Here is a 72,089-nt window from a genome sequence, read left to right as displayed (position 1 = left end):
GTTTGTTCAGCGTTTATTGTTTAGCAAAACGGCGATGTACTACTGTTTTACGACTTCACAATGCTACCAAATAATCCTGATATACACGAGTCACTCTGCATCCGGCTTCTATTTTAAAATGGCTTTGGATCATAAGGCCTGTCATTGAGTCAAGTGGCGTGGTTTCGCTCGCACAAGACAAGGAGGTGGGTCGAATATCCAACATATTGACTCTTCTCTGGTTTCCCGCGACAGCTAAAGATCCATAAGCGCAAGTGAATTATTCAAATTTTAGTCCCGAAATTAACTAGTTTGCGTCAAGTGGTTTCTTTATTAATACATTTAACATCTTAATTGGATAGTGGTAATGGAGTATCTACGTTGGGAGTAAAATAAACGATGATACAGCTTCAAATATGTCCGTTCTAAAAACACTTATTGATACACTATGTGACAGTATTCGCCGCCGATGTTACTCGGGCAACGTAAGTGGACACACTAGACGAATGTATATTCCGATTTCTCGGAGAGTAATTAAGTGACCAGGGCCCGGTTTCACAAAAACTTCAATCCCCTTAAAATTGTCTTAAACTAAAGTTAAGATAGACGCGTTTCAGAAAACGATTTTAAGCATTTTAGAAAAAATCACTAAAATAATATTTTGAGTTAATAATTTAATCCTAACTTTAGGTAGTGGCGTTTCACAAAACCATTTTAGGGACAATTTTAACTAAAATCAATTTTAACTTAGGACAGCCGTCACCCTCTCCTAACTTAAAATCACGACATTAACAAACATTGATTAGGGCTACGTTGTTAGATTTGTTGCGACATATTGATAGATTTGGAATAATGATAATATTACCAATGGCCCGGTTGACACTCAAAACCTCAGTAAACAAAACTTTTTGTTACTATTTTAAACATTACCATATGATTCAAGTATATATTATACTATTTTCAAATAATTAATAAACATTAAAAAAAAAAAACAACCCCCCCCCCCAACCCCCTAAAACACAAGCTGAACTCACTTCATATCTAATGTCATAGAAAGAAGAGCCCTCTCTCTTATCTATAAAAAATATCTTCGTGTAGGCCTACAATGGTTTAAAATTGCCAATTTCTTGGTATTATATAGAAGGCCTACCTGTCTATAATACTAGACATGCCACATGCAAAGTATTTACGCATATGGTTTTGGGGTTATGATGATTTGTAAAATGATAAATCAATAATCTCAAATGTGTTTAGGCCTATTGAAAAATGTTATAGGTTTATCTGAAATTAAATTATAAAATCATAAATTTATTATTATTTCTTAATGAAGGCTTTCGTTAATAACACAGCTCCTATAACAGCTTTAATTTAATAAGATAGATAGGCATTATCCAATAAGGACTGTGGTATTTTTAAAAGAGTGTGGGATGACATTTCAAATCTAGGCATCGGAACATTGAATATTTGATGGATTAGTTTCAAAGTTGTTAAATACTTTTAAAATTCGACAACAATTTACAGCCTACATTAGTCGTTTGAGTCACAAATATCATATGTTTGTGACAATTGTAAATAGTTTCTTTTTTAGTAAAAATGCCATAAAACTACGAAATTCAAGCGATTTAATATAGTTTATCGATGCTTAGTGTTTTCGACTAAAATCGTCGAGATAGGACTTAAAATGTCGATCAACTAGCTTAGTGTCTGTTCTTAAGCGGAGCTAACTGTGGACAGACAGCCTAAGTTTAGTATGGCTCTTTGCCGGTTGACAAATATTAACGAATGGTGCCACCCGAAGCCCGGGCGAATATTGCCGTTTAATAGGTGACGTTAAAATTTTTACTCGAGATAAGAAGTCCGTGAACAGTGGTCATGCTCTAGCATTTTATCTGTCAGGACATTATTACTTATATCTGTTATAAATATAATTATAGCAAAGAAAATTCACAAAAGAAATTAAATTGTGTTTATTATAGGATTGGTTACAATACAGGAGCTATGCGCATTGCAGATTGTAAAATGGTGAAACTTGATGACTGTTGTTACGAGTTTGTCCAGTCATCCAACCCTTCCGTCAAGTGTACAGATGTCATTTGTCCAAGAGGTCTTTTATAATATATTGGGAAACATTTTGTTCTGTGAATGAAATAAAGAAATGTTAAATCTTATATACCTGTATGTGATGACCAATAAGCTATGATCCTAACAACATTGACGTTCGATTTAAGATCAATTCTCACAAACTCTACAGCCATATAAAATACTACCTCTATAGCAAAATAAAACAAATGACGTAAATGTGACCTGAAATAGGCATCAATATCACAAGAGGGCAGATCGTTTTGGATACAAGGACAGCTGTCTAGTCGTTCGGATGGTACGAAAACTGAGGTCCCGTGTACACATTGGCGTGAACGTAACAAATCCCTTGGCAGTTGGAATTCGAGTAGGCCGTAGCGCCGCTGTCCGGGCAAATTTCCCTCATAGCACACTGTATGGCGTATGCCCGTCCTCATTAGCCCAGGTTAGAGGCAGAACAGTAGGACGTTAAACCCCATTTCATTTCATTTCGTTTTTGATACACGATTTGAAAAGAAAATTGATTACCTTTTGCCGTTTCCCATGTCAGTGGAGCAGTAGGGTTGACAATGGCCAGTGTCCAGTCGTTCGGGTGGGACGAAAAAACGAGATCCAGTGTAGACATTGGCGAGTACGTAAAATAACCCTTAGTAGTTGGAATCTAGTATAGTTGTCCATGGAATTAATAACTTATATAACATTGTTTAGCGTATGCCCGGTTGAAGCAGAAAAGTAAACCTAATTTCATTCATTCAGTATAACCTTTCATAAAAAGAACTCATACAAATATGGATAGATAAACCTCAGTCACAAAGTAAACACTAACCTACCAGTTGCGCCAAAGCATAACCCGATCCAGAAATTGTTGACTAAACGGTCTAAGGCCAGTAACTCCTTTTCCTGATTTCATTTATTAATAGAAATTCCTTCTTCTCCCGTTTTTACATGACAATTTTAGTTGTCATTTTGGTCACTGGTCATAGAAGAGTCGACAATGTTTATGGACTGGACAGAGCGTTAGTGACGTATTTCTCCTATCCGTACGGCATGAAGTTTTCCTTCTAATTGATACACAGAAACTTTTATCATAAAGTTTTAATTTGTCTATGATAGAAAACAGTTGATCTGATAACATGAGAATGTTATGCATTAAGCCCCGTGCAATAATCTGAACTGAGAACGTTTTTGAATTCTGAAATTAAATAATAAAAATCTTTGTCGAAAAGTTTACCAGAAACAGCTTGTCAAGGGATAAGTACCCTTATGTCAAAAACAATAAAATGTTCATTATTAATTCTATTTCTTCACGAGAGCAGATCTCCATTGGTATTATGTCTGGAACCGGCAATTTCTAATCTCCACCTAAATTCCCAAGACATAAAAAAGAAACATTGTTTCAACAATTATTGGCTGAAAACAACCTTATATCCGATTCCATCCCCGTCACGTTTATACTGATTAGACTAAACACGAAAATGCGTAATTATACGAATTTCGAAAACCTGTCTTACGTATTCTTTCTATTATTTTCAACTAATATATTGTAAAATATTAAACCCCATTTCATTTTATTGCTGTTCCAGAGTAATCTGGAATAAAGCTACTATTTATGACTTCAATGTTAAAGCTTTCGTTTGTCAGAAGGTTCGTGGGAGGGATATGGATAATACCTGAGCCGACCAGTAACAATAAAGATGACGACGTGAAATGAAATAAATGAATGAATGAATACCAACCGGGCAATATGCGGCAAGCGTAAGCTGAAGTTGGAATGACCACAACTTCCAAAAAGGATTGGTCGATTTCAATATATTTCAATTAATATAGTCGAGACTCAATAGTGAAACATTTCTATAGTATGTAGACCGCTAACAAGTATTCATTTTTTCAAAGACAATGAATTACAATACTATAAATACTACATTGATAGTAGTGCCATACATGACTATAAATATTTATTCTAGGTGGCGGTCACAACATTTCTTGAATACAGATTTAAGCTCTATTACGGTATCAGCATCAAAACATAAATCGGCTTTTAAAGATGCCTTCCCACATACAAAATGTGTGATTTTGGTGATCAATTTGGATTATAACAAACATATTCAAACTAATATATCTATCAAAAGTTTGTTTCAAATCTCTCTCAAAATATTTTATTTGGAAGAAAATTAGAGTCTATTTTATGCAACATTTTTTGTCATGTGACTGGATTGTGGTGGTGGTGGTTGTTGGGATGGGGGGGGGGCATTTTTCAGCTTTACAATTTGTCGTTACTGGCTGTCTTTTTCATGGATTATCCTCTAGCAACATTTTGTGTCATGTGACTGGATTGTGGTGTGGTGGGGGCATTTTTCAGCTTGTACAATTTGTTGTTATTGGCTGTCTATTTCATGTCTATTATCTTCTAGCAACTTCTTGTTTCGCTGTTTAATCGCGGAACCTGTAGTACGTTAAAGTATCACACACTTCTCGAAACCACCAGCAATTAAGTCAACCAAACCAAGCGTCCCCTACGCCATTCCAGCAGGCAATTTAATTTTTCTCCGTTGCGCGCCCCATGAGTGTTTTTCTGGGAATGCAGTATTTTTCTAGTCAGATTGTTTTTATGCTTCTTGGGGATGTATCTTTAAGTGTAGATGGAAAATAATGTTGATACGCTGCCCAATCTATCAACAACGCTAATCTCCTATTTTCCTTAGCTTTTCTGAAAGATACTTTGTTATGAACCTGTTTCACTATTTTGAACCTATAAAATAGCGACTGTCATATATTAAGACATCAGATACCAGAGAAATTGAGGAAAATACAAATCTAAATTTCGGTCGTTTTATTTATAAGCTCGATGGTTGTAGTGAAAATCTATTATGTAACTGCGAAACATCGTCCACATTGAGTCAACTGGCGTGGTTTCGAATCCCCGGTTGTACGTGACAAGGAGTACGGTCGCCTGTCCAACCTCCCACTGCTAAATACCTCTATGCGCAAGCGAATTATTGAAATAAAAGTAAACTATGTTACTCCCGAAATGACCTAGTTTGTGTCGAGTGGACGTTAAACCTCATCTCTCTCTCTCTCTCTCTCTCTCTCTCTCTCTCTCTCTTACTGCAGCATTATGAGTTTTGTAAATTATCATGTGGTGAAGTACTGACATAAACAAAAATTTATACCGATTGTAACATATTTTTATTTAATGTTGCATTTTAACTGATGTCAGTTTTCTTTACCAGCTTGGTTGTTGAGGTAAAAAAATTTAAATAGTTTCTGTAGGAATGTCACTGGTTTGTTCTGTGAAAAAATACAAAATATCAAATATAAAGCACCCAGATCTCTCGTAAACATACCATATTACAGACGGCTTTCATGACGTTCAGTAGGAGTTCAATGAGTGGTCACTCACTAGCCCATCAATCCAACGACCCAGATACCTTGCGTGTCCTTTTACATTTTCGACAATTTATAAAGTACAGTCTAAAGGATTAACAATCCACAAAAGGCTTAGATCCATTTTTGGTAATATTGTTGATTTGGTAGTGCTTATTTAGATTTTGTGCAAATACAATTTCTAAGTGACGAAGGACTGGGGCTATGGAAGCTTCAAAGGACAATGTAAGAAATTACTAAAAGATTTCGCATTTCCTTAGTTATAATCGCAATGTTGTTTTCAACTTACTGAAGATATCAGTAGTAGCAGTTTTAAGAGCACTGAGGGCAGTTAATCCGTGGATAGCCAATTTGGTTCCGAGTTGGGTGGCTGAAGTTTTAACAGTTTCCAGCATATTGGTACCAGCGGTCTTCAGAGCGGTTCCAGTTGTTGATATCAACTAAATATAAAACCAAAAATAGAATTTATACTTGCATAAATGCCGTTTTCCATTTTCGAAAAACTACATTTTTACATTTCCACATCTGTCAACAGCAGCATATTGGTGCTACATATTAGCTTATTAAATAAATTTAATTATAAATGCCCTCTGTACAACACGCATGCAATAAGTTAAAATAAAATACAATAAAAGGAATACACACATTTTTAAATCCAGCGCCAAGGGGTTTGAAGAAATTGGCCAATTGACTTCCAAAACCTGTAATGGCATCAGTGAAGGCGTTTCGTTTGTGAGATCCGAAGAATTTGGTGACCAGATTGTTAAGACTGGAAACAAGGTTTTTCATGATCATATCAGCGAGACCATTGTGAACACCTACAGGAAATAAAGAAATGGTTAGATTATTGAGTCTATCTCCGGGATATTGGGGGAAACGAAGTGTCCCTTTTGAAACACCTTCCATGTAAAACGTTTAAAGTGGATTAGTTCAAAAGTTTTATTACGCAGATCTGAAAGTATTCACTATCGGCGAATCGACTTTACTTCTGCTAATAGTTTCCGGGCCGCTGAAATAACCTTTAAGCGAACGTAAACATACAAAATCACAAGGTAAAATCCGAGAATCGGAGTGGACGAATCGAAAGTAATTTTATGCAAGTTGTTAATCTAATACATCGAAGGCATATCTACCATGACCAGAGTTAATGCCTATTTTGATATGATGATCAACCGACTAAAACATGTACGATTCACTTTAGTAACCATTTTACCCATTCAGAGGGAACATGTGATACAATCAACCTCTTCTCCGTTCACTCAGCTCTTAGTTTTACCCTAACAGAATTGAATATCAGGTTTTTAGATCCTTAAACAAAATTTTCTTTGGTTTATTGTTATCTTCTAGGGAACATTAAAATCGCCAATAATGGTATGTCTAATTGGATGATAGATAAAATTAGCATATTATGAATATGAGGTTAGACATTGATATCCAAGAGGAGAGCTGTTATCAAGGTACGTTACAAACTTGTAGGAACATTTTAGGGTCTTTGGAAACATGTGTTAGCTGTGGCGGTGGTGGTGTATTTAATATTGCACTGCCTACTTGTGAGACTGAAAACAGTTGTGATTTGTCTGCGCAATCTGATCATCCGGTGACCTAATAATGGCGTTAGAAGGCAGAGTTATTTGGAACGTCGTGAAACCAGCAAATGGTGTGGTACAAAAATGTAACTTACCAACAATGTTGTCAATGGTTTGAACAAGTTCGTTGGGGTTGTCAATAGCATTTTCTACATTATCGATAACGTTCTGGAAGGCGCTTATGGCGTTGGCCAAAACTGGCTTAAAGGAGTCGACTCCGTTTTCAATTACTTTTTTGGCTTCGATTTCGAATTTGGTTACTTGTTGTAAAAGACCACTGAAAATAACCCGTAGACTTATTTACTTATTGTCAAAGATGTGTTCGCTTGAAGTAAATTACGCCTTTAATTGTAACCTTAAAATTTGGTATATACAATGTATTTACTATAAAATAATCAGTAAGCTCACAATAAATAAAACTCATCCTGTCAACAAGTATATTAGAGCAGGGCGTAATTAGCATGCGCAGAAGTATCCCGACTCCATTCGAAAATCGCTAAATGGGCGTGGTAGCCTTAATAACGGGGTTTGTTTCAAAAGAAATTGTTCCTAAAGTACATTTTCTTGGTGATTTGGATATATCTTTAAATCGATTGTAATGTAAACACTTTTATGTACATTCTGGGAATAATCTACGAATTGATTAAGCAACTTTGGATGAGAACTTTCGATTTAGACTTTGTCTGATAACCTGGTAAAATATAGTCTCGTTCGCCAAGAACCTTCGACATACGGATGGTCTGGGTCTGTTGTCAACATTTTACAAATCGTTCCACTGTCCATCCGTAACCGGGAATTAGTTTTTTTTATGTGATTGATTCACTCAGCAAACCTCGGCAGACTCCAGTACCCTACATCTAGCCTCGGCTGCCTAACGAATTCCGACATTGGAACTACTTTCAAGTTCCTGGATTACAAATGGCGGCACCAACGAAGACGCCTGCGAAGAGTGTTTTATCATACAATGTTTTCGATGTCGGAAGCTGTTTTACCTTAAAAGTTTATCCGATTTTTTTTTCAAACAAAGGACAACTTTTTAATGAAAACTCTGCACACTCTCCGAACGACAGTAGGACGTTAAACTCCATTTCATTTCTTCGAACGACGTCATTGTGAGAACTCCTTTCTAAAAGCGACAAGTTTTCCTAATAAGTAAACCGGTAGCCTCATCACAACTGTATGGGTGTAGCTACATATCACTTACCGTCATATAATGTAAAAGACCGATAATCTAGCCAATGACCCATTATTCTCAAATGTTGACAACCCATCCAGACCAATATTCGTGGAATATGTGGCTGAATGATACAGACTAGGTAAAATAGATAATTCGATCGTCAGACCACTGATGGACAAGACACTTATCTCTGAAGGTTAAGATCTACTTTACACTGTATTGGTATGTATTCAAGTATGACATTCAAATTAATTTCCAGAAATGGTGTAAATATAAGACCTCTTTATGAGGCAGACATTCAACAATCTGGACTAGCTAAGGCTTACCTGATTTCGCGTGTGGTTTTGTTTCCCTTGAAAGCACCCATGGTGTTCAAAGCAAGGGCTGAAAGAAACATAAGCTTTATAAATATAGGTCAGTGATTAACTTAATGTATAAATTATTGTTTATGTTTAAAACGCGTTAAAATATCTTAGATATATAACCATTCAAATGAAGTCATTCTGCTGCCGACTAAAAATTATTGGTGGTAAGTGATTTTACATGTAGATAAATAGACAAATTTAAATATTTTTTGTTTGTTTCGATGTCTGATTCGCTTATACATCTCGATAAGCGCACCTTGTTAGACCCTCGACCATGCACCACTAATTGTAAACATGGCTGAGAAATCCGAGGAACTTTCTGGGCCAACAAAAGGCTCGAACTACGATTAGTCAAAAATATATTTCTTTGATATAAATTTTTAAATTTACCTTGTAAGCCTTGCGACAGAAGATTCTTTCCGGCATCTTTTACTTGATTAAATAAAACTCCACCAACATTGTCCAATTGTCCCAAAAGACTTTTACCAACTACCGAAAAGGCGTCTCCAACTTTTTGGAAGACTGATTGCAGCCCGCTAAGAAAATTAGCGTTAGTGCCTGAGGCAACCAGGGCGATAGTCAAAAGCAACAGAAATTTCATTTTGCCTGAAAGGAAGGAGGTGTATTATTTTTAAAAAATGTATTTATATTTGTCAAATTTATAAAAACTTGTTAACTGCGCCTTGCAATTTATGATTTGTATTTCATATAGGTACTTGATGTACGCAACTGATGTGGACAACGAATCGGAATAAGGGTATAAGGAAAAAAGTCAGAACTATTGGCTATATTCTAATAAAATAATTCCAATATCTTGAAACTTCAAGAAAACCTGCAAGCCATTCATTGATTATCCATATAAATGCACTTTTTGTCCTCGTCATATACGCCCCTCCCCACTCAATCCGGCTAAAACCCCTAAAACTGAATCTGATAGAACTAAACCTACCTGTTTCAATATGTTGAACTTATAAAAGCTATCTGGTAATTGTTCATCTGTCTTATATTCGGTTATCTGACCTACAATGGTTTAACCCATATTTACCGCAAATAATAAAAAAATAAATAAATAAAAAACATGGGAGATTCTCAGATGGCGTCACCATGATGCTCACGCTATTGCAAATAAAGATAAAGTAAGGTTAGGTTTGACAGTGATCACTCCATATGTAAATTTCTAGGTCATTACACTGTATAATATATACAAAAGAGAAAATGAAGCTATCCATCGATATCCCTGCCTCAAAATTAAGACCATTGAGGCTATAGGCATTTTTAAAGCCCGATATCTTCCTAAATTAGCACATATTTGACCAAAGCTTTAAACAAGTTGATGCTTGATTAAAAAATAGGTGGCCAGTCAACGAAACAGTCGCCCACCGACAGTCATGTGGTCCGACCTATTCACAATGGTTTGCACTATTTGAATGTTTTGAACTTTGGAAAACAACTGTTATTATCAAATAAGTACAAGGTTTTGATGATAAATTGGAATTCATTTGGGTTTTAGAAGTCCTTTATTGTTCTCAAAAAATGTTCTCCACTCCCAGAAACCTTTAACGTCATAAAATTGGTATTGTTACAACAAAGATGATTGATAGTTGAAATGTGTGATACCAATCTTTGTGCATATCTAAATTAGTTTTTAAAAGATAGCTTATGAAAGACGGGTAAGAGAACGAGATAATTTGAAAACTTATAAATCCTAAACACCCCATTACCCGGTCTAACTATATCCATGTTATTGAAGAAATACGAACATACCATTATTCGTTCATACATGCTCTAAAGAGCTCGTTTTACCTTTAGTTGCGTACCTATTGCAAAATTATGAATTATGTTTTATATAAAAGTAGGGATTAGATATAAATACATTGATCAGTTTTGTAAATTATCATGAGATGGTCGTGGTAATACAGACATAAACAACAACGTCAGATTGTTTGTAACACTTTTATTTTTATTTCATGTTAGGTATTCTTTACCATCTTGGTTATAGGTGAGGTAGGTTATTAAACAGTTGGTGTAGCAATGGCACTGGTTTGTTCTGAAAATATACAACATATTATCATATATACAGCACTAAAATATATCGTATATATACATATAATATATACAGCATTCAGATCTCTCGTAAAAATAAAATATAAGAAATATACAGCACTCATATATCTGGTAGATATATAATATATAATACAGATTTCTCGTAAATATACAAGATTTTATATATACATCATGCTCATAAATTAAATACAGCACCCAGATCTCTTGTAAAAATACAACATATCATATATATAGCACTCAGATCTCTCGTAAATTATACTAATAATATTTTTTGACTCCATCGAGCAAAGGAACCAAGGGGCTTTAGCTATTCTATTTAGTAGCTGTCTTACATTTTATCTAGACCCGTTTGAAGGAATAAGCATTGCAAATGGACTTGAACCCAATTTGAGAGGGACTTGGGTTTATGATTTTTCGAATTTATTCAAATAGAGATAATCGATCGCATATGGTTGGGTCTATGGAACCTTCGAACGGGCGTTTTAGAATTGTGTTTATTATAAATTTTTTCGCATTTTTACGTTAGTTATATACGGAGTAAGATATGCATATGCGTTTAACGATTGTTACTTTTCTCCTCCACATATTTTCAACTTACTGAAGATATCATTAGTAGCAGTTTTAAGAGCACTGAGGGCAGTTAATCCGTGGATAGCCAACTTGGTTCCGAGTTGGGTGGCTGAAGTTTTAACAGTTTCTAGCATGTTGGTACCAGCGGTCTTCAGGGCGGTTCCAGTGGTTGATATCATCTAAAAACAAAACCAAACAATATAATTGTGACTTGCATAAATAATCTGTTTCCATTTTCGATTAATTGCTTTACCACATCGGACAACAGCTGCATCTTGGCGTTCCATTTTTATCTAATTTTAAATAAATTTTATTATAAATGTCGTGAAATAAAATATAATACGACTATTATAATAAAAGTAATTTAATACATACATTTTTGACTCCATCGCCCAGGGGTTTGAAGAAATTGGCCAACTGACTTCCAAAACTTGCCATAGCATCAGTGAAGGCGTTTCGTTTGTGAGATCCGAAGAATTTGGTGGTCAGATTGTTGAGCCCATTAAAAAGCTTTTTCATGAGCATATCAATCAGATTATTGTGAAGACCTAGAGAAAATAAAGACATTGACACTAGTAAAGAACAATACGTAATCTATATCCGCGAGAAGGTGGGGGTTAAAGGAAATAGCATATTTAAATCAGTTTGTTAAATTTGATTGTTTTTACTGATAACTGAGTTTAAAATAGATTAGTTTAAAAGTTTTATCCGCGGATCGGAAACAGTAGAGTCGGAAAAGTACAGTCGGTCCTAGCCGATAGTTAACTAACAAAAAGACATGGTCGAATATGGGAATTAGATTATAAAAATCGAAAGGAATTTTATGCAAGTTCGTAGCCTAGTACATCGAAAGAATATCTACATCAATATGGCCCGAGTTAATGCCTTTAGTATCATGATTGACGGCTAAAATGCACAGTTTTACTGTTAGAATTTTTTAAACAATTCCGACACAGTACGAGAAATAATCATAGGTTATTACCTAACTCACACAGTAATCCATTCTTTAAACAGAGAACTACCTACCTTCAGAATAGATCTCTGACCTGAATGACCACTATATTAGAAAATTGGTCAACTATTTTGTTACACGATTCTTATCCGTTTTACATTGTCCATACAGGCAAAGATTAAATAAACATATTCCACTTTCATTGAAAATGGAAGAGGAATAATACTCTTCTCCAAATTCTTGAAGTATATGTAGAGTTTTCGAATAAAGAGTCGATGTAATAAATACAGTGTCGATCAACTAGCTTCGTGTTTAGACAAACATCATAAGTTTCTTATGGCAATAATCCTATTAGCACGGTCAACCGGGATTTTAGATCAACAGAAAAAAAAGTTCTTTACTTTATCATTATACTGTACATTGTATACTTTGCTGGATGATAAATAAAGTGTGCATATGATTGATATGAAAGTTGACATTTAATATAATCTAGGTGGAAGACAGATATTCAAGTACGAAGTAAATTTTGAGCTACATCTCATTGTATTGTGTAATTTGTTCTCCTCTGTAATTTTAGGGTCTTAACTGAACATAAATTTATATACGAAACGTTTGATAGCTCTAAAGGTAGTTGTAGATGAATGTAATGTATTATACTATGTTCTTTTGAGACTAAAAATAGGTTGAAAGTTTCCTTCCTTAGAAAAGGTTGTGATTTGTCTACATAAAAATGAAATGAAATGAAATAGGGTTTAACGTCCTACTGTTCTGCTCCGAACTGGGCTAATGAAGACGGGCATACGCCATACAGTGTGCTATGGCACTACGACCTACTCTTATATCGAATTCCAACTGTTAGGGGATCGTTTACGTGCACGCCAATGTGTACACGGGTCCTCAGTTTTCCGTCCTGCCCGAACTACTAGGCAGCTGTCCTTGTCAGGCCCTCCGCCCTGCATCACTGACAAAAGGGAACCACGCCGGAAAATCTGGATGAACTTTCGCGGCCAATGCAGGGATCCAACACCCGACCTCCATAGTCTGGAGGCTCAGCGCGGGGGGGGGGGGGGCCATCAAATGGGCACAAAACCAGACCCAACTTTTTTAGAGTAAAATTTTGCGTAGAATACGATGCCGAGTGGTAATCAGTCCGTCGTTGGGGCGTTTTCGAGATATTCGGGGTCAAAGGTCAAATGGGTTCATTTGCACTGAATGTGATTGCGAGGCCATTCTTGTATCATGAAAATAAGCTAAAAATGATCGAAAGTAATCACACTTTCAATAAAAATGTAAACTTGCTAAATTCACCTTTGTTCTTTGTGACCCCAGAGATCAAAAGGTCACATTTTCCGTTTTAGCACTAGGAAGATTTAAAGTAATAAATGTCGGCGTAAAATAATAAAACTAAAGCGAAACCTGTTCTAATTAATAATAGGAACATTTAAAATTTATCTTTAGGTTGTCTTAGCACCAAACTTTTACTTTGGAACGTCGAAAATAATCTTGCATAACAGAACCAAAACGCTTCGGAGCCTGTTTCAAAAATACGTAAAAACTGTTAAATCAAAATCTCTCCGAATTAGTTTTACAACGAATGCTATACATAATGATACTAGTTGTCTGAAAAAAACAATTACATAGTTCCATGGCTGGACTCCAGCCTGCAGGCCGCGTCACAAAGCCTGCCAAAATTTTCCCCGCTAACATTTACCAATACGACATATATCATGTGAACTACTATGTACAATGCATTCGTCGGTTTTATCTGCGTCCATGTTCCAGCGAAATTCATAAAAACTCATAAAAAGTTTGCAAACTTTTAATCTCGTCGCCAGATGCGTGTTTTCCCCGTCACAGATTAACGTCGGTTGTCCTAGACTGGGATTCTTGGAAATCCACGCGGCCTGCAGGCTGGAGTCCAACACTGAAACTATTCAATAGTTTTTCAGATAACTAGTATCATTATGTATAACAATCGTTGTGAAAATAAATCGGAGAGATTTCGATTTGACAGTTTTTACGTATTTTTGAAACAGGTTTCAAAGTGTGTTGGTTCTGTTATGCAAGATCATTTTCGACGTTCCAAAGTAAAAGTTCGGTGCTAAGACCACCTAAAGATAAATTTGAAATGTTCCTATTATTAATTAGAACCGGTTTCGCTTTAATTTTTATATTTTACGTTGACATTTTATTGCTTTAAATCTTCCTAGTGCAAAAACGGTAAATTTCACCTTTTGACCTCCAGGGCCACTAAGACTAAAGGTGAATTTAGCAAGTTTACATTTTTATTGAAAGTGTGATTACTTTCGATCATTTTCAGCTTCTTTTCATAATACAAGAATTACTGCGCATTCACTTTCAGTGCAAATGAACTCATTTGAACTTTGACCCCGAATATTTCGAAAACGCCCCAACGGCGGACTGATTACCACTCGGCATCGTATTCTACGCAAAAGTTTACTCTAGAAAAGTTTGGTCTGGTTTTGTGCCCATTTGATGGACACCCCCCGCGCTGAGCCTCCGGTCTACCAGGCTAGCGAGCCAGCGTCTTACCCACTCAGTGCCTTACCCCTTGTCTACATAAACTGACCATCCGATAACCTAATGAAGGCTACACGTATTAATGACGTCAAAATAATGAAATGGTTGAATGAAATGGGTTTTAACGTCCTTGTTTTCTGCACCTACCGAAATAATGATGACAAACAGTATGTTATGTGGGAAATATTCCCCGGGAAGCAATTGAATTCCAACTGGCAAGGGTTTATTTTTTACGTCCCATCCTGCACTACTTCTATAAAAATTTCTCGACCAACCCCGCGATCGAACACGGGACGTCCAGATTAACGAGCCAGTGCCTTACTTAAAGGGACAATAACACTCTTTCTGGCTTGAAAGCTCCAGAAAATAAATAATATCTCTAAGTACTAGATGGTTAAGTGTCCTACCTCTTGTGTAAATTATCCATTACATCCTATTTTACTTGTCCAGAGGGTTCGAAAATATTTTTAAATCGAAGTTTCATTTGAAAAGGTTTACGTTAGACGTTTCAAACCATTATGTTGAATTTTCCAAAATTTTTAAATAAGGTGTGTTAAGATGAAATTTGTATCATCAATTAATTGAAATATTCTAACATAGTACAATTTGTTGACCAGAATAAAGATTGGGACATATTATTCAGTTACAACAAGAGTGGTATTGAGCCTTTAATAAGCCACCACGACTCCCGTTAATGTTAATGGTCTCAGAAGGCAGTAAATCATCTTAAGAATTATTTGGTTCATTGTATAAACGACGCTCTCCATTGGAGACTGCAAAACATGTGTTATAAAAGTGTAACTTACCAACAACGTTGTCGATTGTCTGAACAAGTTGATCGGGGTTTGAGATAGCATCTTCTACATTATCGATAATGTTATGGAAAGCGCTAATAGCGTTGGCCAAAATTGGCTTCAGGGAGTCGACTCCGTTTTCAATTACTTGCTTGGCTTCGGTTTCGTATTTGGCTACTTGTTGGAATAGACCACTGAAAATAACGGTATAACTAATTACTTACTGCCAAAAACTTCCATATTATTATTATTCCCTATAACCTAAAAGGCTTTCAGTCAGTCATGCACAACCACAGAAATCCCACCGTGTCAAGCGGTATATGTTAGCTAGTAATTAGGATGTACAGAGGTATCTCACCATTATTCTAATCAGAGCAAAATGAAAAGAAATGGAATATAACGTACTAGTTTTGCTCAGACTGGGCTAATAAAGACGGGCATACGCCACAAAGAGTGCTATGAGGGAAATTTGCCCGGACAGTGGCGCTACTGCCTACCCTTAATTCGAATTTCAACTCTCAGGGGATCTTTTATCTTTTACGTGCACGCCGTACACATGACCTCAGTTTTTGGTGCCATACGAATGATTAGACAGCTTTACTTGTCAGGCCCTCCGTCCTGCACCACTGGCAAGGGTAAACCACGCCGGAAAATCCAGATGAACTTTCTCGGGCAACATCGGGAGCGAACCAGCGACCTCCAGGCCAGCGAGTCAGCGCCTTACCCACTTAGCCACCGTGAGCCCCTCGAATCAGAGCATTGTTTAAGGAATCTGAAGCACCGGGGCATAGGGTCGTCTGTGATATCAGCTGGCGATTTTCATTTCATTTCACCGATATTGCTCCACTGAATATCGCTATTATGTAATGGTGGTGTATGTGTTTCTAAAGAATTCATTCATAAAGACTATAGTTTAGAGTACCAAATATATTGTCTTAGTAATTTAAATACATCTTTTAACCTATGTCAATGTAATTAGTACGGAAAGTAGCTTTAATATCCTTTCTGACAATACATTTATTTGAACATTAAAGGACAATATTGGTGTCAGTCATTATTACATATGTGATAGAACTGGTTAAATACATTACAAATATAATTTTAACACAACACAAAGATCATTGCTACGGGAGATGTGTAACAAGCACGTGAAGAAACGGGCAGTGACGCCAAACATGACAAACACGAGTTATCCTTCTATATAACTGACTGAAGTAACGAGCGATAACAGGCAAACGATCAAATTTCATTTCACTGATAATTCCGTTGAAGTTGAAAAGTTATTATATGGGACGGTGAGAGGGTATCTCACAATTCAAAAATAGAATTTAATGGTATTCGATTATAGTAAACCCAAATATGTAAACCCAATACCGTCTTTATGAGGCTGACCTTCACCATCCTGAATTAGCTTAAGCTTACCTGATGTCACGTGTGGTTTTGGTTTGCTTTAGAGCACCCATGGTGTTCAAAGCAAGGGCTGAAAGAAACGCAAAATTTATAAATTTAGGTCCACGGTGATTAAATTATTTAATAAAATATAAATTATGTCTAAACTTTGTTAAAATATCTAGTCAATCGAATTCCTAAGTAAAGGGGTACAGCACATTAAAGATGCATTATGCAAGCGCTAAATCTGCCTACTGTTATATAAATTATTAATTAGACATTTATTAATTTGCCAAGACCATAATCAACCTTCGTCGCCATCGGATGCTCGAGATTTTCAACGGATTTAAATACGATTGGCGGTTAATGATTTAATTAAAAAAAAGAATTATTGAGACTGTTTATATCGTAAAAACAGTAGCAATGACATTCGAGGCTCCGCTATTCTCCAAACAGTCACTCGCGATGTCGTAATTAAACTGAAATATTCAAGATATACCCTTTTCATTATTTAACTATTATAGCGATAACTGCCATCTCTTTATCTAAATCTTACATAATGCATCTTTTAGCAAAACACAGTCCACACAAATCCATAAACCATATGTGAAATGTAAGGAAATAGGGGTTAAAGTTCCACTGTTCTGCATCAACCTTATCGGGCCTTCGTCCCTTTAGACGTGTATTCCTTGCCCCCCCCCACACACACACACACACACGACCTACTCTCTTCTCCACACCTTCTGTCACAGTGTCAGAAATGTTCTCATGTAACGCCGTGGTCGAATCGAAATCAGGATCTCCAGGTTAGAGAGACAGCACCATACTCACTGCCCCAACCCCCCTCCCCACCCCCCAAAGGCTCACTCTCTTCTCCGCACATTCTGTCACAGTGTCAGAGACGTTCTCATGTAACACCGGGATCGAATCGAACTCAGGATCTCCAGGTTAGAGAGCCAGCACCATACTCACTGAGCCAAGATGGCTCTTAACCATAAGTACCCAATATATTTCTCTGAAATAGAAACTTATAGATTTTAAATTTACCTTGTAAGCCCTGTGAAAGAAGATTCTTCCCCGCATCTTTTACTTTATCGAATAAAGTTCCACCGACATTATCCAATTGTCCCAAAAGACTTTTACCAACTACCGAAAAGGCATCGCCAACTTTTTGGAAGACTGATTGCAGTCCGCTAAGAAAATTAGCGTTGGTGCCTGAGGCAACCAGGGCGATAGTCAAAAGCAACAGAAATTTCATTTTGCTGAAAAGCAAGAAAATGAATTTTTATTTTAAAAAAAATATATTATACTTGTCAAATTCATTAACATTTGCTAACTGTGCCTATAATTTAACTTTGTTCTTCAGATTATGGTGTTGATTTTTTTTTTGGATACTATGATAAAATGACATCGTTAATGTACACGAGAAAGCATGACAACGCTTTACTTGCCAGGCCCTTGGGTGCTACCCGCGAAATGTGGGAAACGGGCCCGAAAGACATCGAGATGCTTCTCGGTCCGCGCCGGAATTCAATCCCCAAACGTTCTATGTAGTCCGCTGGAATATAATTACAATATTATATTGGTACACTGAAGAAAGTCTGCAAACTATTCTGCGGGCTATTAGCAAACACGAAGGTTTGTTGTTGTTTAATTGGCTTAAATTCGTTTTCAAGGGTCAAACGCAATATCTAACATTGTCCCATTGATGATAAATATTTCCATACTTTATTCCAATATACTATTGTTCGCGTGCTAATTTACATAAAATGTATCATAATAATAGAATACTTTTTAAGTTTGTTTAAACTGAGTCTGATCCATTTGCTATTGTTTTAAGCAAATTAATTGTTTAAACTAAATATGAGTGCACGTAGTTGCATTTTTTATCCAAAGTATATTAGGCGTTTTATTATCTATTGCAAAAATAAAAACAAAAATACCGAGAAAAAAAAAAAAAAAAAAAAATACCGAACCTAATAGAACTAGACCTACCTTCTATATGTTGAACTTATAAAAGATATCTGATCATTGATCATCTGTCTTATATTTGGTTATCTGACCTACAATGATTCGACCCATTTTTAGCAAAAAAGCTTGGGAGATTCTCAGATGGCGTCACCATGATGCTCACGCTATTGTAAATATAGATAAAGTAAGGTTAGGTTTGACAGTGATCACTCCTTATGTAAATTTCTAGGTCATTAGGCTATATTATGTAAATATTTAAAAAAAAAACAGTCATCCATCTATATTTCAGTTCCAAAACAATGTCTTTTAAACTGCAAAACACACGGTTGGGACTATTTGAGCAAATTTCAAGTTCAAATCTAGAAACTGTAACATAATGATATAGAGTGAAAGTATTTAGTAGGCATTAGAAATGTTAACGGGAAGGTGAACAAGCTGGTATAATCCTAGAGACTAGCTTGACATTGTTACCTATATGGAAAAAAAATCTAAACAGTATTGATAAAATGGTCAATACGTCCATATGTTGTGCGAGTCTAAGCTTTAAATGCGTTCTTTGATGACATCCTTAGCGTAATACTTCCCAGATAGGTGAACATGCAGGATATTTCTGTTTGTCAAGATCTGGCCAACATCTTGAACATTATGTGCTGATGAGTATGCTAATCTAAGATTAACGGGGATATTAGACACCCGTGTCTTATTCTACTGTCTACGGTAAACAAGACTGAATACACAGACTAGGTGTCGAAGAAAATACGATGGATCGGGTTTCTGTATTCTAAGCTGAAATGTTAGCTAGCATACCATGATCGCTCTTAAGCACCCTATCGGGGTCCTTCTACACATTCACAACGTTCACTTATAGTGGTGACTTCCAATCCAGGATTATGCTTACTTTCTTATTTGGTCATATGCGATCTTCAACTTCATACAATCACTATATAGTTCTCTAAACTGGGCAGCTGAAATAAAATTTAATCTTAAATTATGTGCGTTTTTCTTATATTCGGGATCAACAAGGGATTAACAAAATGCTTTTGATGTATCAATATTATCAGAAATAGAACTTCGTAGAAAATATCAATTTTATCAGAAATGGTTCGCTAAAACTAGAAGACTCAATTAAATTATATAAAACTATTCATGAACCAAAATCTTACCTCCAGTAAAATATAAAACTATTATCAGTTACTTGCGTTACGGTATTCTTCAACTAAATTGAAACTGGTCGATATAATAAAATCGAAAGATATAAAAGATTATGCCAATGTTGTAATATGAGAGCTGTTGAAGATGAATTTCACTTTCAACTGTTCTGTCCAACTTATATATATATATCTCCGTAGAAAATATTTCTCGCGTTATTGTAGTTCTTTTCTATCACTTCAAAAGCTAAAAATCGCGATGAATCACGGTAACAATAAAATAAAAAATGCTTATATTGAAAAATATTTACATTACTGGATGAAAATAGGAGATCAACTGTTAGATAACCTTACCCAATTAATGGGATACGTAAACCATTTAAATGAATCTACCGTTTAATTATCAACCGAATATAAATTCTCTTAATTATTAGTTTTTGACCTTCTTATCCGAATATACTTTTTAATTATCAGTCGAATATAAATTCTCCAAATTCTATTATATACATAAATGTCGTAGTGGTTGATGTGTTGTGTGTATATATATATATATCTATTCATGTGTGGTGGTCTTGGGAGGTAGAGTGCGTATTTGTTTCTTTGCAAGATTAAACAGATGTGTATTTGTGTTTGTTTTTGTTTCTGTTCCTGTTCTTTTTGCCTCCGCCTGTCTGTCTGTCTGTTCGTCACACTTTTTGGGACACAATAACTCTCTTTCTAATAGAGCTACAATGTTAAGGCTTGGTGTAGGTGTTTATTAGGTCAGTACCTTGATGGAGTTCGAAGATGAGTATTTTCTGCTTTGGGTAAGCAGAGATAAGCAATTTGATCGGTTGATGCTTTGGGACACGATAACTTTAGTTCTAATTAAGTGAGAGTAATGAAACTTGGAGGATAGTTTCATTACATCAATACCTTGAGTAAGTTTGATAATGAGCATTTTCTGCTCAGGGTAAGCAGAGCGATAAGCAATTTGATTGGTCGAGACTTTGGAACACACTAACTCTCATTCTAATTGAGCTAGAATGTTCAAACTTGGTGTAGGTGTTTATTAGGTGAATGCCTCGATGAAGTTCGATGATGAACATTGTCTACTTACGGTAAGCAGAGATAAGCAATCTGATTGGTTGATGAACATTGGTAATCAGATTCAAGATTTACCGAACAGAGTGGTGTGCACGTGTCTTTGCATGTGCATTATGTCCCCATTATGTACAGGTCGCAAAATGCTATTTAGATTGTGTTATCGGTGAAATGATAGAGGATACAAATTTAATGTAATCTTAATTCAGATGTTCTCATGTAATTCGGAGAGGCATAAAGATGCCGATGTAACATGTTTATAACTTCAGATATTGATTGATTGGACCATAATTTATTTAAATCGACCAGTCTTTATATTATTTTATTCTGGAATGATGTCTATATTTATGTAATTATGTATGTATGTATATATACTGTATATATTTTTATAGCTTGTACATTTGCTTAAATAGTTAGTTGCACATCGATCCAAATTCAGATATCCGCAGAATAAAAATATTGTTTATAAAAAAGAAAAGAATGGTATCAAAATGACAGAATGTTATGTCTTCCTGCATAGCCGTATGTACACATTTTGTGACGATACTGCGATGTAGCGTCTGGTCTGTTTATCTTTATGGGGGATTGGATGGCCGAACGGTTAGCGCGTGCGCGTTGCATCATAAGGTCTGCCATTGAGTTAACTGGCGTGGTTTCGATTCCCCGGTTCTACGTGACAAGGAGTAGGATAGCCTGTCCAACCCCGTGAGTTTTCTCCGGGTCCTCCGTTTTTCCCACTGCTAAGCGCATTATTGAAATATAAATAGAGTCATATGTTAGTCCCGAAATGACCTAGTTTGTGTCGAGTGGACGTTACCCCCCACCCTCTCTCTCTCTCTCTCTATCGTTTATCTTTATGTACTGTGATTCCGATGATCCTTTAGGATCAGCCGGAATGGATTCTTATATATTCAATATCCTCTAATTATAATAAAGTAGATGTTTTTACTGTGAAACGTTTAAGTAGATGTATCTGCCGTGGCGGTCGCTTCGTCATTTTAGATTTGAGATTTTCATGGTACTTTATCTAACCAGGTCTAACTAGGGAGGAAATAAACAGAGGTATGATATTCCCTTCTATCAAACACTGTCAGCACTGAGGACGAGTGTATGGCAGAGGATTTCTTATAAATGGTGGATAATGTTCTGTTAATGATGATCTTCATTAGAATACAGAGTAGAATGTGACAAAGTCTGCAGAGCATAAACTAAGAACATCATAAATATATCGCCATTATTCAAATATTTATTAGATAATCCTATCAAATGAGTATTAATATTCCCTGGATAATTTTCTGACCCCTCTCAATAATACAGATGTGAGTTTGTTAAATTAACTGAGCTGGAATACATAGAATCTAGAAAAAGTTATATCAAAGGTATAACAAAGGGAGGTAATGTGTCACATATATTTTTCTTAAACATTTGGGCTCCGTATTCGACGGAACTCTTTACAATGAATCCTGTGGATCTTGAATCTAGGATTTATGTTTTCCTTTAACGCTCTTCGTCCCTGGGGAGATCTATTCAACGAAATTAAAGGTCATTCAACTTGACTTGTGTTACTTATACCTTTCTATTCAAATAAAGATTCCCATCTGAAACCGATGGATGGGTTAGTAGGAATGTTCATTTGGTGAACTTATTAAGGGAAAGTATCTGATCTCACTGATGTTTGAAAGAACCGTTGTTAATGGCATTTATTACAATCATAATAAACATCTTGGCCAATCAATTAATTTGATATGAAAAAAACGCGATATTGTTGTGACGATAAACAAATCTTAACAAAAATAATTGATGTTTTATTTTTTAAAAAAATATTTATTGGCCTTCCAATTTGTCTGTTAAGCCAGAGATGGTGCTTCCAACATTAGCTACAGTTTGACCTGAAAAGTAAAGTTAGAATCTGAATGATTAATAAATCTCAATAATCAATTGATTTTGCCGTTATGTCAGTCATATAGTTATGCACTTACGCGGGTGTCCTACTTATGTAGATATAAGTATGCTCTTTCAATGGGTTCATTTTACAATATAATTTAAATCGTCAGAAATGGGGTTAATATGTAGGATAACAACAAAAAATACTGTCCCTCTTAATAGTGATTAACTTGCTTTGCTACGGGTGGACAAGAATTTACGGTACTTGTGACAGTGTCCACTGGACTTGACGCTCGCTTCCACCTGGAATAAATTTGTTAAATACCTCCTGAAGTTTATGGGTTAGTACTCGTTATGTCAATCAAATATTTGAAGACTTACCGAGAATATCAGTGGTAGCATCTTTAATGGCAGAAAGAGCGGTGTTTCCATGTTGAAGAAGTTCAGTAGCCTGGTTTTTTAGGTTAGCAATATGGGGAGCCAATGTTTCACCGAGCTGACTCACGGATTGTTGGACAGTTGAGACAACATTACCAGCAACATTCTTCAAAGCTTGGCCAGCAGAACCCAGCAACTAAATGGTGAAGATAAATATACATTTTGTGCATAGTGTGATAATAAAAAGGTCACCGAATAATTAGCTAGCCAATGTATAAAAATAACATACTAAAAACAAACCCCTATATGTGTGGCTATTAAATGGCCCCCAGTGGTAGTCCAGTCCCTAAAGCTGTGCATGTTGCAATATAGTAAGCAGTGGGGCAAAAGCTCCAGTAATAAAAGAAATTGTGACGAGGTTGAATTCTATCAACCAACCCATGTATACACCAGCCGCATCATGAGGTAGTCTATATGCCGAAACCCGTATTTGTTCTCGCGCCCGAGGTTCATGAAGAAATGCAGTCTCAAAACATGTCCACGACCTACACTCTCAAACAAATACACTATCCTCAAGTAAATCCCAATACTTACGTTATGGACGTTCTGGATAGCTGGTTTAAAGAAACCAGTAATCAAGTCAGTTAGAGATTTCAAGGTATCACCAAAGGTAGATCTCTTGGTTTGTGCTCCAAAATTATTATTGATGAGAGTTTCAATGCTGGAGATCAGATCCAACAAGAATGTGTTTCCTTGATGTTGATGTCCTACTGAAATCATAAATATCTTAATAAAATGTAGACAGAAACCCCCTTCTTGATTTTTAAAATTATTTTAGTCAGAGACGTTGTTTTTACCAATATGATTAAATTCATTCCGCATATAGAGACCCAGAAATATAAATTATCACATTCATAATCCCTATAATCGGTTAGCAGAAGTTTAACCTAGTTGTATTTAAAAATGCATACATTTAAGTCAACGAAAATTTGTGATTAATCTTTTCAATGTAATAATTTACGATAGAAATCCTGAAATCATTAAAGAAATTGTTGTTGCATTGGTTCGATTCATATTGGATACTACTTACAAATGATGCTTTCAATATCGTGCTCCAGTTGTGGGAGATCGAAGTCGATCATTTTCACTTTGTGGGCCAATTTTTCCATTTCCTGGAAAGCACTAGTAATGACAGGTGTATACTCCTCAACGCCCTTCAGGAGCATATTCTTCATTTCGTGTTCGAAATTAACTAATTTGTCCTTAATGCTGGAATAAATGAGATACAGATATTAATCATTATTTGCAGTATATTACACAATCGAAAATATATGTCTGGTCCTTAAAAGGACACGGTGAAATTGCGAAACTCTAAAACTAAAATTCTAATTTGTAATATGTTTGCCTAATAGAAAATATTGCCATTTCGAAGACACTATAATTTCTTTACATATTTACCTGGTATCTCGTCCAATATGGGAAAAAAGACTCTTGATAGCACCTGACAACAAATCTGGAACAAAAGGACGACGATTTAAAGAAATTATTCGAGTACATAATATATTTTCAAAATACATGAGGTAGATGAGGCGAATAACAATCACCATTATGTATAGCTATAGACAAATTAAATGGCATTTTATATTTTTAATTTTCCCCTGGTTTTACAACTACAGATCATGCAGCAAGCATTTATTATCTAGAACTGCGTTTGTGTTCCACTTCGTTTTAAGAAATAAAATACCTGAGATAAAACAGTAAATCCGTTTTCCAGGATTAAGATTAATACGGACAAATGTAAAGTGGAGGAAAACTTGCTGTTGCAACCAAAGTTTGGGCACCACAGCATTTTGTTAATGTGCCAAGAAGATGGAAAGTAGAATCATATACATGTAATCGCCACAAGAGAGTTGCTAACAGACTGACCGCAGGTAAAATAACTTCAAGAGGAATTGGCCATGACACACTGTATAGCAAAGAAAGGATTTTGGTGAAAGGTTTTGAAGTGACTTAATATTCTCTCTGCGTTAATAGCCCACTTATATTCCAGATTCGTATTGCCCTTTTCTGTTAATTGCTATTGCAGTATATACGTACCAGTGACAGTGTTAGACACTACGCTAATACCAGACTGGGCAGCATCTTTCAAGAGTTCTTTACCGACGTTTTCAGCATAAGGAACAAAGGCTTGGTTGGTTTCCTTAACACCAGTACCAATCTTCTCAAAGGTAGTCTTCACTTTATCGCCAAAGTTATTCAGAGCTGATTTAATATCAGTCAAAAAACCAGCATTGGCGCAAGCAACTAACAAAACGGTAAGTACCAAGAATCTCATGCTGAAAAAAGTGAGTTTATCATGGCTTTAAAATGTCTAAGCTTCAACTGTTGTCCACTAATAATTCTGTATAACATATTTCTTAATATCTGAGATATTTATTCTATGGGACGAGTCTCTTCTTCTTTCTATAATCAGAGGCACTTGTAGCGACAACTACTGATTGTAGTGTTGGCGAAAAGTCTGACGGCCTATGTTTCAGTTACCAATCATCAGCATCATCACAAGACTTCATAAATTGTGTGGATCTAAGAGGTTTATGTCTGATGAAACCAACGAAGCTGGATAACGGCATCATTTGCCTGCTGAAGGATGACATATATTCGCACCGATGGTTTACATCACGTTCAATCGTATACAGATATAAAAATAATTATAATACATAATGCAAAATCAAAGGGAAATAAAATAAAACTCACGTGGACAGAGACGAAAGTTTCTATTATAAGTATCTGTAAGATTAACCAAGAAATGTCCCTTAACTTTATATCAGAAACAAATCACGTGATAAGATAAAATTGTATATTTTAATATATTTTGGCAACAAAGGTGAGGTTCTATGGGAAGTAAAAAGTCTGACGAAGAAAGGTTTTTGTTATCTTCAACTATCACGAATTGGGACCAAACTAAATTTTATGTGTTAATCACTGTCTTGACACGTGTGTATTTTTTATGGTTGGATGTGTGTTTATTATTTGTTTCTGTATGTGGTATTTCAATGCCACAATTCCATGGAATAATGATGCCATGGTATCCTGTAAAAAGAAGGTTCCAGAAATAGAACAATCCTGGAAATATATGGTTCCTATTACTATTCGTTGTCGCGGTACATAGTTTGGCTCTGTTTTTTTACTTTGACAGATTTCTGGCTAGTAAAATGGTAGGAATGCATAATAAATAGACAAAAAAACATTTCTAAAAAAAGCTAAATAGACAAAAACAATTTAATTAAATGAGAAATACAACACCAAACCAAAGTATAAACCGCAACAGTGAAGCAACTTGATAAATGAATTCTCGGTTCCATATGAAAACAGGCAACGAAGTGCTTCTACACTCGAGTTCTAAGATACCTAGTCCAACCATGGTATCGACAGTAATACACGTAGTATTGATAATTTATTTAAAAAGTGTAATAGCAGTTTATACCTACCCAGTATTTGTGTTCCACTATACTTAACAGATTTCCTCAGCACCAAAAGAACAAACAAAAGAACAGATGGCGTACAATGTCACAATGATCATGCAATAGTCATAAGTATTTGCATAGTATTAATGAAATGAAATGAAATGGGGTTTAACGGACCCTTGAAAGTTGGAAATCGAAAGAGAGTAGGCGGAAACGCAACTGTGCGGACAACGTTGCACACGAAACTATAAAAGTAAAAATTATCATATGTTGTCCCAAAAGGACGACCGTAATGTATGGACGAGACATTAAACCACATTCTATTCCACGTTTCTGTTGTATATCTGTATTTTATCAACTTGACTGGTGAGTCTCGGTCATGGCCCTTGCTCCGAACTGCGATCATTTAATTTGTACATAATCATTTTGTCTTACAGTATTAGATCTCTAAGTTGTTTGCATAAAATTAAACAGATTTTCTTCAGGAATTTGATGAAATGAGGAGTGAACATATTTTGAACAAATACGCATTTTTTTTTCAGGGCGATTCAAATAAATGCAAACAGACTGCAGTACATCTTCACTTCAATAATTAACATCCTCACAACAGTTGTCAAACAGTTCACTATTAATCTACTACTATTGAAATAACGTAGCTTGTACATTGAGGGTAAAATGCTAGGTTTTTTTTTTATTTTATTTATTGATTGATTACGCTATTCGTATCATTCATTTTTCTTAAAAAAAAAAGTATAACAAGAGTTAGTTCGTTTTTACAAAACCGTTATTTATTGACTTTACACAGTATTTTTTAATCCGGCAATTGTTTGTCCAACATTAGCTACGGTCTGGCCTGAAAAAGTAGGATACAAATTAGAAATAGTATTTATTAAGACGATAAACGTAATGCAATCCATATTTTCAAAAACTCAATAAATTTAGCCACTCGGCGGTTTAAAGGGTAACCAGATGATCAATATTATAATATATAATATTATCCCCTCAAATTGTAAATTGACAGTAGCATCAAGTTTCCAGAAAGACAACAGTTATTTGGATAAGGGGCAGCTTATCAATCCACAGTAAAATCCCAAGTCCATCTGTTAAAGTCTTAACGTCTTCAACAGTTCATGAATATACAAGACATACACAATTATACATGTATGTGATAGATATACTGTTTATCTTTTATTTGCTTGATTAAGACTAAATCAAGTCGAAACGCTCAGTAATAAACAGTAACTGTACTAACAGAATTGTGTCCCCGAGTATTTAAGTATGCAGCTATAGATAAACCACATTATCATATTGAATATCTTACCGAGAATATCAGTGGTAGCATCTTTAATGGCAGAAAGGGCGGTGTTTCCATGTTGAAGAAGTTCAGCAGCCTGGTTTTTTAGGTTAGCAATATGGGGAGCCAGTTTTTCACCGAGCTCACTGACGGATTGATGGACGGACGAGACAACATTACCAGCAACGTTCTTCAAAGCTTGGCCAGCTGAACCCAGCAACTATATTTTAAATTAAAAGATAGAGATAAAATTATATAACAGGTATCAATGGTCACTTGAAGTATGCATTATGACACCGGACGTATGTATAAAACTCTAAATTCAAAAATTGGCATAGCCAACATTTCAGTAACAAATCTAATGGAAAATTCAACTGATTTCCATTTGATTACGTAATCTATATCGTTCTATTATATTTATAACTTATCAGAACTGTCATTTTTTTTAGGTGTAGCTTTATTGTTGTTGGGGTTTTTGTGTTGCTATGCAACACAATTAATGCAGTTAGATGGATATTCAAATTTGGACATGTTTTCACAAACTGGGGATGGCTGATATCGGAATAATTCTCAAGTAAGTGCCAATACTTACGTTATGGACGTTCTGGATAGCTGGTTTAAAGAAACCAGTAATCAAGTCAGTTAGAGATTTCAAGGTATCAATAAAGGTAGATCTTTTGGATTGTACTCCAAAATTATTATTGATGAGAGTTTCAATGCTGGAGATCAGATCCAACAAGAATGCATTTCCTTGATGTTGATGTCCCACTGAAATCATAGAGGTTTTTTTTTTATCGTAGAACTGATGTAAGATGCCATCTTAATTTTTATAAATCAAACTCAAACTTAATATACGAGGCTTGTGTATTCCGTCAATGCATGGGTCACAAGAAAACAAAACATACACTAAGTAAGTTGGTGATAAGCTGGTTCTCTGGGTGATACCGGTGGACGCGGGGGCAGTATTAATTTGTCTGGATATTTGGGGAAAATCATAAAAATAATCTACGTTATAATAAAAGTTCTCAACGTTACATGTACACTAACGACAAATGTGATTAGCTTTATGAAGTGACGATTGAAACAGGAAACTGTTCACAGACAACTCCGTCACGGTTAAGAGACCAAAAATTTCTTGTAAAATTGATGCACAAACCTGTATGTACAACGTTTAAGGGTCTGGGTAAAAAATGAAATAACTCGATACAAATAGACAGATTCACTAGCAGATCAATACCAGCAAGTTTAGAAAGAACATCTAACAAAGTCTGACCTCGAGGCGGTTTACAAGAACAGGGGGGGGGGGGGGCAGGAGCGACAATAAAGCCGTACATAAAATAGTACCGGTGACTTTATGGAGAACTTGAAGAGTAGTGGTATTTAAGATGAAAACTACATACATATAACACTTTCAATATCTTTCTCCAATTGTGGTAGATCAAATTGTAGCGACTTCACTTTTTGGCCCAACTTTTCCATTTCCTGGAAAGCACCTGTCATGACAGGAGTAAACTGTTCAACGCCCTTCAGGAGCATATCCTTCATTTCATGTTCAAAATTAACTAATTTGTCCTTAATGCTGGAATAAATGAGATACAGATATTAATCATGATTTACATCATGCACCGTTATCAATTGTAATTACATACATCTTTCACAAAACCACGTGCAGTGTTTGGATTATATATCCACTTTATTTTGAATTAAAATGCTACTAAATTACCCTGTATCTCGTCCAATGTTGAACATATTCTTGAAAGCAGTTCCCAACAAATCTAGAAAAGAGAACAATATGCGATTGGATTGAGTGGACAGAGAGGAGACGAGTATCATCAAAAGACAGTGACCACAGTGACATCTGGATTTGGGTAGTACGCGACGAATTGGAGAAAATCAACTGTTCGTCAAAATGGGGATTAACATCAACTACACACAAACTTGACTATTTCGAGACATTTGGCTCTATTTTATTTCAATCATTCACTTACAGGAAAGTTCTTTAGCAATAGTAGTAGGAAGAAACTGGAGAAAACCGACTACGATGGACATGCGACCCATCTTGTTATTAAACATGAAATGAAATGGAATGGGCTAATGAAGACGGTGTTATTATAAAGAAAATACGTTATTGTTTATTTTAAGTGCCATTTATAAGTAAAATCATCATACTTACCAATAACAGTGTTGGACACTACGTTAATACCAGATTGAGCAGCATCTTTTAGGAGTTCTTTACTTACATTCTGGGCATAAGGAATAAAGGCCGCATTAGTGGTCTTAACACCTTCACCAACCTTCTCCAAAGTATCAGTAAATTGTTTCCCGATGTTAGTTAAGGTCTTAGAAATATCTGTGAAAAATCCAGCATTGGCACCGGCAACTAACAATACGGTGAATACAATAATCACTTTCATGCTGAAAATAAAAAAAAACCGGTTCTTACCAGAAACATTTCTACTCCAGTCACATTAAATTTCACAAAGATAGGTTGCCAGACAACAAAACATACACTCACAGCGGCTAAGTCGTCCGTGCAATCAACAAGGGTTGTGGCATCATATGTTTTCTTTTGTCAGTAAGGAGAACGTTTACAACACATGAAAAACTTATTACAAGTAATAACCCATTAAGTAATTATCAGATATCATTAAAATTTGTTTCGATTGTTTTCCTCATGACCTCGAACAATTTATATGTCCACAAGATTTTTTAAAGTGGTCAAGGGCCATAACTCTGGCAGTAATTATTGGAAATCGTTGAAAATGCCTAGGATCCTTCATCACATGAACTTAAACATTGTGTATAAATTTAAAGCCAAGATTTTGATGACGGATTTTGATGGGTGGAAATGCTACACATTCAATTTAACTGTATAATATTCTACTCATCATCTTGACAGACGATGCTTGAAATTAATAGGGCACATCTTCATACGTTCTCAATGGTTCACACCAGGCCGGGTCCATACCCAAGAAAGTTACAAACCTCGAACTCATCTAAGATCTTTTGATCTTTGAAGAAGCCCATAAACGTTATTACACATTTTGTGTAAAAGGCAGATCTTTCGACCCTTAACATATGTTAATCTTTCTCTGAACCGGATAAATAATGTGACCCGTAGAGGGTACAAAAACTTCAAACATATTTTACATTTGCGTAAAAGGAAATGGCCATAATCGAACTCATTCATAATCTTTTGATCCTTAGCCTATATTTGAAGTTTCATCTAATAAGTGTAGATTCTCAGAGGCTTCACCGACTTGGTATACGTATTACATGCTTTGACTCTCTTTGGGTAAAGGGAATGGACAATTTTAGAGAAAGATTTACGGACCGATAATCCGCAATCTATGTAGGTGATTTTCGTACAGAAAAATTGAATGGACATCATGGGCGACGGACAAGGGTGATGACATAATACGTCCACACCAAAATACGTGTATCTTGCGTCTTATTGTGGCCAGATTGCAAATGGCACATGCCAGTATGACTGTTATAATGTAGTGTTTCGTAAAACCCTACCTGACAAAATTTTAACAAAAATAAGGAAGCAATGAAACTTACTTGGTAAAGACGAAAGACGTTGTGAGTGTCTATAAGACTTAGCAAGAACTACACCTTAATTTTATATCGAACAAAAATCACACGATAAGATAAAAATCTTTTTTTAATAATAGTTTAAAAAGTATAAAAAAAGAAGAAAAATGTTCGGGATTTGGTCGAAATTGAGAAGCCTGTTATCTTCAGCCACCACGTATTAAGACTGAAGTCAGATACTGTACAGCAATCTTGTTTCGATGTGACTGTGTTTTTGTTTTGGGTGTTTGTAAATGTCAGATATATGTGATACTAGCTTAGTTACCCGGCGTAAATAGCACTTTTGCCCTGGTTACCATGATGTTAATTTAAACGTATTCAATTTCAGCCATCTTGTTTTCTACAGCGAAGAAAGAAACATTCTCTTTTACATGGTGATCGTTTTATTCTGCGTTTTAAAATCGTTGCTATGGTTTTTTTTTATTAGTTTGTAGATGTGAAATTAATAAATACATTTTATTGTCCTCAAATTTTCAACAGAAGATTCTTTTTATTTTTTAGGATGGGGCGTAATTTATAATCCGTTATGTTCGGCGAAATACGCCAGAAGTCTCAGACGAATGGCAATCTCTAGCGTCTGGTTATTCCAGTCTACACCAAGAGCATTTATTGCGCATGCTCTCCAGATAATAATATGAAGTCACCGTTTGACATGACTCGTGGAATATGCCTAGCTTCGATTTTCGTGTCCCTAATAAGAAATGGCGCTGAATCGCATTATGTTACACGATTCGTGTACCAATGGCATAATGTTTATTTTGTCTTAAATATTGGATATCAGAAGCCCGCCTTTTCCCGGTAAGATCACAACATCAATGTTGATTTAAATTGATAAATAATTTGTGTTTCCAATGTCGCAGATTTTGGATAATATTGAATTAGAAAATTGGCTACTTTAAACACATCCGACTGCTATATTAATTGAAAACCTGCCTGAAAATAGGTTTTACGGAAGTTAGAGCGAGTGTATAATAGTACCTTTACACGCACATACTTAAATCGAATTAATATTACATGGACAGGACCTCTTTTATTTGGGTCAATGTGTACTTGATTGAATTTCTACTTTTATGATAACGCCAGTGTTGTGATATAACCGACTGTGTGTTGGACTGTCGTTAAGACGGAAGACATCTTCCCGAGTGCTGGACTTACCTATACTTGGAAGACTGAAAGCTATGCTCACAGAATCTCGTTGGGCATTTGGCAAATTTGTATAATACTTTTGACACCGTCTTACACATGACAAACTGTTGTCTTTAAGTAACGCTCCAGTAAATTGCATGGCACTCTATTCCAGAATAATACCATCTCAGACCGATAACTCGATCCAAGTATTGATTTCTGTATTGATTATGTCCTTCCTCTTTCTCTTATCCCGAGGGCGAGGGACTGGGAGGAACCTCCAGCTGCCAAATGCAATATTCTGAGACCTCTCCAAATCCACCCCTTTACACTCAGTAGATTTTCATTGATATTAACTGTTTGTGTAAACAGAATTTAGGATTGTTTATTGAAATTCTCGGTCTCAGTGTATAAACACAGGTACATGAAATTGTAAATAGGAAATCTTATTCAAAAATGACATAATCCTACAAAACTGAGAATAAAAAGGTTTGAGACAAATTACTTGATCCTGAAGTTGATTATCTCCCTTACTGTATATGGATTAACACCGACTCTGCAGGCATAATATTTAGTCTTAGGTTTATGTTATTTTTAAAAGAGATTTTCCATTTTACAAAGTGCCTCCAGGCAATAATTCAATATAATAACTATAGTGCTTTCTATATCACATTTTTGAAGTGTATATCATAAACAATTACAATAAACAAATTTTTTCATGTTAACTAAACAATCATCATAAGCATCAATATTTAAATACATCTATAGGTGCATATCACAGTCATTATTTAATTATGATTTATTATGAATAAAACTAAGTAGTAATAAACGCTATTAATGTGGATAAATTTGTGGTCAGTGAAATTAAAACTAACGACTTATAATACAACAAGGACTAATCATGGAATAAATGCTTGGTCATAAATTTGATTTGAATTGCAAGTTTCATTTATTAACATTCAATAAAAAAAAGATAGGTTGCCAGGCAACAAAACATACGCCCACAGGAGCTAAATCGTCCGACAAGTGTTGTCGCATATTTATTATTTTGTAGGTAATTGGGGGCCTTTACAAGACAGTTCCATACAGATCAGATTATAATTTTTGCCGTTTGAGGGTTCACAAGGTTCTACAAACTGAAACAAGGGTCTCAACTCTGGAAGTAATCTACAGAAATTGTTGAAATTTGACAGGCTTTTTCGTTTTACTAATTTAAATAATGCATATAAATTTTATACAGATTAGATGATCACTTTCGTCACAAGGTTCACAACCGCCATAACTCTAGAAATTATTGACAGAAATTGCTGAAATTCAATAGACCTCTGTTTCACAAATTTAAACGATGCATATAAATTTCATACATATTGGAGGATAACTTTCATCAATCGAGCATTAACAAGGTTGAACAAAGTGAAATAAAGGCCATAACTTGCCCATAACTCTTAGAAGTAATAAATGGAAATTGCTAAAATTCAATAGGATTCTTCTCTTTACTAATTTAAATGACGTATGCAAATTTCATACAGATTGGCATATAACTTTTGATGTCAGATTGTTCACAAGGTTCAATAAAGTGAACCAAGGGCCATAACTGGAGACGTAATAAACAGAAATTGCTGAAATTCGATAAGCTTCTTCGTTTCACTAATTTAAATAATGCATATAAATTTCAGAAAGATCGGATGATAACTTATGGCGTTAGAGCGTTCACAATGTTCAATATAGTGAAACAAGGGCCATAACTCTAGACGTAATGAACAGAAATTATTGAACTTAAATAGGCTTCTTCGTTTCACTAATTTAAATCATGCATATAAATTTCACAAAGATAAGATGTTAACTTTTGGCATTAGAGCGTTCACAAGGTTCAACAAAGTGAAACAAGGGCCATAACTCTAGACATAATAAACGGAAATTATTGAAATTAAATAGGCTTCTTCATCTCACTAATGCAAACATATATCAATTTTAAAAAAACTGGATGATAAATTTTGGCGTTAGAGCGTTAACAAGAAATTATGGACGATGGACGGACTGGGGCGACGGCAATATACGTCCACACTTCTATGTGGCCGTATAAAAATTCAAGAAAGCACTTTAATGAAAAATACAATTTAAAAGAAAAAATATATAAAATTTTCAAAATCAAACATAATGTAAAACCAACTCTTCCTAGGCGATTTAAGCCCATATTTGCAACGTGTCTACCAGAGGTATGGTCCCCATAGACCTCGTCTTCGATAATAACATGGTGAAGAATCCATATAGACCACTTGTTGTGGTGGAGGAGCATTGATAACGGTAGTTGCACCCATTGGGCCTCCTGCTTGATACACTATAAATATTTACAATTTATGTAATAATTACAAACAATGCAAAAGCAACATATCATTTGATTACTTGGTAATCTACAACTGCATCAACTTCAGTTTGATAAAGGTATGTATTTATTATAACACTTATATTTCTCGAAAATTGCTAATAAGCTCTTACTGAATAAATCATGATCAATTAAGGGATATATTAATGTTTTGGAGATCATTGGATTTTCGGTAATTAATGGAGTGTATAATTGGTTTGAATATGATATATTTTAATGACCCCCTGACATATTATAAATAATTAATTACTTATTTTCTTGCTTACGTTATAATGGCCCTTTATGACATAGATTAGACCACGTCTGAGTTTGAATATGGACCCAAGATCATCATAGATGAAACATTATTTTCCTAATCATTAGTAGTCTGTATACATGAATTTGTATTCATGGTAAATACCTACTACTGTTATTGAATATACTGACCTTGTGTTTGTGGTACAACTGTCACAGCTGGTGCTGATAGAACACGACCTGGATAACCAGAATAACCAGAATGATAATAACCTGGTCCACCAATCACAGTTGTTGTTGCCAAAGGATTAACAACCGTTTGGTAGGAAATATTTGTGGCACGTGGAGCCATCATCTGTGTCCGAGCATCTTCTAAAGCGATCTTCCAAGCACTGTAAAATACAGATAAATATATATACCTTATTATTAAAGAAAAATCCATCTAGGATTAATTAATTGTGCATGTAAATCCAAACCATTTCAAAGTATAACTTTAACTATACTGTAGGTAGGTGATTTCATACTAAGAGAAATACCTGATACATCTTTCACACATCGTTTCATTTTATGTTGGTAGTGACATCATGAAAATGATATCTTTATTTTGGTTCGTTTTTATGGTGTACCATAGTATTGATCAATCCTATCTGTTCAGCCTAAGTAGAAAATGCTCATCATCGAACTCAGACAAGACATTCACCTAATGAACATCTACACCAATTAGTTTGAACATTTTACCACAATTACATGTAGATGCACAGTTATTGTGTAACAGACAGACAGATGTCCCCTTTTATTAGTACCCTGCTCTCTTCGAAAGAGTAGGGACAAAAAAAATACAGAGTTGCAATGAGAGGACACCATAATTAAATATCTGGGGTCAGTACAACTGTGGAAAATGCAATGATGTGCCAATGCTGACCACTCAACAGTGAACACCAATAACGTGCCATTGTGATAATTCAAGAGGGCATGAGTACCACCAGTGCCACTGAAAGCATTGCAATGAGAGTGGCGACAGATTCCACAAGGGACCTTTTACAGACTTATCTCCTCCATGTACCGACGATGCATAGAGTGTGTGGTTGTTACAGGTGAACACACATGTTACTGGCTTTTGATTTTTACATTTCACTGAAAAGAATATTGTTTTGACCTCAGTGGGTTGTCGTTGATTTTCTTGTATCAGTAAATGTCCAGCCTACACTTGTGCCAAAAATCACATTTCAGCGGCATTATGTCTTGGCACTGTGCCTCAGTACTATAATTATATTACCTCATATCATCTGGAGTCTCGGCACAAAAAGCAATTGATTCACCATTGTTCATATCCAAGACAAAAAGAGAAGACTTGCCCATTCTATCTGGTGGTGACAGAGCACCACACTGAAAAAAAGATACAGAATCATATACTTATTACTTATTAGTTTTCAGACCATAATCGGTATTTCTGTCCTAATCATGCAGCAATTATTTGGAAGGAACTCAGTGGTCAAAGAATCCCTTTTAAGATTAAGTTACTTACACAGACTGAAATCTAGCAAAATGTTTAACAAAAATAACATATTTATAGACTTCAATAATATATGATCATTGGGAGGGCCATAGTAGACAAGAAAGTTTCCAATTCTTAACCTGTATTGAACATACACCTTATACACTGATCCAAATTGGATCCCTTTATTGAAGAAGTAGTGCAATTTAACATTTTAATCTTTTATTTTAATATTTTATAAAAAAAACATTATGGGAGATTTTAATAGAGAGTTGGGTATTCTTGCTATTACAGTTCAAAAATAGATGATGAAAGAAGAATATATTGAAAATTTCAGTCAATTTACTATATTCTGAACAATATAATTTTTGACTAGAAATAGGAGTCAACTCTCTCTTCACCATCTCCGAGAATGGCCGATCGTTTGATTGACAGGCGTTAACTCCACCTACATAATCTCGATTATCAAGTAACGTTTTCAATGGCTGTGGTACCGTTACCCTATTCAGTTTGAGACAGGGTTGCAATTCAATTCGCTCACATTTATTTCTACTACAAATTAAAAATAAGACTTTAAATATATAGATAAGAAGCGAAAGTTTGAAAGGAATGGACCAAATCAATGAGGCATAATTATAGCCGACTTCTTGTTAGCCTGCGTGTACTCTTGTACTGTAACTGGTAGGCTACATAACTCCCGAAGCAGACAAATAGGAAACAGTGATCCAATGGGGCTGCAATTCAACTGGGGTGATGTTAGCTGTGATAAAAGAACGTATAATACCGACATCCAAACTCTCATTTTAACCACAACTAAACATAATATCAAGGCCGTATAAATGAAATGAAATGGAATGGGGTTTAACGTCCTACTGTTCTGCTCCTAAACTGGGCTAATGAAGACGGGCATACGCCATACAGTGTGCTATGAGGTAAATTTTGCCCGGGCAGCAGCGCTACAGCCTACTCTTATATCGAATTCCAACTGCCAAGGGATCTTTTACGTGTACGCCAATATGTACACGGGACCTCGGTTTTTTGTCCCATCCGATCGACTAGACAGTTGTCCTTGCCAGGCCCTCCCTCCTGCATCACTGACAAGGGGAAACCACGCAGGAAAATCTGGATGAACTTTCTCGGCCAATGCAGGGATCGAACACCCGACCTCCAGGCTAGTGAGCCAGCGTCTTACCCACTTAGCCATGTGATCCCCAAGGCCATATATATCGAACTTTCAATCAAATTGACTGACATGCGACATCGCTCAACAGTGGCCTCGCTTCGTACACTCTATAATTTAGCCTCGATCTAAAATTTTTGGGGGTATGACGTCAACCTAACGGTTAATCTCGGCTTACGACGCCATTTAAAAATTTGTGCTTGTTGTGTAAATAAAGATCTAATTTATAATTTCTATGACATCTGAAGCCTAAATAAAGACTTGCAATAATCAGATTTAGCTCTTGCATAATGTATGTTTAAGTCACATACACAATGAAGTATAGCTTATAATGCATTTTGAAAAATTGCCAACAAACGTTTTAACAATAGAATTTAAACAATAGAATACAGATAATATTACAAACACAGTCAACACGTGACATTTCTTTGTCATTTCTTTGTCGTAAGTTGCACAGAATAATAGTATAATATAATTTATGTAAAACATGCTCTGACTGGGGTATATGAGCCTACTCTTATTTCAATTTCAAAACCAGATCATAAAGGGCAATTTATTTTAATAATGGTAACGCGGGTAGGCTATTAGATTCTTCAATGTTAAAGATGCATTTTGTAAGATTTAGATAAAGAGCTGGTCACAATGAAAAATGAATATAATGAAATTTCAGTCAAATTACTGTATTCTGAAAGTTATGAGTGTTTGAAGTTTTGACCAGAAATAGAAAAATTGCCATGATAAGAAAGAAAGTCCTTTTGAGTGACATTCATTTTAACATTTGACAAGAACAAGCCAAGTATCAAGTACTATTGGCATGATAATAAACAAAATCTTAACTGTCAATACTTTTTTTGTGTTTTAAGTGACTTTCATTTTAATTTAAACTGATTATATGGTGCGGATACACGTAGTCTCATCCATTCAATATCTCAGCCAGCTGATGGTCTAAAGAGTTGATTATGGGCTTGTCATCATACTAGTAACTGCATTCATTTTCTGTTTAACAATAATAATAATAATTTAATATACTTAATACCTCAAATCCTGTTCTAATTTTCAATACTTGAGCTCTTACAACAATCCTCTCCTCAGCTGTATGGTGATCAGGACTTTCAAAATATCTCAAATCTCCATTTCGGTCTAGAACAACCCAATTCTTTTTCCATCTCTTCAGTACAGAGCCTGTTGAATTACACACATAACAGAATACATTATATGAACCTTTGTAAATAATTTCATTTTTGATAATGTCTAATTTTCTAGAGCTAGTAGGATATCATACCTTCTAGTCCTACCTCTAACATCTCTGTTGTCAATTTATTGGCAAGATTTAACATAATTGGTACAATGTTTTGTATGTGCCTTTAAAAACAATAGAACTGGGTACCAATACTTACTTTCTCTATAAAGCCAACCAGCTTTTGCTATATCTTGTCCTGTTGCCATGTCTTAATTGTACAATCTATTGTTTTATTTGATCTGAAAATATAAAATCAATAAAAATATATCTATTTAACCTTACATCCCACTTCTACTCGTTGCCACTGGCAACCTTTGATAAAACTGTCCTGTTTAATTGCAATACATGCTTAAAAGTATCCGTGTATCAGAAATGTACAGAAAGAGTACTGATCATTTCTGATACACAGAAAGAGTACTGATCATTTCTGATACACGGATACTTTTATACCGTTTTAGATATCTATCAAGCAATAAGTAGCGGAGGTTTAGTCCGACCCAGATCGCAATTGATAACGAGGCTCTAACCAATGTACATGAAACAACTAGTCAAAATCATAGTAACAAAACAAAATGGGGGGAACTACATGGCAGTTCAAAAACATATACAATGACATTAAATTAACATAACAACATACTACAAAAATCAATTATTATACATACCAATTGGCATCTATATCATAATTTGGTTTGATTTATATTAATATGCAAAATATATAAATTAGAATATTGAATAATTATTATAATTAATTGTGATGATAGAAGGCGAAGTTCTCTTGCTGGACACTTCACAGGCATTGAAAATAAGCAGGATGAAAAAAAAAACGCCTAGAAAGTCATAAACTTTATTACAAATAAATTTCAACGGAAGAACCATCCGCCGATGCATACTTTCACCAGGAATGACCCACGTTTCGCATTTCCTATACACTACACGCGATTGTTTTACGCTCAGAGTATCATAGCAAGACGCACGTGTGAATACTACTCAGGTCGTCTCTCCACTGCGAAATCATTCTACCATGAAATGTAACGTGAGGCTCAGAAAGGGATAAATAATGAAAGAACTTTTCGGTTGAAATGACTCGATAATAAATACTATTTTTCACATTTTGCTTCACAATACTCGATAGAAATGTGATGTAAGTAACTTATTAGCACCTTTCCTCGGTGTATCGGTGAATATCAGGACAGTTTTGGTCGGGAGCCGCCTCGGCTCATCATTTGAAACAAAAATGTTCTATTGCACTGACTTAAACTATTGTAATGATTTCAATTTGCTTGAATACAACCAAAAATTCATTTTCCCAGAAAAAAAAAAACACATCTGAAAAATTATTTCATACAGCCCCTTTAGTCAAATAATGTCAATTTGTTTAACTTTAACTAATTTAAATGCCTATATTAATTATTATTCTGACCTTAAAGGGGCATTAGGTAATAGTGAAAACTGAATATGCTGGAAATTTCAGTCAAATTGCTTCTCTCTGAACCGCAATAATATTAGCGATTTAATTTTAGGCTAACCTTGATCGTCATTACTACCTTTGGTATGATAATAAACAAAGTCTTGATTATCCATTTTTACGTTAAATCATCCATTAAAAAACATATTCAAATTTCAAATTCACTAAATATTGCAGACTAACAACAGCATCAAGAACTGATTATGGTCTTGATAAGTTAATTAATGTCTAATTAATAATTTAGATAACATTACTGCCTAAAGAAAGACCTGCAATAGGCAGATTTAGCCCTTACATAATGGGGGCGCCCCCCATTTTGGGCACCAAATGCTGGGAAAATTTGGGCACACAATTGTATTTTGTAAAAGTTGTATAAAAAAAGATATTGTGTTCTTGAATGTGTCCAATTTAACAGCGAATTTATTATTATTATGTAACATACTAAGAACCTAACTACATTTTTTGGGCACCAACCACCACCGCCCCCCAGTCAAAAATTTCCCCGTACACCTATGGTGACAAGACAAGTTCTAGGTATTACAAATGAAATGGAAATGATGAAATCATTTATTTATTGTCCATGCAGGTGGTACCAGGGTATTACCGTACCGGTAAATTTATATTTCAAAATACTTAATATGACTGATCATCATATTTTTAAGATTTTGAACATTTAACAAACAGTAAATTTCCATACAGAAGAGGTCGGTGCATACTCAATCTATCTGTTTGCACAGGAATGTGGTAACTGTAAAGAACATGGACAAACTTAACAGTTGAGGTAATGATATATTAATTTAAATTATGATCAATTATTACTATCATCCAGATAAAAACAAGTGTACGGTAATCTACATGTAGATATACAATATATATATTGACTACTGCAAATTTTTATCCACACACTGCTACAAATATATAAATGACACACAGATTATAAAAAAAACCTGTTCAACTTAAAACTATTAAAAGAATGTCTCTCTGTCAGACAGTTCAATAAAATATGAATCTGTGTTTATTATCTCCACAAGAAGATATTTTCCTGATAGGTGTACTAAGTGGGATGTAGAGGCAGTACCCCTCTCACCCTTCAAATCTCTGTATTCCTTTTCAAACAGATTACAACTACATAATCATAATCTTCAACCAAATGAACCATGCTCAAAAAATCAATTCAATTCATCAATCGTTCGAATTAGTCCCTGAATAACAATATATTATATACCTTCTCTTTATATTATGATATTAAACTTATCAGAAAATAGAAAAACAATGACCAGTATGACTATCTGCAGTCGCCATTTCGTATTTTGATCATAATGACAGAATGCAGGTTGACACTGACACTGCCTGGTTCAGTGTGGTTGAGCAATCATTTTGATGACACGTTCGTATTGTAATGTAAGTCACCCTGGGGTATATAGACTGTGTCAATTTCATTAGTTACTCGTCTTTCCTACCAGATATTATTTACTTCCGTCAAAAAGGAACCAAATGTCATAAATTAACTTCGAAATAAGAAAGTAAATCAATATAAATTCCTTGTGACAAACAATAACAAACCTCAACTTTAATTTGCGTTTCCTATTTCCGACTATATCTGCGCATGTCTGTGTTATTCAGCATCACATGACTTCTAAAAATAAAAGCATGCTCATCGAGTGGTAGCCACAGATAGGGTGACCCATGTACTCACAGAAATACAGTCCACCGCTGATAGTTCGAGACTACCACTGAAGCGTGCACATTCGCCGTGCCGAGACCAACTTTCTGACAGTATGATACTATAAATAGCCATGGCGCGTGCAATTCTCTACAAATCTATCAACTATTACAGCCGTAAAATATTTATTGTTGACGATTTTGAATAGCAGTAAAATTAAGCTTCTTGGTTATTACAGCAGATTTAGAAATTACGTTCGTTTCATTTTTTAAATCGCTTTATCATTAACTGTACCGTTAAGAGCGGCATCTTTTGGTTTAGTACAAATAATATCTCTGAATCACTCGGGTTAGACAGGAACATGATACTAGCAGTAGTTTCATTTTAATTTTACAAGCTTCTTAAAACGGTTGTTGGGCTACCTAACGTGCTTATTTCTAAATTCAATTTCTTGTTCTAGCTTTCTGTTATGTTTCGTAAAAAAAGTAGTCTTGATTATCCCGACCTGTCAATCAGACGTAGAATGGTCGATAGACTGGTTAAGCGAGACTAATTTCAAAACAAGGGCACGTAACCTATCTTTTACTCAAAAGTGTCTGGATGTTATGGACGACTCTTGGAACCAGTTTTCAGTCTATTATTTATACGTGATTAATGGTCATAGCTTATTAAGTACAACATGATCTTTTATTTAGTGACTATAATTGTGTGAAACTGATTTGAGGCTTGGCATATATATAAATATTGTGGCGTAATTGTCGAGATATATGGAGATATTTATTTATGGTGGGTCACCCTACACAGGATACGGTTGTTCGAAGCTTCGTGATCGTTAACTTGCTATAGCGACTCATGAACACGGAGTTAAATAAACAGGTCACAATTCTATGGAATACAATTACTTCTTATTACATATCGCTTTTAACGGAGACATTAAATTGCAGTTATTTTTAACGAACGAAGGTGTTGGGCTCCCTTATAAGTATGATCTTATCGATTTAACGATGGTATTAATTTTAGTCGGATATGTCACTGTCAGTCAAAGTATACTACCCTTAGCAAATAATCCTTTTTATTTTATGATCAGTAGTGGAATACCGCGTTTTATCAGTGAAATAAAAGTGTTATTCCACCGGCTAGTTGTTTTTACATAAAATGATTGTAAAATCATAAAATAAATAGAACATTCGTGAAAATATAAGTTTTCTTGCTTCTCGATGAAATAAAATATGTTATTCACTCTAAAACGACAAATATCGTCTATACCAATGTAGTTTTATTAATATAGAATTCTACAGAACAGTCTAGAGATGGGGGGGGGGGGGGCATTTTCTGTAGGATGAAATTGTATAGTATCCTACAGAATTTGGGGGCCTGTAGGAAATAACGGCCCAAAACATTGTACAGTTGCTTTTATTTTTTCAACAGATTTCTGCTGAAATTTCTATTGGAAAATAATACTATACTATTCTCAATAAAAGGGTACATTTTGGAAAATGGAAATATTTAAAAATTAAACTTCTCATTAGCCACTAATTATGCATTCAAATCATAGTTCAATGTGTCCAGATTGTCCGTCAAAAAGGGTTTCAAGTTAACTTTTAAGATATTTTTTTCACGTTGGATTTCGTAAGGCCAGTATTTCATCTTTTTGTACTAGAGAAACGTACGTTACCATGCTTATAAATTATATTGGGCATAAGTGTTGACATTATTCAGTGATAAGAACCTTGTTTTTTGAAAGGTAGATTATCTGCTGAAAGTTTGGACACCCAGTAATCCTGTATTAAGAATCATTTTTGCAGCGAAAACATTTTATCTTTCTCAATGTAAGTGGAAAGAATTTTATATCCTATACTTATTTCAAATGCAGTGTGACCGTCTAAATTAAGGTTTTCAAACATACATATTTCTTTAAAATATTGTACATTAATTATATTTCTATCAAAATAATTCAACAGTTATATAAATACTGAAAATTTACAGATTCTCTATTTACTGTTTGAGATAAGGTAAAATAGTAACGTATGTTACACAAATTTTATTATTGTCCAAAATAAGATACATTACACTGTTAATAATAAATGTAAAATTACAGTAAAAAATATGTAATTTCATTCACATAACGCTGTAAAAATACCACTGCATGTTTTTATACTATAAATTTACTGTATTAGTGAGGTAACATGGGATTACTGTAAAAACAATTGGTAAATTAACAATAAAAGTGTAGTTTAAAGTTAGAACTATATTTTTATTACATTTAATCTGTATTGATACAACTATGTTGGTTAAAAGTACATGTATGTTGTACTTTAACTGTTTTTATGGGTAATTCTACTATTCAAATACGTGATTTGTGTACAATTACAGAAAACGTGTAATTGTACATCTCTTTAGAACTTTAACATTGACAGACCTTGTAAGGCTTCATTACTTTTCGTCTATACTATAGTCCACTTATGAGGGGGTATAACACTATAGGGTTATTTTAATCACATCCAATTAAAATAAATGTTATAAATTAAGGGTAATGAAACCGAATTTATATTGGTCTGATTAAGCAAGTACAGGGATCATCCAGATTTTCCGACGTGGTCCCCACTTGTCAGTGATGCAGGACGGAGATCCGGACAAGGATAGATGTCTAGTCGTTCAGATGGGACGAAACACTGAGGTCCCGTGTATACGTTGGTGTGCACGTAAAAGATGCCTATTAAACTGTTAAAATTATATGCATATTTACAGTTAAAATACAGTGTCCGATTTGTAATATCACATAGTTTGTTAATTTACATTTAAAACGATGTAAATGCATGTGAATACAAAGATTATGTAAGATTACATCACACTTAATGTAGAAATACATCCATATGTCAGTTTACATTATGTGAGCTATATATTAAGAGAATTGCAATTTGAATTATTATTTTTACAGCAAATTGTAAATTATCTTTCAAATAGTGGCCACATCGGTAATTCCCTCTTTGGCCACATGTAAGATTATATCAAACGTAATGTAAAAATACAATCATGTGTCAGTTTACATTATGTGAGCTGTATATTAACAGAAATGCCATTTGAAATAGTATATTTAGAACAAATTGTAAATTTACTGTCAAATAGTGTTCAATTCGGTTATTCTCCTTCGACCATATATCGAATTTTGTGCAAAATGTTTACTGTTATATCAGTAGACTGCTGTGGCGCCGCTTTCCGGGCAAAATTTCACTCATAGCACACTGTATGGCGTATGCCCGTCTTCATTAGCTCAGTTAATTTTACTTCATTGATCGTTTTCCGAAGATCTGTAAATATGAGTACCGTCCCCTTCTACTGACAAGGTCGGTCGCGTAAATTATTAATTTCCGTCCTAGCCCTGACATGCCCAGTAAAATTAACTAGAAAGCGATACATTTTCGACAAGGACTCAATAGGACGGTTCCTGAACGTACAGGACGAGTGTAATGAAACCTACGTGTAGAGCTGAACTACACACCCATATACCACACGGCAATTACGCCCAATGAATCTCTGTGATAGTTATCAAGTTCGTGAAAAATCTGATTTTTGACCGAATATCACAGCTGTGGGTTTTGTTCAGCCAAATTATGGAAGTATGTGTTATTCAGCACTAGTATCATGACGTCATAACCGGCTTATCAGTGCACAATATTGTTTTTAGAATTATAGTGACTTTTTCTTATCATATCAGTGTATTTTCTAATTGGTAAATTTCTAATGAAACAATCATTCTCATTTTCCATATCTTTCGTTTTTAATTCAACTTTCCAATTTCAATTCTTTGACCCGAAAGGCCAAGGAGGCGTGCATGGCAAATGCTAGCCTCAACATTGGGAGCCGCGGTGGCTCGAAAGTCAGACAATGAAAAACGTCTAGTTTTTCGGATGGGACGAAAAACCGAAGACCCGTGTACACATTGACGGGCACGTAAAAGATCCTTTGATAGCTAGAATTCGAAAATAAGAGTAGGCCTAGACCTTAGCGCTTCTGTCCGGGAGGAGTAGGCGCATGTAGATTTTCCTTAGCCCGAATGGAGCAGAAAAATACGACGTTAACCCTCATCTTTTTCATTTTCATTTAGGCTAAACACCGGTAACATATCTATAAGATGATATAGATCTATAACCTACTTTACAGACCATATATAGCCATGAGGGGATCACGTGGCTAAGTGGGTAAGACGCTGGCTCGCTAGCCTGGAGGTCGGGTGTTCGATCCCTGCATTAGCCGAGAAAGTTCATCCAGATTTTCCGGCGTGGTTTCCCCTTGTCAATGATGCGGGACGGAGGATCTGACAAGGACAGCTGTCTAGTCCTTCGGATGAGACGAAAAACCAAGGTCCCGTGTATATATTGGAATGCACGTAAAAGATCCCCTGGCTGTTGGAATTCGATATAAGAGTAGGCCGTAGCGCCGCTGCCCGGGCAAAATTTCCCTCATAGCACACTGTATGGCGTATGCCCGTCTTCATTAGCCCAGTTTAGGAGCAGAACAGTAGGACGTTAAACCCCATTTCATTTCATTTTATAGCCATGAGAAAATTTTAAAATTAAAAGCTCATTGGCTATCATTGCCACAGTGTTACGATTTGTTTTCACACGGTGGCCCGCACATGTAACAATTAATAGAATACTTTGAATGCTGTCTTGCATAAAATTTAAGCAACTATTTGGCCCCGGGTTAGCATAATATATTCATTCTTTAATGTTTTGAATGCTTTATTGTTTTATTTATTACACAATAATCATAGTTGAAAGGAATTTTGATTTTGTTGTTGTATTTTTTTAAAAAAGAACAAATTTATTTACATGTAACATACTTACTTACTTGAAAACGACAAGAGGAACTTGTTGTAACGTAGTGTGAAATAAACCCAGTGATTGTTTTCCATATAAATTTGTGTTTTATATTATATGTAACATACTTATCTTTAAATTGACGCTTAGCCTGCAGTAATCTACAATTCATTTTTCCACCATTTTTGTCTTTGTGGCTCGATGATAAAGGAGAAGTATCGCTTTGACACAATATTTATAAGCCGACATTTTATACTGCCCGTTGGTCCTTCCACCTTTGGCTTGTGAACGCGATGGAGTTGTTGATGGATTCTTTTCAAATTTGGTGTGAAGCATCGTAGTCATGGGAAGACAAACCCTATTGATATTTGGTGTCCTATAATAACTTTCCTTTCCAGAGTAATCCCCACTTTGCCGAAAACCTCGTGGACGCGATAGAGACTACAAACGAAAACCCCTTAACAGATTGCTTTTTAAATTTGATTTGAAGCAATGGGGTCACGAGTAGACGAACCCTATCGATATTCAGCGTTCTGCGATCTTCTGTTTCAGATTTATCACCCCTCGGTTGAAAATTTTGTGGTCGAGATAGAGGCTATAGATTTTAACGGAGTCAAGCATTGTGGTCGTGAGAGGAGAAACCATATCGATATTCAGTGTACCCCCCCCCCCCCAAACTCAACAACAACAACATACACGCACACTTACTTTTTAACGGATTGTTTTCAATCACCAGAGGATAAACCCTATTGATTTTCAGCATTCCGCTACCTTTCATTACAGAGTTACCCCCCTTTTCCGAAAGCTTTGTGAAGGCGATACAGGCTATATTACATAAATTCTCATCGCTTGAACTATATTTAGCCAACCCCGTGCCATTTTCATTTAATGTATTTAATAAACAGTCTTTCACAATTTAAATAACTGGTTTCTTTATTTCATGTCAAAAAGAAATTGCGAGGTCACGCCGTCATCTTAGAGTGTGTATTTACGCAGTATGTAAAAATTACGCCTATTTTAATACCTTTATCGTTTAAACTATGTCAACTTCATCATTGTCGTGACTTTACTTTACTACGTTCTAATGTTAAAATATGGACGTCAAACAGCAGCATATGTACATACGTTGCCTTGTATTGGGTGGAGTAACCGGTTTCACTACAGGTGAGGAAGGTAGAGGTGTAATGTAAATCTAGCCCGTTCTATACACTCTAAATATTGTAGCCTATAGTTGAAAATATGACACTGGTTTAGTCAACAAGGGTTTTAGCCCCATCTCCACCCCATTGCCCTTCGTCGGCCATTTTGGTTGGGACGTTAGATGAGCTATTTGGGATGGACCGTACATTAGAATATACGCCGACAGTTTTGCGTTGCGGGCATGGGGGGATGGGTCTCCATGGCGACAGCACCCCCCCCCCCTCCACCTACCAACGAGGCCCAGTCCCAGAAGATTAAAAGCAGCTCAATTAAATATTATGCGTCGCTATATCTAGACTCTGCCCCATTTCTGATCCTCTCTTTCACAAGAATTTGCTCCAAGCAATGAGGAGATACACCCCCCCCCCCCCCCACACACACACCGACACATTTATGTTGCTTGTGGCTATGGTGCGGCATCGCAGCCTCCCCTCACAAAAATCCATGGCGACAGCACCCCCCCCCCCCACACACACACACGCACATTTATGTTGCGTGTGGCTATGGTGCGGCATCGCAGCCTCCCCTCACAAAAATCCATGGCGACAGCACCCCCCCCCCCCCACACACACACACACCCCACCCACCCCCACCCCACCACCTCCCAAAGAGGCCCAGTCCCAAAAGATTAAAAGCAGCTCAATTAAATATTATGCGTTGCTATATCTAGACTCTGTCCCATTTCTGATCCTCTCGTTCACAAGAATTTTCTCCAAGCAATGGGGAGATACACACACACCCACCCACACCGACACACACACCCACACACATTTATGTTGCTCGTAGCTATGGTCGGTATCGCAGCCTCCCCTCACAAAAAACCTGGCTACGCCACTGTGCGTCGATGTGGGCGAATGGTACGACAAACCGAGGTCCACGCACACGTTGAGAATCACGTATAAAACAGCCTTTAAAGACGTATAGCTCTGTTTTTGGAATATGAATGTATGTAAAGTGATTTATTTTCAGTTTTTAAAAAATATATTGTAATTTCTAATCAATTATATTCGGTGAAATACGTGAACAGTTCATATTGAATGGCAGTCGTTTACACCTGCTTGGTACATTCTACACGTTTTTAAATTATTATTTTGTCGTTTGTGTATAAGCCTTTACTAATAACTTTCACGCCGTGTTGTAGGATAAGTTTTTATTTTTTCATTACAAAATGGCACCCGAAACCATAGGGTACACGACTCGCGTACTGATTATAAAATGTTAATTGTGTCGTAAATATTGGATATTAGGATCCTATTCCATTTTACGTGAACTATTTTACAGTGTATTTGTCATTGCTACATACATTAATATACATCACTATCTAACGTTTATTCATTAAAATATATAAAAAATACACCGGCAAAAAATATGTAAACACACCACAAGAAAGACAAAATGACTTCTCCCAGTCATGTTAATTAAAGCCGTATCACGTGGGAATGCTCCGAAGGTTGTAAACAATCATTAATAACTGATGACAACCAAGGTTCATCATTTAGTATAAAAGGAGTCTGTCTAAAATTTACCTGTAAATTATGTTGAGGACTTGAGTTTGTTAAAAAAAAACACCTATAAGCTGGGCATTTTAGACTACAATTACCAATCAGGTAATAATTTTGTCATCGCATTTTTAATTAATATATTATAGATCATATCTCGGATATTAAATATTATGTTTTTCAATTATCGTAACAATCAGATAATATTGACATAGCATTTTTAATTATATATTATAGATTGCTCAAAATTTTGTTAATCCGCATGCGTGATCATTTCTCGGATATAACTATTATGTTCTTCATTTTAATCAGCACGCGGACACTCACAAATAAATATCTGCATGTTTAGTTTCAGGAACTATTAATTCATATTTTTCTGGTAAAACAGTAGCGTATCGACAAATAGAAATGTTTACCATCTTAATTTTGTTGATGATTGGTATTGCATATGCATACAAAACTAAAGGTAATATACTAATTTCTTTGAATTGTGTGTCCAGGAAAGACTAAACTTTTATGTTAATTATGACAACAACTTAAAACCTCAAAACTAAAGTAATGTCAAGTCACTGTTGTGGCAAAAATTTACTTTATATTGCCCCCTGTGTATTAACAAGAAACATGCTACATGTTAACAATAAAAATAAATGATATGCTTGTATTTCAAAAGTTATAAATTTCCATATCTTTATGCTTACAGAATGTGGAATCTCCTGTGGACTTGGTTGCATACATCAAGTATATGAAAATGGCTGTTATGGATGTTATTGTGGTATATTGGGAATCATAAAAAGTGAGTAAATAAAATAACATTATGAACCATGTTTTGATTAATGTTATAACTCGAGTACGAAAGAAATTTAAATAGAATTAATTATATGTTCTATCGGGACTAATTTGGTCACTCATTCAACATTCAATTTTTTTTTTTTTTTTTAAAACTAAAAGCATAGTTTTTCGGTCTCACAAAATAATTTAATAGACATGAAATTTGTTATTAAGACTGTAATAACTGAAAAACAAGAGCATTTCAACTTGTCAACCAGTAAAATGGCGGTAATTCCAATACAGGGGCGTGATCGTAAGAAATGAAATGTGGTTTAACATCCTACTGTTCTGCTCCGATTTGACTAATAAAGACGGGCGTACACCATACAGTGTGCTATGAGAGAAATATGTCCTGCCAATGTGTACACGGGACCTCAGTTTTTCGTCCCGTATGAACGACTATACGTTAAAAAAAACTTACTTATACATACATTAATTTGATCATTTTTGTTAAGAACATGAATAAAGTTGTCTAAATATAATTCTAAACGTGATATTTGTATAAGTTGATCATTGAACAGTATACTCTTGATTTTAACATCTTTGTTATTTGCGCTGAATATAACAAGTTTACTTTTATGGGGATTAAAATCAACAGAGAATTCATTTACTATAAAAAGCATAGACGTCAGAGCAAGAAATTAGAGTTATGTCATCAGCATATGAGCACCAACAAATACATGTCCAATATGGCAACCCAACTTGCTCTTTTTTAGTCTGGTCAGTAGCTCATCTATATAGATACAGAATAATATCGGGGAGAGAACTCCACCTTGTTTCACACCATTAGTGGTATTAAACGTGGGACTTATGCAATCCGCCCATTTTACTCTCACTTTGTGATTTATATATGAATTCAGTAGAAATCGAGCTTCTAGCGGACATAGGCCCTTCGATAATAGCAAAATCTAAACAATTTAACATACTGGATCCTGTCAAAAGCCGATCTCTAAATGTTTCATATTTTGTTTGCAGCTTGTCCCGATTTTGTGGCCTGCGGAGTTGGATGCAAGGATTACCTATATCCTAATGGATGTCGATTGTGTTCTTGTAAAAGTTACAAGTGAACTCAAGATACAGAAAAATAAGAATGACAATTAAATACAAAAGAGTATTACATGTATTGAACTACGTAACCATTCGTATTCCGGGTGCTGCAGTAATTCTACAAATCGACGGAGAAAACGAATCTGATTTAAATACAGATCTATATTTTTACAACCAGTTGTAGTGGGAGGTCGCGATAGAGGTGATACGAGTGAATTTTGATCTAATGACGTCGCACATTTTTTTTTAACCAATCAGCTTTGATGTTTCTAGTGGGTTACCCACAGTTCCGCGCAACTCACGCCAAAAACTCACCGTAACAGGCCGTTTCATTGGCTAACCCCTCACATCATCCAGAATACGGGTTATATAACAACTCTTCCAGATCCTTGTGCAGTAAAGGCAAGTAAAACCAAATTTTGAACTATAAAAATCGAAAAGAAATAGGATCAGTGTTTTAATCAGATTGTGGAGAACACTAATTGGAGACCACGCATTCATTGCCAAAAGAAGAAATCTGATCACATAATTGTCAACAATACGTCCAGTCATAATATATACATATATATATTTTTTTAGAAAATAAAATAAACAAAGTTGTATGACAAAAATAAAAGAAAGACTTAAATAAATCAATTTTCATAGTGTTTTACTTTATATCCACGGGGGTCAGGTGGCCGAATGGTTAGCACGTGCGCGCTGTATTGAGTCAACTGGCGTGGTTTCGATTTCCCGGTTGTACGTGACAAGGATTAGGGTCGCCTGTCCAACTTTTTTGGTTTTCTCCTTGTCCTCCAGGTTTCCTCCCACTGCTAAAGACCCTTACGCGCAAGCAAATTGTTGAAATATAATTGAACCATGTGTTAGTCCCGAAATGACTTAGTATTTGTCGAGTGGACGTTAAACCCCATTTCTCTCTCTCCCACTTTATATCCAAGACCAGCGAGACAATCTTATGTGTTTGTATTACAACACACATGTTCGTCGGTCCGTCTGTCCTCTAGGCATATATTATTTATTTAGTATTCTGAAAACCCAATACAGTGAAACAAGTTTCGTTTATCTGCAAATATTGCCAGTAAATTTAATCAAGTGGTGTTTTCATCAAAATTTATATGGGCATTAATGAAGACGGTGCATTACGCGACTCGTAAATGTTTGTGGGAGCTACGGTGGATCAGTGAGTAAGACGTTGGCTCGCTAACCCGGAGATCTTGTGTTCGATCCTCGCGTTGGCAAAGAAAGTACATCGAGATTTTCCGACGAGTTCTTCATTCTCAGTGGTGCAGGACCGAGGATCTGGCAAGGGACCATGGTATAGTCGTTCGGGTGGAACGAAAATCCGAGGTCTCGTATACACACTGGCGTACACGTAAAAAATTCCTTGGCAGTTGGAAATCGAAAGAGAGTAGGCCGTAGTGCCGCTGTTAGTGCAAGATTTCCCTCATAGTACACAGTATAGTGTATGCCCTTCTTCATTATCCCAGTCGGAGCAGAATAGTAGGACGTTTCATTTCATTTCACGAGATGGTTTGTACCCGTGTCAGGTAGGATTATACGCTTAATTGTAGTTGCTTGTGGCAGGAATGTAATAAACAACAATAATGAATTATTGCTGTTTTAAAGAAAAAATTGACAGTTTTACTTATTTAAGTCCTATCTGATTAACATCGTAATTTGCCAGGTGAAACTATAGTATCTCTTATCTTGAATCGCACTTTGAAATTATAAAAAGATAGAATTAAATCTCAAAATACAATCATTTATTCATTCCAGCTTAGTTTTGAGTTCACATTGACTATTTATTTGCAACATCCAGAGAGAGAGAGAGAGAGAGAGAGAGAGAGATGGGGCTTAACGTCCACTCGACACAAACTAGGTCATTTAGGGACTAACATATGGTTTAATTTTATTTCATTAATTCGCTTGCGCGTAGGGGTCTTTAGCAGTGGGAGGAAACCGGAGGACCCGGAAAAAACCCACGAGGTTGGACAGGTGACCCTACTCCTTGTCACGTACAACCGGGGATTCGAAACCACGCCAGTTGACTCAATGACAGGCCGTATGATACCGCACGCTAACCATTCGGCCACCCGCCACCTCCCCCCCAACATCCAAAAAACAAAACAAAACACAATGATAAACATGTATTTAACTTAAATCCATGTATTAAATGAAAAACTGTGATAATTTGTTTCGTACTACTCAATTAGTTTGAATAATCATCCTTTAATAATGGGCAGTTTATTATATTGAAAAACTTAACTTTTATTGAATGTTTAAACTTTCCTGGGGGGGGGGGGGGGGGTTCTCTCCAGAATTAAGATCAATTATTTTTGTTGTAAAAGAAAAAAAAATGAAAGAAAGCAGATATAATTTTCATCAAGGTTTTGTTTATGATGAGATATTCCAGACTTATGATCAACTGATGAAGCCTGGAATCTTTCATGTTAAATTAGAGGATGGAAACAAAGAATTTGAAACTGCTGAGGAATCAAATGAATGATGTAGATGGTGTATGGTAACATTTGATATAATTCCCGTAGAAAAACAAATTATTAATAACGCCAAAGAACTTCGGGGTATTGGTGAAACCAATGTCAAACAGAAGAATGAAGCAATGGTTGATGTGGAATCTAACATGATGGATGAATTAGTAAATTTTCCAAAATGAAGATCAAGAGAAGAAACTAGATGATGTCCAACAAAGAAAATGACAGAACTGTTGACAAAGACAGTTAAAATATATAAATGTGAATATTGTGGAAAAACTTTATACAAAAGCAGTTTTCTAAACACGAACAAAATAAATCCACTTGTAACCGAATTTTAAATGCCATCTCTGTGAGAAAGCATTTCATGAGAATGCTGATTTTTGAAGCATCTGTTTGGCGCAATATAGCCCGATTGGAGCTGACGTGCCATAAAACTCCATTTCATTCATTCATTGAAGCATCTGATAATTCATTTAGGAACTCGTCCATCCACATGCGAAATTTGCCGCAAATCATACAGCGCATTTGCAAAGATTTGATAAAATGGAAATTTGTCAGCATTTAACATTCTCTACTACAGACCATACAAATAGGACATATTCAAAATAAGTCAGCTCCACCTATATCTTGGTTAAAACCTTTTGATGGGCCTCTTAAAAATCTGTTTGAATACGGGGCAAGCAGATTATTTTACTTTGATATTTTTATTCCGTTTTGTTAATTAAATGTTAAAAAAATCAATCTGGTACGTTTTAGGTGGATTAAGGCGTGAAAAACTAGCTATTGGGACAGTGATGCTACAGTGCTACTGAGGATCGTGTTTAATAGTATAAAGTTCAAGTACCACCAGACTGTGACCAGAGAATCCTATTTTCTTTTTTGATAAATAATATCTTATTAAATTTTGTTGAATTATGCCACTCAGTTTAGGAAAAAACAGATGTCTAAAAATGTCGACACCGTACACCACCTCCGCCAAGCTCTAGTGGGTTCCTATTTTGGCTGATCATTTTCGTCGGAATAGATCTGAATAAACACCTCCCAAGCAACACATCTACTAAATGTTGGCGAGAGATAGATTATCTCATGGCTACATGTAGTCTAATACTAATTTCCTTGCGACTGGTTGCATTGCTGAGCCTGTCGTCATTAACGAGGTTGGTATAGAAAAATAGAACGTTTTTCAGTAAAATGGCTCACTCGGGTACGGGTGATCCATAATATTAATTTATATAAATCTATAAGATCAATAAAAATCGCCCCCCCCACCCCTAAATACTTTTCGTTGGCTATTTTATTCATAGACATTTTAATTATAATGATATCATTATTATGTCTATGGCCTATGGTTTTAATGACTTCGTTATTTGAGATTGCTGTAAAACAGCAATCTCCCAAGCAGAGTTGTCTTCCCTTGCAGGTCACAATATCGAATGCCAGTTAATAATTTGAATGCTAGATAGATAGTGAGACTTGTGTGGTGGAAGATGGTAAAACAGTGGTACCACTTTACAATTAATCTTAGCGATGTATCTCATAGTTACATTTAGTCTACTTTTCCCTCGACCGGTTGCATTGCGGAGCCCGTTGTCATTAACACGGTTGATACAGAAAAAAATTATGAGTCACTCGGGTAAGGGTGATCCATGCTAATAATTTTTATAATCCAAGATCAAGAAAATGGCGTCTCTCTCTAAATATTTTTCGTTTTACGTTGGGTGTTTTATTGACTTCGTTATTTGAGGTTGCCGTAAAACAGTGGTACAACTTTACACTTTTACTATGGTATGGTATAGGCCTACTATTTCATTTTCACAAAAAATTGTTCTTAAATATTGGTATGGGTGAATTCGATTGCATTTTGTAGGTTTGTAACTATTTTATTCACTTATTGTTTCATACTTTATTGTTTGTGATAAAATCATTCATTTCGTTACAAATTATTATGACAGTATGTGTTGAAAATTAATAATATGAAACTTGTACCAATGAATGTACATGTACCAATTGTAGTAAGACCAATTCGACGCTACAGCTTACAATATTGCAGCTACAATTTAGTTAGCCTTACATGGCATTTTGAGCTTCATGCAAAGGTCAGGGCATGAAATTAATATCAATTGCATGTACATTGTAATAGGAACTTAAAAATCAATTGACCATAACTTCTAAACTTATGATGGATTGATTTGTTGATTTGAATAACTTGTTAACCAATAATATGCATTGAAAGTCTATATTTGTCTTTTACTTAGTCTGTAATTCATTCCGTTTTAAATTTTAGTATTTTTCAGAAACATTTAAGCCAGTTATTTTGTATTAATACAGTAAGATATTGAAGGAAATAATGGAAGGAAGCAAAGAAACTTATAATCAATGTGTTGTTCGCGATGAGATATTCCCAAATCACGATCAACTGGAGGAACATTGTATAATTCATGTTGAAATACAGAATGAAAAAATTGAACTTGAAAACATTATTGAGGAAGAAACAGAAATTTGCACTAGTATTAAAGCAGAAGTCGAACCGGAAGTAGTAATAGATGAATTAGATAGTTATCGATTTAACACGACAGAAGAATTAAAAACTGTTATAACTGAAAATGAAGAGAGGTATCTAGATGATGTCCAACAAAATAATGTTGAACATGAGACAGATAAAATCTATAAATGTGAATTTTGTGGAAAAGCTTTCCGCAAAAGAAGTTTTCTAAACACTCACAAGAAAATTCACTCGGAACCAAAATTTAAATGTCATCTGTGTGACAAGGCATTTCACGAAAACGGTAATTTATTGAAGCATCTGATTCTTCATTCCAGCACTCGTCCATTTAAGTGCGATATTTGCGACAAATCATATAAATCAAAATCTACTTTAATAAATCATGTAAAGACCCACAGTCTGGAGAGACCCTTCAAATGTGAATATTGTGACGCTGCATTCAAAACATCAGATACCTTGCTCACACACACAAGAATTCATACGGGTGAAAAACCATATAAATGTGAAATTTGCTCAAAATGTTTTAGTTATCGATTTAGTTTAAAAAAACACACACGAGGACATACTGGAGAACGACCCTACCCCTGTGATAACTGTAACAAGGCATTTACATGTAGTAGTGATTTAACACGACACATCCCAACTCACACTGGACAAAAAACTCATAAATGTGATGTTTGTAGTAAAGCGTATTGTCAGAAAGGTGACTTGATATTACATCAAAGACAACATAACTGAGAAAATATGTGATAGGGCATTTACTGTAACCAGAATAATAATCTGAAGACATGTTTGCCTTCACCAGTATCTCCTAGTTTTCAATTCAATGCTTTAAAAGTATGAAATCATTAGGCCTACCTCAAATTCAACACATTGTCATCCCTACCTTGTCCTCATCCAAATAAATGGAACTCTGTGTCTCCTAGTTTTCAATTCAATGCTTTAAAAGTATGAAATCATTAGGCCTACCTCAAATTCAACACATTGTCATCCCTACCTTGTCCTCATCCAAATAAAATACACATATTCTCTTGTCTTATTGGCTGTCATGTACGTAGATTAATCTGAACTGTGGAGTACTAGTTTAACTGTTTAAAATCAACTCACTAATTAGTAGATTAAATCGAACTCACTGAGGACTAGTTTAATAGTTTAAAATCATCTCACCAGTCAGTAGATTAATCTGTCTGTTCTCGATCAGTAGATTCATCCTTGAGCTGGTCTCATCACATAAATATTATCCCCTCCTCAATTTTATGGGAAAATAACCTCTTCTACATGTACCTTCTGGGGTTAACCCTCTCGCTTGCATGTGTTCAGAATAAAATAAAACAAACCTTACACTACCAGAATCTAAAGAGGAATTCCGATTGATTGATGCATTATTGTCATATATGTTCTGAATTTAGTGATTTAGATTGTTCATACATGTACTTCTACAAACATAGATGAAAGAATTGCTAGGCATTTGGTGATCTATGCCTGGACGCTGGCACTGGAATATTGTGACTTACAATGTGTTAATGATCAAACTGAACAAATTACTTTATTGTTGTGGTTAATTTCTTCATGTTTCTTAATATTTTGGCTAAAATATTTTTTATTAGATGTACAAATATTTGATGTAACTATTAGATCCAAGTGTTCTAGTAAAGTCAGCTGATAAGATAATATAGAGTTAACAGGTAAGACAAGAAAGAATTTACAATAATGTATAACAAAATACCACAAAGGTATATCTGGATATAACTACTTCTCGGTTATTTAATAAGGATGTTTTGTAACCATGCAGGTCAAAGTTTCAAGTTGAATATTTAACAAAACTTCATTATTGAATAACTGAGAAGTAATTATATCCAGATATAGCTTGTGTTGTGTTTTGTTATTTAGTTAACGGTACTTCTAGATGTCATTGAAAGAAAAGAAATAAATGTATATCAACAAGAGTTTGTATAATGTGTAGTGGAATTAATGCAACCTGTCTTATGCCCCGGTCACCCATTAACATTTGTTTGTGGACACTCTAGTGGCCAGAATTGGTATACAATTTTGATGAAACTTAAAATATATGTTTATAACCCAAGGATTTCAGAAGGGTTCGATTTTGGCACACGTTGCCCCTGATTGTCCCTCAAATGAGTTTTTGGCTTGTGGGCCCTATTGAGATCACAATTGGGTGGGCTTGATTTTGGCACGTAACCTCCTGCAGTATTGCCCCTCATAGTACTATCAGGTTACATACTTACGAAAAATCGCGCTTTTAGTCTGTGGATTCTCCTGGGGGACGCAATTTTTATTTGATTTTAAAATACCGTTCAAAAATAAGTTCATCACACAGCAATCACGGAGTTACTCACCTTTGCCAAAATATCTTTTATTGTAAGTTTAGGAAGGCCGCACCAAACGAAACAAACCTGCATATCACGGGAAGACACACAATACACACATTTCAAGCAATAAACAAAAAAAGTATATAACAAGGGAATGGATCCCGGGGCCAGCCAGTCTGTAAACGTCCCATGCGCTGTACAGCCCCGGGCCTGTAGTGAACTTCCCTCAACAAGAGAGACAGGCAATTGAAGTCACGGTTTCAACTCCATGCATGATAAAGGTCTCGGTTGGTTTTTTTTTCTTCTAAGCTACCACGATTTCCAGTGGTAAGTCTCCGAGTTATGCCTCTTGGCTACTAAACGTAAAAGTTCTTTTGACTCCTAGAAGTTATAGCAGATACATACATAACATGATTCCCCAAGCCCCCTTTTAAAATAGAGAGATATATGGGTTAAAAACGCGACCTAGAAACCAATAACTTGACTGAGAGAAACATTACGCTTTGCAACTCTAAATCTTTCTGGCGTGGTTTGCCCTTGCCAGTGATGCGGGACGTAGGACCTGACAAGGACAGCTGTCTAGTCGTTCGGATGGTACGAAAAACCGGGGTCCCGTGTACATATTGGCGTGCACGCAAACGACCCCTTGGCAGTTGGAATTCGATATAAGCGTAGGCCGTTGCGCCGCTGTAATGGCATGATTTCCTCTTAGCACATTATATGTATGTCCGTTTCATTAGCCCAGTTGGAGCAGAACAGCAGAACGTTAAATCCCATTTCATTTCACTTTTGCAACTCCAAATCGTCAGAATTCTACTTTCAATGACAGTATTTCTACTTTCTAATGTCAACTTTTCACTTTCGACTAAATACTTTCTACTCGCGATTTTTTGAACGCAGGGTTCCTTGGAATGTCACCATTACAAGTACAGTAAACATTCTGAGACAACTACAGCCTACGGTTCACCAGCAGGCCTATTCCTTACGTTCACTCGTTTCACATGACGGATTTTCTGTTCAAATCCCCAGAAATTGAATCCTTCAATAGGTCATGAGGAAGACCCCTGTCGAAATTTCGAATTTTCTCAGCATAAATCACACACTTAATATGCCTTCTTTTCTATATTAATTCGAAAACAAAGCCCTGCTTTTGGTGGTTTAAATAATGCAGACCTTTTATCTCTTAAAGTAAGTAAAAAATGTAAGCTATTCAGTCAGTTTGCAGGCATATTTTCACCAAATTCAGGTGAAAAATTTAGCGGGTCACTTAGTAAAACCCTGGTATTTTATACCAGTCTATTGTATCCAACCCTTTCATTTTTAAACAAACGTGTAAAAGACATAAATTCATTGATTGGTAAAACATTTTGTTTCTATTGTAATGAAGAGCAATATGTATAATAATAACAAAATTTATAAATAAATATAACAGATGTATAATAAATATATAACAGCTAGTTTGTGTTTTTTTTGTCTTTGGTTTAATAAAGAAATCGGGTTTATATCTTCAACAATTAATTTCGAAAAAATGCTAAAATAGTTTATATAGCATTAAATAATGTATATCCCATAGTATAAAATTATTAAATGAATAACAAATATCCTATTATATGAAGGAGTTTTTCTTTTTTAAGTATTTTTCTTTGAAGTATTCTTTTTTTATTCTGCGTCCCTATTTTTCACGTAGCTTTGTCTTAATCTATAATTCTCAATCGTTATAAAACTTTATATAAAATACCACATGGAGGATATCACAAAATAGATTTCCAATTAAAAAATATTTTTTGGTTTTTATTATTAACAAATAAGCCGTATTGTTTATATATTAATATTCGTTCTTCGGTTTCCTCGAGTTTAAATGTTGTTGAATTTTTAAATTATACACTGTCATCTGTTTGAACGCAGCATGTAAAGATTTTCTTTAAATATATGGCTGTTTTTCTTCTCCATCGTCTTAATCTGGATTCTTTATATTTTGGGGGAGATGCAGGAGTTAAATCTAAAACTATAAATAAATACAACATTTAGATTTTCATGTCTGGAACCAGACATAGTTTTTAAGATCTAAATCGCATTATGTTTAAACATTAAATACCACATTGTCAATGAATGTTGTTTCGTCACCACAGCTCAAATATGTAAAATAAAGCGATCAGAATTACTGTTACCTAGATAAATAGGTAAAATAATAAAATAAAAATGGGATGGGGTTTTACGTCCTACTTTTTTGCACCGGGCATTTCGGATTCCAATTGGCAAGGTTTATTTTACGTAAACGCCAATGTCTCAATCGGACGTCTAGGCTCTGTTAATAATTGTTATATGTCGCGCAACCAGTCCACCAACACTGGCACTGACCCTTTCTCCGCCAACACCACGATCAAACCCGGGACCTCGTAGTTAGCGAGTCAGCGTCTTACTCGCCGAGCTACCGCGACTTGATAAGACAACATACCTGTAGTTACAACATCCATATCTTTCTGTACATCACGTGGAGTAGTATTATTGATATCTGTGAATACAATAATATAGTAGTTCATCTATAAGGACAAATATTTTCTGCTATATATATGAAACTTTAGTATTCACAAAACCTATCAAAAATGTTCGGATTGAAAATGTATATTTAATCTTTTGAATACCAAAGTGATATTTACCATGGCCTTACCGAAACTAAAAGGGGATATTTACCAACACTCAACAGGGATATTTACCTAGGCCGTATAGGCACTCAAACTGATATTTACCGAGGCCGTACCAACACTCAAAAGTGATATAGTCATATACTAGTTAACTATACCTTTCATAGGGTCTTGAAGACTTTTTGGAAGATCATCATCATCATCATCATCATCATTAAACACTAGCTCATTATAAGTAGATATTACATCATCATCACTATCATCAGTACAGGGTACACAATCATCAGTAGATACAACAATTACTACTGGTTCTAATGGATATTTAACATGTTCTTTCTCTCTATCTACTTCGTTTAAATCTCTTGGACAACCCAAATTTTTTATTAATCTGTCTAAAGCTACTATATTTGTAGACCGTTGATTTTCTATTCCAGAATTAATTCTTGTTCGCTTTTGACAAGCTCCAATTAATAAACTCGTTCTCTCATCAAAAGTCAAATTGGCTGAAAAATTTAAAAACAGACAACGTGACATGCATGAAAATAAATTGGCTAGCATTTATACTTGTACAATGTTTTTGTTAAACATATTTTATATTGAGGCTTTTGAAAATGGCCAAGAAGTGGTAAAAATACTCAAGTTCGAGCGACGTTCTAGACGCGAATTCATTAAGTCAAAGATACTTGAAATCCCGTTTTAATTCGATCTGCAGCTGGAGGGTTGGGTGGTGTCGAGTAGTCTTACGCGTTTGCGTTTTCATTATAGTAACTTCGTGGTTCAATAATCAGAATTTCTAGGATCCATCTTTGGTATATTTGAATCTGAATGAACAGTAGCAATACAGATTCTAACCCTAGTCCTGGCTCTATTTGAAATAATGACTATGTTTGAATAATACTTACATAACCAATTGTTCAGGAAGGTGTGAAGATCGTTGTTGTTATCCATGTGTAATAGCTATCTAATAAAAGAAAAACAGAACGAATTCAGAGTTCATGAAACATTACATGGATAGGCCTGAATCTTGTGGAAAGGCCAGACTCACCCTTTCTATCTTGATAAGTGATTTAATTAGATTTAATTTTGATCAGAAATATTTTTAAATAGTTAAAGTTGTAAAATCATGTAATACATACCTTTGTTTCACCTTTTAAAAGTAAAAACTGGAAGATAAATAAGTTTAAAGTCTTTTGAACGTGCGGTTTCAATGAGGATTCCGGCTCAAATGACAATATACTATTATGACGTCACAATAACTTGACGTTAACATTAACGTTAATCAGTGTTGACACTATTTCATTATCTACAGTTTAGGTAGAGTTGCGGTTCTTATTGCCAATATTATTGTAGCCTAGCCTTTTCCAGACATTATTATTATTATTATGATTATTATTATTACAGCATATTTATAGTGCGACCTTTCGTATAACATGTTCAGGGGCACTTTACAAAGTGACAATGTAATCATAAATAAACAACAAGATTATGGACATGTTAACAAATGTATACAGAGTTAGTTAAAAGCCTACTTAAATAAATGTGTTGTAAGTTGGTTTTTAAAAGAATATAGAGATGTACAACATCTTGAACTTAATGGTAGATTATTCCATAAAACCGGTGCTTGAAAACTAAAAGAGCGCTGACCATAAGAGACAGTTTTGGGCTTTAAAAAGTAGTTTATCTGATGTACGTAATGTTCGGCTAGGTGTATAAAGTTCTAAATGATCTGAGAGAGTGAAATGGGGTTTAACGTCCACTCGACACAAACTAGGTCATTTCGGGACTAACACATGGTTCAATATTATTTCAGTAATTCGGTTGCGCGTAGGGGTCTTTAGCAGTGGGAGGAAACAGGAGGACCCAGAGAAAACCCACGAAGGTTGGACAGGCGACCCTACTCCTTGTCACGTACTACCGGAGATTCGAAACCCCACGCCAGTTGACTCAATGACAGACCTTATGATACAGCACGCACGTGCTAACCATTCAGCCATTCAACCCCCCTATAAAGGGTAAATAAAATCGGACCAAGAACAGAACCTTGAGAACCCCGGATGACAAAACAGATTCAGGCGACGATTTACAACTAACTAAAATACCCAAAAGATAGCTTTCTAAAAGATTTAATGCAGAGCCACAAATACCGAATTTAAAATGAAGTCTACGTAAAAGAATAGAAAGATCCATAGTGTCGAAAGCAGCAGATAAATATAATAAAATTAAAAATGTATATTTTCCATTATCAATTTCCATTAAATATCATTTGAAACCCGAATTAAAGCACTACTTAAAAGCCAATTTGTGGACCGAAGAGTCGGAATTTAGATAATGCTCGACCGTATATCGGGAAAAAAATTCAGAACTACAATATATTGTGTTGGTGTTAACGTCCGCTTTCCACTAAGGTGATTTCGCAAACAAATAACTCATTAAAAAAAACTAATGAGAAGCGCCAATGGTGATTGAGAGGCAAGTCCAGTATAGGGTAGGAATGGAAGGACGGAAAAGGAAATTCGTAATTATATGCGCAGTCGAGCTTTTTGAGATAAAATTTATAATGGATCGTTGCAAGGACCATCAATATATTATGTAGTTCGTCCCTTTTTAAACAGTACCTTTGAGAACCACATATCATATTCTGTGAACAGCGAGATAACTGTTCAGTTTAAATGGAGAGAAGAAGAAAAATAACTGTCGTAATGAAACAGCCAAGAAACCCATGATCACCAAGTATTCGGAAAAGGCCGATATAAAATAATATAGAAAAATTTCATCTTGAAAAATTATCTTTTTCTTTCTATCAGTAAGGGTCGGCAGTACAGTCCACTTCAAAACACTATCCTGTTTTCTGGCGTGCATGTATTCATAAATATTTGTTATTATGTAAAATGATATAAAAGTTAACGACCTGCGTCTCTCCCCCTTCCAGACTGACGAAGATGGGCATATATATATATATATATATATATATATATATATATGGAGAGCAGAAAGTACGCCAGAAAATCACCGAGGAAATTTCTCAGCAAAACCGGTTAACGAGCTAATAGTAGATATAGACATGATTCCCCAAGCCCTCTTTTGAAATGAAATGAAATAAAATGGAGTTTAACGTCCTACTGTTCTGCTCCTAACCTGGGCTAATGAAGACGGGCATACGCCATACAGTCTGCTATGAGGGAATTTTGCCCGGGCAGCGACGCTACGGCCATAGTCGGTCTCAAAATAAGTACTTATTGCAGTCGGTCTCAGACGAAATGCCAAAATAGAAGGGAAAAATTTTGTGTGAATGCGTGCACCTAAATTCTGATAGTATAGTATAAAATAACCTAGTCAACTTTTCATGTTTGAAAAAAAGAAATTCCCTGTTATGAGAGAGCTTGTTACGGAGATTTTGATTATGAAATGTTAAGGCGATCTATTGAACTTACGAATTTTTACTTATTGCATATTTAATTCCAGTAGAAATTAAAATGTATTTTACTTATGTTGTAAGTATTATCTAAACATCAGAATTCTGCAAAACCTTTCCCCAGATCCCAAATTCCAGTAAATGGCATTTACGAGACCAAGTAAGCGCCCCTGTGAGACTAAGTCCCCTCAGGCCCAGTTCCAAAAAATTAAAAGCTCTAAATCTAAATGTTTTTTCGCGTCTACGGCGCTCAATTCTATTGTCATTATTCTTCAACTCCTCTGTCTTATACAATCTCATCACTATCATATTCACAGTTACAGTGAATCGCCCAGTTAGTAGTACCACAAGTGAGTAGGGCGACAGACTGTAGAATTGATATTTCTACTCTCACAAAACAGGCGAAATTGACGGACGGGCCTCAAGATTCTGTCCCATTTCTTATCCTCTCGTTAAGGAGAATTTGATCCCATTTGTCATGACATTGACTATAATTTTTCAGGCCCAGTCCCCCAAAATTAAAAGGTCAGTTACTATCTGAAATTTTTTCGCGCCTGCGCCGCTAGATTCCATTATGGTATCATACTTCCACTCCTCTGTGGTCTTATACTGCTCCAGAACTGTCATATTCACGGTTATAGTGAACTGTCCAGTTAGTATTACCGCTGGTGCGTGGGTCGTGGGGCGTCAGACTTTCTGACAACTCTGGCAAAACAGGCGGAATTGACAGGGGCATATTTCGAGATTATGTCCCATTGACTCATATTTCTGGTTCTCTTCAAAGAATTTGCTCTCAGCAATGACCTCAAGTGCCAGGATATTGGTTCAATTTTTCAAGATTTTCTCAGGATGTCCAGTGTTATAGCCACTGCCCCTAAGGTTAATTACAAAATCAATATCAATCATCATATTATATGACATATACTTTATGTCAACTTGAATAAAATTGCTTTCCGACGTAATAACGATCGGCGAACAACTATAGGCACTACGAACTATGTTCTACCGGGACGACCAGTGTTATAGCCAGTATTTTGTTGACATTCATTGTGGGTGTGATTGTGGATGGCACCCTAGATTTGGAAAGTCCCACCCACCACCTATTCCCAACTTCTAGATCAGTTACTGGCCCCTAGAAAACTATAGCATCTGTGGTGCTCGGCCCCTGACTGCGTCACTCGTATTAGGAACATGTGCATCAGTCGGTCGCATTTTTGCTACCTCCCCCCCCCCCCCCAAACAAAATCTTTATGTACGCCCCTGCAAGTACAGTAAACATCCGGGGCGTATTCTGAGAAAATTATAACCTACAGTTCACTCGTTTCCCATGACGGATTTTCTGTTCAAATCCCCAGGAATTGAATCCTTCACTAGGTCATATTCGAAATTTCGAATATTCTCAGCGTAAATCACGCATTTATGCCTTCTTTACTATATTAATTAGAAAACCAAGCCCCCCCCCCCCCTGCATTTGGTGGTGTGAATAATACAGCCCTTTTCGCACTTTTACATCTCTCAAAGTAAGTAAAAAATGTAAGCTATTCAGTCAGTTTGCGAGCATATTTTCACCAAATTCAGGTGAAAAACTCAGCGGGTCACTTAATAAAACCCTGATATTTTATACCGATCTATTGTATCCAACCCTTTCATTTTTAAACAAACGTGTAAAAGACATAAATTCATTGATTGGTAAAACATTTTGTTTCTATTGTAATGAAGAGCAATATGTATAATAATAACAAAATTTATAAATAAATATAACAGATGTATAATAAATATATAACAGCTAGGGTTTTTTTTGCCTTTGGTATAAAAAAAATAGGGTTTATATCTTCAACAATTAATTTCAGAAAAATGCTAAAATAGTTTGTTTGTATAGCATTAAATAATGTATAATCCCATAGTATAAAATTATTAAATGAATAACAAATATCCTATTATATGAAGGAGTTTTTCTTTGAAGTATTCTTTTTTTTTATTCTGCGTCCCTATTTAGTCTTAATCTATAATTCTCAATCGTTATAAAACTTTATATAAAATACCACATGGAGGATATCACAAAATAGATTTCCAATTAAAAAATATTTTTTGGTTTTTATTATTAACAAATAAGCCGTATTGTTTATATATTAATATTCGTTCTTCGGTTTCCTCGAGTTTAAATGTTGTTGAATTTTTAAATTATACACTGTCATCTGTTTGAACGCAGCATGTAAAGATTTTCTTTAAATATTTGGCTGTTTTTCTTCTCCATCGTCTTAATCTGGTTTCTTTATATTTTGGGGGAGATGCAGGAGTTAAATCTAAAACTATAAATAAATACAACATTTAGATTGTCATGTCAGGAACCAGACATAGTTTTTAAGATCTAAATCACATTATGTTTAAACATTAAATACCACAACATTGTCAATGAATGTTGTGTCGTCACAGCTCAAATATGTTTAATAAAGCGACCAGACTTATTGTTACCTAGATAAACAGCTAAAATAATAAAATAAAAATGGGATGGGGTTTTACGTCCTACTTTTTTGCACCAGGCGGGCTAATGAATGAAGGCGGGCATACGCGGTGTGCTATGGGGAAAGGTTGCCTGAATAGCGGCACTACGACTTACTCTATTTCGGATTCGGACGTCTAGACTCTGTTAATAATTGTTATATGCCGCGCAAACAGTCGACCACCACTGGTACTGGCACTTTTTCTGCCAAGACCAGGATCAAACCCGGGACCTCGTAGTTACCGAGCCAGCGTCTTACTCATCGAGCCACCGCGACAAGATAAGACAACATACCTGTAGTTACAACATCCATATCTTTCTGTACATCACGTGGAATAGTATTATTGATATCTGTGAATACAATAATATAGTAGTTCATCTATAAGGTCAAATATTTTCCGCTATATATATGAAACTTTAATATTTACAAAATCTTATCAAAAATGTTCGGATTGAAAAAGTATATTAAATCTTTTGAATACCAAAGTGATATTTACCATGGCCTTACCGACTCTAAAAAGGGATATTTATGGAGACCAACGGGGATATTTACCTAGGCCGCATAGGCACTCAAACTGATATTTACCGAGGCCGTACCAACACTCAAAAGTGATATTAAGCGTGTATTTACATAGTCATATACTAGTTAACTATACCTTTCATAGGGTCTTGAAGACTTTTTGGAAGATCATCATCATCATCATTAAACACTGGCTCATTATAAGTAGATATTACATCATCATCACTATCATCAGTACAGGGTACACAATCATCAGTAGATACAACAATTACTACTGGTTCTAATGGATATTTAACATGTTCTTTCTCTCTATCTACTTCGTTTAAATCTCTTGGACAACCCAAATTTTTTATTAATCTGTCTAATGCTATTGTATTTGTAGACCGTTGATTTTCTATTCCAGAATTAATTTTTGTTCGCTTTTGACAAGCTCCAATTAATAAACTTGTCCTCTCATCAAACGTCAAATTGGCTGAAAAATTTAAATGCGGACAACGTGACATGCATGAAAATAAATTGGCTAGTATACTTTTACAATGTTTTGGTTCAACATATTTCATATTGAGGCTTTTGAAAATGGCCAAGAAGGGGTAAAAATTCTCAAGTTCGAGCGAAGTCCTAGACGATACAAAGCTCAAAGATATTTGAAATCCCGTTTTAATTCGATCTGGAGGGGGAGGGGAAGGGGAGGCAGGGGTGTCGAGTAGTCTTACGTGAATTCATTAAGTTAAAGATACTTGAAATCCCGTTTTAATGCGATCTGGAAGGGGAGGGGAGGGGAAAGGGGAGGCAGGGGTGTCGAGTAGTCTTATGTGAATTCATTAAGTCAAAGATACTTGAAATCCCGTTTTATTGCGATCTGGAGCTGGAGGGTTGGGTGGTGTTTATGTGTTTGTGTGTGTTTGGGGGTGGGGGGTAGGGTAGGAGTGTCGAGTAGTCTTACATGTTTGCGTTTTCATTATAATAACTTCGTGGTTCAATAATCAGAATTTCTGTGAGCCATCTTTGGTATGTTTGAATCTGTAATGAACAGTATAGATTCTAACCCTAGTCCTGCCTCTATTTGAAATAATGACTATGTTTGAATAATACTTACATAACCAATTGTTCAGGAATGTGTGGAGATCGTTGTTGTTATCCATGTGTAGTAGCTATCTAATAAAAGAAAACAGAACGAATTCAGAGTTCATGAAACATTACATGGATAGGCCTGAATCTTGTGGAAACGCCAGACTCTCCGTTTCTATCTTGATAAGTGATTTAATTTTGATCAGATATATTTTTAAATAGTTAAAGTTGTAAAATCATGTTATACATACCTTTGTTTCACTTTTTAAAAGTAAAAACTGGAAGATAAATAAGTTGAAAGTCTTTTGAACGTGTGGTTTCAATGAGAATTCCGGCTCAAATGACAATATATTATTATGACGTCACAATAACTTGACGTTAACAATTTTGGTGTTGACGTTATTCTATTATCTACAGTCTAGGTAGAGTTGCGGTTCGTATTGCCAATAGTAGCCTAACCTTTTCCAGACACTTGGGCATTTTAAGGGCTTTTACACCAACCCAGCTTTGCATTGATAATGGCCTGTCCCTTTAGACTAAATTCACTTCTATTTTTTCAGACATCTATTTTGTGTTTACATGACAATAACCAGGATTGATAAAACCACATCGTGCTGACTTGCTTCCAAATTCCGACATACAAAAAGTACATTTTCAACAGCAAATAACACAAAGTAAAATTCGGTTCATTTGGTCTGGGAAAATACGAATTTGTATTTATTTTATTTTACTTTTTAACATTTCTATAGGACACAACAGCCACATAAAAGTGCGCATGTGCGCTTTACAAAGAAGAGAAAGTGTTTCTCAATATTCTCCATCTTTCAGAAGTTTAACCTGGATACCTCTTTGATTAAAAATCACGAGGAGACTTCTCAGCAAAACCGTTTTGGCGACACTCCACTCTGAGTATCATACATTGCATGAAATGAGCAGAAATCTTAGCCTCGTGTGGATATAGGACTATTAACAATCACAGATCTGCTATTTTCGCTTTACATTCCCCTATTAATGGAGTAGAGATTGGCAAGCATGAACTCCTAACCCTAGTTATATTTAGTGACAATCCCCGGAAACCGAAGCCAAGACTAATAGCCCAATCCTGCTTCCGGGTTTAACGTCCACTCGACACGAACTATGTCATGTTGGGACTAACATAATATGGTTCAATTTTATTTCAAAAATTCGTCTTTAGTAGTGGGAGGAAACCGGAGAACCCCCAAAATACCCCACGAGGTTGGACAGGCGACACAAATCATTGTCACGTACAAGCTGTGTATATAAACCACGCCACTTGACTCAATGGCGGACCTTATAATCTAAAGCGCACGCCTTAGACCATTCAGGCATCTAACCTGGGAAACTGGTCAGCGTTAGTGATGTTCGACTGTAAGGACGACTTTTCTCATGTTGGCCAATGTTTCGTTGACTTGCAACCTATCTTGTATCAGACACAGGGTCTGTTTATATCTATATTGTTTGTATTATCCAGGTGTAGTGTATACTATATTGAAAGAAATATAAACAAACAAGGATGCTATTATATTAAATAAGGGTCAACATGGCTGATTATTTTGTGATACGTTCCACAGTAATTGGTTACATTTTTTTTTTTAATTTAACTCGAATGCGGATGCATTTTGTTTCTTTATTGTGTTGACTGTTTCTAATTTTTTTTAATTTAAGTCGAATGCGGATGCATTTTGTTTCTTTATCGTGTTGACTGTTTCTAATTCAGCAGCTATGATTTGATAAAATACTATTGTTGTTTATAGCTTACAGTGTCTGTGTAGGCCGTGCCCAGGGGGTTTCGGATCATTCCCTGTTTGTGCAGAACATATTATATTTGTTTTCTCCTACATTCATCGAATATCGTCGAACGAACAAACGATATATACGTATGCACCCAAATGAGAAGAAATCTTGTCTCAGAGTCACTCGTTCAAAAATAAAATTAAGCTGTGATTCTATTAACCAACTAGTGAGAATGAGTGAGTATTGCGACTGTTTGGTGGAATGCGGGGTAGTGAACTAAATTCAACCTTGATCCCACCTTAAAATGGACAAATGTTTCTCACCTTTAGTGTTATATCACCCTGTATCACCCGATAAAGAATCAGCTTCAGACGAGTTATTTCCCCTGAATTAAAAAAAATCGGTTTCAGATCAGGGTCCGCATTCAAAGGTTTTTTTTTAAATTTCAGTAAAAATACTTATTTTTTCCACTTAACCAAGTGTCTTACCCTAAATCGGCATTCAAAGGATCTATTTTACATATACTTGGCTATGTGAAAAACTTAACTACACACTTAAAATATGGAATACCAACACTAGTCAAATGAATGAATTTTTAACTTATGGAATAACCTATACTGCCAAAAATCCCGAATTATTTACGTCGCACGCAAGTTATGACCCCTTAAGAGTACCACTGTACTCTATTAAAATCTTAGTTGTTATTACTTACTAGGAAAATGTTTGTCAAAAGATTATATTGTAACGTACGGGAGCCCATTAGGGTCAATCAAATAAAAAAAAGTTCTGATTATCTTATAATTACAAGATAGCCTAAGATACCTATCTTGTAATTACAAGATAGCTATCTTGTTATTACAAGATACGGAAAAGCACACGAGTAACCCTTTTTTAGTCCCGAAACGACCTAGTTTGAGTCGAGTGGACGTTAAACTCTCTCTCTCTCTCTCTCTATTGGCGTATGTTTCGTTGCCTGGCAATCTATT

At 35.4% G+C, this 72,089-nt stretch overlaps 3 protein-coding genes and 3 long non-coding RNA genes across 10 annotated transcripts in view; 3 read left to right on the top strand and 3 right to left on the bottom strand.

Annotated features, from left to right (window-relative positions):
• The window catches only part of LOC126812088 (uncharacterized), a 3,946-nt gene extending 1,799 nt beyond the window's left edge, over positions 1–2,147 (top strand). The window contains exon 4 of the long non-coding RNA XR_007675811.2: positions 1,956–2,147. This is a non-coding gene — a long non-coding RNA (uncharacterized LOC126812088). The remainder of the gene's footprint in view (positions 1–1,955) is intronic.
• A 3,074-nt stretch (positions 2,148–5,221) lies between these two features.
• LOC126826915 (uncharacterized) lies at positions 5,222–9,613 on the bottom strand. The gene is made up of 7 exons (XM_050556056.2): positions 9,520–9,613; positions 8,961–9,176; positions 8,532–8,589; positions 7,124–7,305; positions 6,088–6,260; positions 5,732–5,882; positions 5,222–5,346 (listed from the first exon to the last, which is right to left on the bottom strand). Exons 2-7 carry the CDS (start codon positions 9,169–9,171, stop codon positions 5,312–5,314), a joined length of 810 nt encoding a protein of 269 aa, XP_050412013.1. The 5' UTR covers positions 9,172–9,176; positions 9,520–9,613; the 3' UTR covers positions 5,222–5,311.
• A 13,259-nt stretch (positions 9,614–22,872) lies between these two features.
• LOC126829015 (uncharacterized) lies at positions 22,873–31,759 on the bottom strand. Of its 2 annotated transcripts, none has more exons than XM_056100147.1 (7): positions 31,667–31,759; positions 30,276–30,517; positions 29,826–29,877; positions 29,503–29,681; positions 28,695–28,870; positions 28,130–28,322; positions 22,873–22,971 (listed from the first exon to the last, which is right to left on the bottom strand). In XM_056100147.1, the coding sequence occupies exons 2-7, from the start codon at positions 30,514–30,516 to the stop codon at positions 22,907–22,909; spliced, it is 906 nt and encodes a 301-aa protein (XP_055956122.1). In that variant the 5' UTR covers position 30,517; positions 31,667–31,759; the 3' UTR covers positions 22,873–22,906. The 2 variants fall into 2 exon arrangements, with proteins under 2 accessions (XP_055956122.1, XP_050414944.1); XM_050558987.2 differs by lacking the exons at positions 28,130–28,322; positions 28,695–28,870; positions 29,503–29,681; ... (1 more) ...; positions 30,276–30,517; positions 31,667–31,759 and adding exons at positions 23,348–23,540; positions 23,939–24,114; positions 24,435–24,613; ... (1 more) ...; positions 25,442–25,680; positions 26,099–26,248.
• Positions 31,760–33,195: 1,436 nt separating this feature from the next.
• On the bottom strand, positions 33,196–42,517 carry LOC126829041 (pleckstrin homology domain-containing family B member 2). Of its 2 annotated transcripts, none has more exons than XM_050558989.1 (6): positions 42,385–42,517; positions 39,514–39,595; positions 39,153–39,298; positions 36,718–36,827; positions 35,634–35,833; positions 33,196–35,162 (listed from the first exon to the last, which is right to left on the bottom strand). In XM_050558989.1, exons 2-6 carry the CDS (start codon positions 39,560–39,562, stop codon positions 35,032–35,034), a joined length of 636 nt encoding a protein of 211 aa, XP_050414946.1. In that variant the 5' UTR covers positions 39,563–39,595; positions 42,385–42,517; the 3' UTR covers positions 33,196–35,031. The 2 variants fall into 2 exon arrangements, with proteins under 2 accessions (XP_050414946.1, XP_050414947.1); XM_050558990.2 differs by lacking the exon at positions 42,385–42,517 and adding an exon at positions 42,282–42,333.
• Positions 42,518–48,345: 5,828 nt separating this feature from the next.
• On the top strand, positions 48,346–52,478 carry LOC130014102 (uncharacterized). 2 transcript variants are annotated; one of them, XR_008789079.1, is made up of 4 exons: positions 48,346–48,468; positions 50,353–50,469; positions 50,704–50,796; positions 51,807–52,478. It is a non-coding gene; the product is annotated as an uncharacterized LOC130014102 (long non-coding RNA). The 2 variants fall into 2 exon arrangements; XR_008789078.1 differs by lacking the exon at positions 48,346–48,468 and adding an exon at positions 50,050–50,111.
• Positions 52,479–56,051: 3,573 nt separating this feature from the next.
• On the top strand, positions 56,052–58,822 carry LOC130013191 (uncharacterized). 2 transcript variants are annotated; one of them, XR_008788548.1, is made up of 2 exons: positions 56,052–56,158; positions 56,658–58,822. It is a non-coding gene; the product is annotated as an uncharacterized LOC130013191 (long non-coding RNA). The 2 variants fall into 2 exon arrangements; XR_008788547.1 differs by having other exon boundaries at positions 56,057–56,240.
• The last annotated feature ends 13,267 nt before the right edge of the window (positions 58,823–72,089 follow it).

Source organism: Patella vulgata, chromosome 1, assembly GCF_932274485.2.
Source record: "Patella vulgata chromosome 1, xgPatVulg1.2, whole genome shotgun sequence".
In the NCBI taxonomy this organism is placed as follows: Eukaryota; Metazoa; Mollusca; class Gastropoda; family Patellidae; genus Patella; species Patella vulgata.
This window is presented reverse-complemented; position numbering and strand designations above follow the sequence as displayed.

What these genes read in the sequence shown, in the direction of transcription:
- LOC126826915 (XM_050556056.2), bottom strand. Translation starts at nt 9,171, where the DNA reads ATGAAATTTCTGTTGCTTTTGACTATCGCCCTGGTTGCCTCAGGCACT. An exon ending in AAAACCACACGCGAAATCAG is followed by an intron (nt 7,306 to 8,531) that starts GTAAGCCTTAGC and finishes GGTTATTTTCAG; the next exon opens with TGGTCTTTTACAACAAGTAA. An exon ending in AACCATTGACAACATTGTTG is followed by an intron (nt 6,261 to 7,123) that starts GTAAGTTACATT and finishes TATTTCCTGTAG; the next exon opens with GTGTTCACAATGGTCTCGCT.
- LOC126829041 (XM_050558989.1), bottom strand. Translation starts at nt 39,562, where the DNA reads ATGGCAACAGGACAAGATATAGCAAAAGCTGGTTGGCTTTATAGAGAA. An exon ending in TGGTTGGCTTTATAGAGAAA is followed by an intron (nt 39,299 to 39,513) that starts GTAAGTATTGGT and finishes GTAATTCAACAG; the next exon opens with GCTCTGTACTGAAGAGATGG. An exon ending in AAATTAGAACAGGATTTGAG is followed by an intron (nt 36,828 to 39,152) that starts GTATTAAGTATA and finishes TCTTTTTTTCAG; the next exon opens with TGTGGTGCTCTGTCACCACC.
- LOC126829015 (XM_056100147.1), bottom strand. Translation starts at nt 30,516, where the DNA reads ATGAAAGTGATTATTGTATTCACCGTATTGTTAGTTGCCGGTGCCAAT. An exon ending in AGTGTCCAACACTGTTATTG is followed by an intron (nt 29,878 to 30,275) that starts GTAAGTATGATG and finishes TCTCTTTTCTAG; the next exon opens with ATTTGTTGGGAACTGCTTTC. An exon ending in AACATTGGACGAGATACAGG is followed by an intron (nt 29,682 to 29,825) that starts GTAATTTAGTAG and finishes CATTTATTCCAG; the next exon opens with CATTAAGGACAAATTAGTTA.